This window comes from Lupinus angustifolius, chromosome LG13, assembly GCF_001865875.1.
Source record: "Lupinus angustifolius cultivar Tanjil chromosome LG13, LupAngTanjil_v1.0, whole genome shotgun sequence".
Classification (NCBI taxonomy): domain Eukaryota; kingdom Viridiplantae; phylum Streptophyta; class Magnoliopsida; order Fabales; family Fabaceae; genus Lupinus; species Lupinus angustifolius.
The window spans coordinates 7,184,709-7,248,027 of NC_032021.1; the positions used below are offsets into that span (position 1 = coordinate 7,184,709).

Genomic DNA, 63,319 nt, shown 5'->3' on the forward strand with positions numbered 1-63,319 from the left:
CATGAGAATGATAAGCTCTTGATCCACTACTTTCAAGATAGTTTGGTGGGGGCTTCTATGAGCTGGTACATCCGGCTAGAGATCAGAACATTTTTGGACCTGTCAAATGCCTTCGTCAAACAGTATAAATTCAATGAAGACGTTGCACCAGATAGGACTCAGTTACAGAACATGGCTAAGAAACCATCACAAAGCTTGAGGGAATATGTTCAGAGGTGGCGGGGATTAGCATCTCAGGTCCTCCCGCGGTTGGATGAATAGGAACTATTGTCGATCTTCATAGATACCCTACAAACCCCCTATTACGAGCGACTCATAGGGAACGTGAAGACCAACTTTAATGCTCTTATTAAAGTAGGAGAAAAGTTGGAAGGTGGAATCAAGAGTGGAAAGATTGTTGAAGAAGGTTCAGGTTCCGTAAAGAAGCCTGCCTTCATGAAGAAGAAAGACGCAAAGACTCATTTCATTGCTGCGGAACCAAAGAGGTTCCAACCCCGACACAATAACCAAAATAATTATCGTGCGCCCTCTCGGTTTGCACAAAATCACAACCCAACACAAAACCAAACACTAATCCATAACCCACCAAATCAAAATAATAATGCCTACCAGCCAAGACAAGGCTATACAAAAAGATTGATCACAATTTTCAGTCCCTCCTAGTGCATGGTGCTTAAAAGGCGGAAAAGGGGGACACAAACACGAACCTCGACAAAAGAAATATCCCGATCTCTTTCCAAATGTTAGCGGGTATAATGTTTAGGGGTGTTGCAGAAGCATTATACGACTTTCCAATAAGCATAAACAAGCATGCATAATCATATCATTAAAAGCATAATCATATCTATATACGAACTCCAACATAAACCTCATGCTTCACAAACTAACATTGCATATAACCCTTTTACAAAAATATTACAGTCATGCATTTGAATTGTGCATTTTCTGCATCTTAATTACTTAAGCAATCACCCTATAACCACCTAGCTGGTTACATAACATCACAAAAGGCAATCGTTTAGCAGCATGGGTGCCTCAACAAATTTCTGAATCATTTGGCAACACGAGTGCCTCAGCAAATCCCTGAATCGTTTGGCAGCACGAGTGCCTTAGTAAATCCCTGAATCGTTTGGCAGCATGGGTGCCTCAGCAAATCCCTGAATCGTTTGCCAGCACGGGTGCCTCAGCAAATCCCTGAATCGTGTGGCAGTTGTTTGGCAGCATGGGTGCCTCAGCAAATCCCAGAATCGTTTGGCAGCACGGGTGTCTCAGCAAATCCCTGAATCGTTTGGCAGCACGGGTGCCTCAGTAAATCCCTGAATCGTTCGGCAACACGGGTGCCTCAACAAATCCCTAATATATCACAGCAAGTGCGGGAATTGCCTCAACAAATCTCTAGTTCACCAGCAAAGCATTGATATGCTTCATCAAAATTCGATATCTTCACGATGACATTTTGTCTGAGCCTTAACAAAAATAGCGTTCATTTCTTTACTAGTTACTTACCATGATATCTTTCAAACCTTGGTCTATTCGCTATCAGGTAAGTAACACGTAAAGAGGGGCAGTTGTGAACACTCAATTTTTGTCCAGCCCACATAAAGCCCAAAATGCTTAAATTATAAATAATAGACCATTTTTTATTTATTTAATTTCAATAAATAAAAGTAATTAAAACCATGTTATGGTGAAAATATAATGAATACTAATATTAAATTTATGTTGATAATGTTCCTATATCTAAGTGATGGGTTAACCAAAAAATCCAAAACAACAAAAGTAATAAAAAGGAATTAAATTAAAACGGATCCTAAAAAGTCACATAATCATTTACCCAAGAAAAAAAAGAAGAAAAATAATTTATTATTATTTTTTTCGAAATTTATAAATAAAATTTTATTTTTATTCGAATTTACAATAAATAGTATAGATGGTTTATCATAGATATTTCTCTTAAATTCCAAATAATCAATAAAATGGGTTATTATTTTAATTTTTCAAAAATATAATTTTAAAATAATTTAATCCTAACAAAAGATATTTTTATTTATATTTTTTTTGAATTAATTCGGATAAATAAAAAAATAAGTGCATAAATCAATTGAACATGTTTTTTAGAAAAGATATGAAAATAATATAATAAAATAATAGTTAAGAACCAAGTCAAATCTGACTTGGTGGTGGTTTAAATCCCAGGAAAATAGTGATAATGGGCTAACAAATTAGGGTTCAGTTAACACAATTTTAGGGATCAGGGTTAAGCATTTTTTATTATAAATAGGTGAGTTAGTGAGGGTTTTAGGGGTTCAAACAAATTATTTTAGTAAGAAAACTACAGGAAAAAGGATTATGTGAGAGAGAGGAAAACACTGTTGGCGAAAGTAATCCAATACAATGTTGTGAGCTTGTCGCGCCTAGCCTTTGTAACCGTTGGATCTGCATACCATTACTTCATCGCGTTGACCAGCAGATTCGCCCAATCACAAGGCGAAAATGCATCGCGGTCTCACTGTAATGCGCCACACCGAATCATCACCCGTGGAGAACACGGGATTTGCTACGGACGCGCGTACCATGGAGCTCCGTGCACCTTCCTGGACCGCCACTCATCACGCGCCACGTGTACAGGCGTAATAATTCCATCATCCCCTTCAATCAGCGTCTGACGCGTGTCACTCCTTATTCCAATTAGTAACACCAGATCCATGCTCTCATAGGGAAGAAATAAAATACATTCTTTGGCACAATTAGGTAATTGTTTTTGCTCTTTTCCTACTATGATCTCATGTTTTGATTTAAACATTAAAATGTGGAAAATAAATCTTCATATTAACCATTTATTAATTATCTTATAAAGTATAAAAAAATATATTAGATATAAAGATGTGAATATTTAAAGATAATGGTTAAGCAGAAAACAAATAGGATCTCATTATTTTTATGGTGAATTAGCAATCTGTTTTTTATTTTTTATATCTGATTTTTTATTTCTTCTCCATAAATAATGTCCAGATTGATAGTAATTTTAATGATAATTTTTTTTTAATTATATGTAATTTACGAATTTTGATATATATTGATTGTATTTATCTCTTTTTATTCATTAATAAATAAAAAATTGTATAGAATATCTAAATTTATCTTAAAGTAGCCCTTCCAAAAATCCTTTTTTGTATATATTTTAGTGTAAATATTGTTTATATATTTAATTAAATTTGGTGCACCATAAAAAAAAAACCAACCCTACAATAATTATTTTAAAATTTATACTCAGCATATTCGTAAATTGCACTTGTATCTAAAACTTAATAAACATTAAAAATGTAAAATAAAATGACGTATTATTTGATTAAAATCAAGTTATATCTTAGTCATTTAATAATCCATAAGAATTTCCATTTGTTATAAAAAACTTCAAACCATGTGTGTATAAAAATTTATTTTTCAAAAGGAATAAAAATAATTTTGAGATTTAATCAAAGATGGAGAGAATGTCGTTTTGGAGGCTTCTTTCTTCTCAGATCATCTTCGAAAGGTCGCGCTACGCTGCTTCTTTTCAATCGATTAAATCTCAAAATCAATTAAATTCCATTTTCTTGATAAATAACAAATGGTTAATTAGATAAAAAAAACTTGCTATTCATCATAAATAAATAAAATAGAAATTTTTTGTCTATAACATACAAAACTTGCAAACTATATTTTTGTCTAAAAAATACATTTTTATTAATTAAAATACACTCAACCAATAAACCATTTTCTACTTAAAGAACTACGTAAGTATTGATCCCCTTAATAGGGGTACGTAGGACTAAAGTCAATATTGTCAGACTCAATAATAAAAATAATTTTTTCCTTCTTAATAATTGATTAATTAATCCGACAATTTAATAATAATAATAATAATAAAGTCATATTGTTTAATGAATGATACCGCTTAAGGCGGACGGATAGGGTGCTAATACCTTCCCTATCCTGTAACCGACTCGCGAACTTGGATATCAAAAATCCAAAAGCCCAAAGTAATTGGGCTTAAAAGATTTTTCTACATTTTTTATTATAAAATTTAGTACGACTCTAAACAAAGTCGTGCAAGCAAAAATCGAGGCGCGACAGTCTTGATCAAATATTATGCTGTATTATTCTTGATCATTGTATGAACTTCAAAAGATTTATTGTGTAATTTTATTATCTTAAACATTATGTAAATAGTTTTCTTACTAAGAATATTAATTATAAAAATAAATGAAATTACTCATCTCTTAAACAACAATAGGACTTTCAATTACCAAAATCAATTTTTTTATTACAAATGATTTTTTAAAGGTAATTGAGCCCATGAGCGGTGTACCCTCAAGGGTTCTCGACAGTGATTTTCTTCTTCACGGACAAGTCTCATGTAGAGCCTATAACCACTCTCAAGGAAACATTTTTCTTTCCTTTCAGAAAACACTACTCACACAAATAAGCTTTGTTATAAGTTTTTGGATCAATCATGCAATATTTAAATGTATTAATAATATTATTTTTAGAATGTAATATTTATTCACTGTCAATATAAAGATTTATACAGAGACACGAAATTATTCATTATTCATTTGTGTTATTTTTTGAAGAGTAATGATGATTAAAAATGAATGGGAAATGATTGACTATCATTACATAAAACTCTTATATTGTCACTATATACATTTTTCTATTATTTCTATTAGTTAAATTAGAGTGATCTAATTCAAATAAGGTTTATGACTATAAACATAATTGTTATGAAAATTATTTTATAGATATCAAAAGTTTTATTTATATTTTCATGATAGACAAAATTAAAGATAAGAAAATCAAGCAGCATGAAAGAGTTTGAGTTTAAAGGACATTTTTCTTCATAGAAGAGTTTGAATTCAATGGGCACCACTTTTCATGAAAGAGTATGCACACACAAGACAACACACTAAACAAATCAATTCTCTTCATCCTACTAGATGAGGAACTAAAACTAAGGATAGTTTACAATTGAAAGATGAAAGAACATCCATATTCCACCATGGACAACAATTTTAGATACATGACTAAGGACAATTAAGTTTCTATATCATATTCTCTAAGAATATATTAAGCTACTTTTTCGCTATATCTATATTATTTCTTGATAATTTAACACATTATATTGATTATATGATAACAATGTTCATCATCTTCTTTTAAGTAAATTCTCACATACATGAAGTTTCACAATGATTACCTTTACAAACTTGTTTATATCTTAAGACTATGAAATCACTGATACCTGCTATCTTTAGGGTACAGTGCAAATATCAGCATTATAAACAGCATACAAATTATGTTACTATGGAACAACTGAACAACATATGAACGAGTGTTTGAGATTAATCTCTATAAAGTGAGCATGAACCTGTACCTAATTTGTCAAACATCCCTTACCTTAAACACAACTTCTGGGTGTGGTTGAAGTGGCTCCGTTTCACTTAAAGGAGGACTGTTGAATTTACTAAGCAGAAATTTGAAGCATGGTAAAAGTACTACATAAAGTGTCCCGAAAACAAAAGGAGATGCAACCAGCCACCCTAATAACTGCAAATATTTGTTAAACAAATAATTATGTGATCAGTATGTAAACTCTGAAACCAAACTGAAAAGAGTGTCCACATACAGTGTGGATTCTAGCATAAGGCATCCACATACACCGAAAATATCAAGTACTTTGGAGCAAGCTTGCAAAAGAATATAATACTATCCAATAAATGATAAATTGAGATAATCAGTGGAATGATGTTAAGCCACCCATATTTTATGCATGCATTTATATGGCAGTATCTCAATTCTATATGCTGCTCATGATTAGTAATGTTCATATTAATCCCAACAACCTATTACTAGATGTGAAGTAGATTATTTGAGTTCTATAATACAGCTCAGACTACGATTTCAGATTAACTTTAGTTTTTTGAATCCCCAGCACTTGGAGAAGAAAGAAAAGAAATAAGGAATCCAGATAACATTTTATACACTATCAAAACTGATGGAATAAGTGCTAGAAAAGATGTGAGCCATCTAAAGGGTACTGGCAAGGATTGATTCTGAATGTATAATACATGCAATTCTTTATGGACCACAATGCTCAGTTCAAGGCATAGGTTGCTGTTTTTTTCTCTTCCAAATAAGGAAGTTTCTAAGTTGTAGAATTTTGGTTGTACATATAACAAGGTTGTAAAAAAAATGTCTGTCATTTACCAATACTACACAACTTTCCAAGCCATATATAAACAAAGCATATTGACTTATTTCCGTATCACCAAAAGTTCAATTTCTCAATGTATTTGTGACCAATATAGGTAAAGAGTTCAATGTTATTGGAAATTAATTGATAGCATTAGACTTTAAACAACTGATTCATTACTGTTAGAAGTATGAAAGCATTTATGGGCCTCCAATTATAATTTTGTCTTCCACGGTTTAGAATTTTAGACAATTACAAGCTAATTTAAATTTGTAGTATGATGGTACCTACCGCATGGGCGACACTTAATAGAACTTCTTGTGAAGCTTGACCAGAAAGAATTTTCTTTAAAGCATCAGATGTTAAAGGGAAATGAGGTCCAGCAGTAATAACTTCCCCACAGCGCAGAAAGGGTACAACCAAACTGAAATGCCACAAAAAGTTCAATTAGGAGTTGCATATCGTGCCCTCTCAGAAGAACAAAATCAACACCGCAACACATATACAAGTCAAAGATGAAACAGGACAACTAATACATGACAAAACAGGGACATGAAAAAAATATGAATGAAAATAACAGTCCGACTATTTTCATCATTGAGAATTTGCAACTTACATATCTTTTTTTTCTTCCAGAAAAATACTAATACAAAATAGATAGTAGCTTTTGAACCTGGATTTCAAATTATGGACCCTTTTGTGAAAGTAAAAACATATCTGCTATATTAACATGACTTAAACCATTTATAGTGTGCCTTACCTGTACACTATACATGTTTTAGTAGTGTCAAAATCATGCCAATAACTGTCGCTATGTGTCTATCAAATTCCTAGGATGCAAATTGCAAAACTCTATTTCTCAATAGATTTTTTAAAGAAAAAAGAGTATACTTGTAACAGAAAAATCCTTGAAGAAGCTTATAATATATATATATATATATGTATCTGCATAAAATATAGAAATCATAACATCAACAAATAAAAGTATAATAATTGACCATAGAGATGGAAAACAGATGCACATAGACAATAACAAATTCAAAGTACCTCAACTCTATCGGAGTAGCAATAAAGTTCGAAAGCAACACAGTTGGAGCATCACAAAGTGGTCCAAGCAAGGCAATAGCCATCCCACAGAGGAATATAGTGACACCTGGTTGAAAAAACGATATCATGTCTACTCTATAATACAGCCAATGGAGATCACGATCCTCCAACGTTACTAACATGAGAGGTTCATCTTATCAAGAGAGAAAAGTCGCAAAATAATTTTTTTTATAAGAGATCATACCCCTAGCATTTCATATGCATAAAGATCACAATGGAACAGAATGTTCTGTTTTCTTTGGTTCCACCCAGTGTTTTAAATTGCGATTACGTTGCGCTTACCCTAATTATGAAAAATTGTAGGAAAATACGGCCCATGTGGCCACAATTGCAGTTCGGATGCCTTTACGGAGACTCCCAAAACTACAATATTGCAAACATATTTGCCGTTGCTGGGTGCAATTTAAAACACTAGTTCCACCCCCATCGAGTGGAACTAAAATGTTCTACTCTTTAACCTCATGTCTTGTTCTGTTATGTTTATAAAATATAAATACATGAAACATAGAATGCAACATATTACAATTTAAAACGTCTACCAAAAGCTAGTTAATAGTTAATATTTCATTCAAATAAAATTTGTCATTTTCATTGGACATGCTATGGTCTCATCTCCTCGAAAATTTCACATGAATGTTAACATTTTAATGCAAGAACTGTAAATAGTTAAATTACATGACATAAAAACATACCACAAATAGGAAATACTCCAAGTGTAAATCCAAGCGCAGCAGATAAAGACAAGTGCTTTGGGTCAGCACCTCTGAACAAAAATGAAAAAAATTATCTCTCAAACTAATGTTTTTTACTAACTAAGATAACTGTCAAACTAATTAAATCTAACCAAATATAACTAATAATAACTGCAGTGGGGTCCACAATCTTACTCCGAGTGAAAACTTTATTTCCAGAATTTGAACTCGTGAATTTTAGCCAAAAGTAGCAGTCAAATATATAGCTTACGGGCAAAAATGTAATAACGCATAAAAGCATAGAATATAACAAATGAAACTAACGGTACCCGCGGAGAACCAAAAGAAGAGGATCAGTGAAATTATCATGAAACCAACTACTTATTCCCATCTTCCTACACAACGATCGAATCAAGATGAGATTTTTGGAAAGAGTATAACAATTAGGGTTTTATCAAAACCTAAAACAACAGTGGAAAATATAGTTCAATGTTTTGTTTGATATTTTTTGCTCTGAAAAACTAATATGGTGAGATTTGAATTGAAGAAATGAATGAGAAGTAAGATATTTTGGTTTTGATTGAATTTGTGAAAAGCGTGTGCATGATGTCACAAGTGGGACCAGAGAAGAAGCAAGGAGTTAATTTGAAGGGAAATGGTTGCTGTACAGAGAAATGCATGTTGCCGACGACTTTGGAGTAAATAAATATTTCCAAAACATCACAAATGGTCGATTATCAAATCATTAACTTACAAATCACATTTTATCATTAGAGGGGGAAAATTAATACAAATATTTATAGTACTATATTATTGATTTGATTTAATTAATTAAAATGAATGATGTTATACTATTGTCATAAATTATTGTGAATATTAAATTACAAGAGTGTATTATCTATATATTGTCGATATAAAAATTTATACACAATTAGTATATTATATATTATTTAGTTTTATTACTTTTTGAATAGTAAATAATAATTACAAATGAATCTTTGATAAAATAATCATAATATATAAAACATGTTTATATTTTTTCTCAAACTCTAATACAAAAAGTATTAAGAAAATGATATGAAAAGCTTATTTCCTCTTTCTATAATATTCTTCTTCTCTAAGTATTATTTTTAAGTAGAAGATGGCATTTTTATATTCTGAGAGCTAATAAACTTAAAGGAACAATTCTTCTTATAATAAGGATAGTTAGTATTAAATATTTGTTAATGATATAATAACTTAAAAAGGTTTATGTTTGTTTATTTTAATTATTTATATAGCATTCAATAATTCATATTAATTGTTCAATTTTATCAAATTTAAATTGTTCTCATTTGTCAAATTTAAATTGTCCTTACTTGAGGTAGTTATAGACTTTCTCTTACAAGTTTAATATAATAATATTGATATTTTATTTTATAATTAAAGAGAAAAAATGTATGTGTTATACATCATTAGTGATTCATATTTAATTATTATTATCCTCTAAATACATAAATAATACAAATGATATTACACTGAATTTAAAACTGTGTAAGTTGTTTTCCATAGTGCAATTTTATTATTTTATAGTTTGAGACTACACATGAGTGGATATACTCTTGAATTTATGGGTTATATCCCATATACAATAACTTATACAAAAACATGAGTGGATAACTTGATGGTAAGGGTTATTTTGATGAGAAGCCCCTAATTCACAAAATTACGCCAGAACACTGCGAATAAGCTATAGGAACAATGATCATCTCCATTAATGGAGAGACAAATGGTTGTTTTATATACATTATTAATAATAAAAGTGTGATTTCATCATAAATAAAGAGATAACATGTTACTTTTTGTGTGTTATAATGTGATATTTGTCTCTCTATTAATGAAGAGAATTATTACGCCTCCTGTACCTTTAGTAAATTGCTTCATCTGTTTCTCACTTTTTTCTCCTCCTATTTAAAAGTTCAAAAACCAAAAAATACAATCAAGTCTCATTAGATTCTCTATATAACTAAAATGTTATGAGTTTTGATTCCTGCAAACGACACTTGTTAGAAGAGACAATCATGCATATCGAAAAAGATTAGTTCTTTAACTAAAAAGTCAAAACATATCATTAGTAAAACAAAAAAATAAAAATTAATATTCATTACTATCATCAAATTTTAGCCTTATTTACTTCAAATATTTTTACTTCTATACAGAAATAAATAAGAAAGCACAACTACTCTTTTAAAGTGGAAATTTGTTTCTATTTAATATTTATCTGTTTAAATTCAATATAACATTAATTATTGCTTTTACAACTTTACTTTTACCCAATTAATAAAATATATAATTAGTGAAGGAAAATAACTATGATTATCACATAGATAAAGGAATACTTAATAGAATATTAGATAAATTTAACACAAATAGATATGTTCAATATATTTATACAACCTGGAAAAACAGGTTTTTAGGATTATAAATTCTGACTTTTATTTATTGAAAATAAGTAAAGTATTATCTCTTTTATGGTTGGTTGTTTTTTTTTTAGATTTTTTATTTTTCTCTAACTAATTATACTTTCTACTTTATCTCTCCACTCTTAATAGTTTTTTTTTTCTTTTTTCGGAGAGATCTCTCATTGTTTACTTATTTTACAAATTGTCCAATTTAAGTTTATTAAATTTAACTTATTTGCTCGCCATATTATTTTTAAATATTGATTTCTATACTATCTTTTAATTTAATATTTTTAGCCTTTGTCAATGTGTTAAAAGTATAAAAAAAATATAGTAAAAATAAACATAAAGATAAATACTAAAATATATACTTTAAAAATAGTATAAAAACAACTACAATAATCAATAACATAAATAAATAACTTCATCCCTTTCTGTAATTGACACTTAAAAAAAGAACCTTTTTGTCATATATAAACAAAACATATTAATTTATATTCAGTTTTTAGCTAAAATATCAAAATTATATTATGTAGATTCCAATATCAGACCTTATAATATTAAAATTTATTTACTAGAACTAAAAACTAATCTACATGAAAGACACATTATATGATCAAGAAAACAAGCACTAATGAAGTTTAATACATATCACCTAAGAAATTAAGTTGAACTATCCCAATCTCATCTCAGTATAATTGTGAACAGATAATAAGCACTAGAAATGTGCCTGAGTCATAAAGAAGCTTCACATTTCAATTCAATAGAGTATGAATAAAATAGATTGATTTCCAGAATTATTACACATAGGACTACTTAAAGTTTCAAATTGAGTCAAAATTCAAGAAATGTAGTTCCAATAAACCAAACTTGAATATCTATTGTTGAATATCATTTCCTTTACATAATTATCCAAAGGTTATGTAATATGCCTCCACAATTACAAAGAAGATTACAAAAACTTGTTTAAAATATGTTATTACATGAAGTTTCATATTATATAGTATTAGAATAGAGCAGAATATCAATGTTATATATTGAACTTAATCCCTTGTAGTAATGTGCACTAGATATAAGCATCAAACAAAAACATCACATGGAAAAGTGAGCTCATGTGTGTGCTAGGGTTTGTAATCCTTATTCTATAGTAATATCTTGGTAGTCGTTCAATGCTCCCGAGGATGTAAACACAATTGGCCGAACTTCGTTACCAAATTCTCTTGTTTCTTCTCTTCTATTTATTTTATGTTATTTATTTGATTGCTTGTGGCCAACACTGTGTAATGATCGCTTCCGCACCAACAATTGGTATCAGAGTCAATTGGTAGATGACTCACGTCATATAATGGCTAAAGAGGGTGAAAACGTGATGCCTAGACAAAGTTCGTCAAAGGTACTGGCAAAGATAGGTAAATGAGTTGAAGGAGAAGAAAACATGGTAGAAGTGTGGTGGGGATGATATATGTTGATCTAGAACCTCAAAAGTTCATGTACTAGGTTAGGATCAAGGTGGAGATAGGAACTCATATGTTGAGTTTGACCCAAATATAGGTGTTGATAATATCCCTGTAGATGTGGAGAGAATGTTCTCATTTGAGATGAGAAGTGTAATATTATAATGGTGTGTTCCATATATTGAAAGACTTCCTAACAATATGTGACTAGGTAGCTTGTTCTATTAGATGGCGGTACAAAAGGTTGCACCACAAGTTTGGAGAGCTAAACTATTGGTAACATCATTGAGGATACTCAAAAGGTTTTTGTTGTAGGGGAGCAGACTCTTATGTAGATGAGTTGTTAAAGAGAATTAGGCATTGAGCAAGGTGAAGTCATATATTCGCACATTGCCTATTATTACATGAAGTCTCACATTGCCTAGTATTAGAATAAAGTAGAGTATCAATGTTATATATTGAACTCAAGTCCCTTATTGTAATATGCATCAGATATAAACACAAAACAGAAACACTCAATGGGCAGGTAGGCACATGTGTATACTAGAGTTTGTAATTCCTATTCTCTAGTAATATCTTGGTAGCCGCTCAGCGCTTTCGATGATGTAGACACAATTGGCTAAACCTCGTTACCAAATTCTCTTGTTTCTCCTCTTTTATTTATTCTATGCTCTTTATTTGATTGTTTATGACCAATATTGTGCAACGATCATTTTCGCTGCACCAACAAAACTAAACATGTTACTGCTGTAACTTGACACTAATGCCATTGATAGTGAGATATGTCAGGACTAACTTTAACAAGGGATATAGGTCACCCTGATGCAAATCTCTCTCAATTCAAGTGGAAACAACAAATTCTCGCTTGGCACAATAAGACTGTATGCACTAGGCCACCTATTTAAGTTTATTATATATATTTTTTTAAATACATTTGTATATTACCTAACAATAAGATATCGGTCTAAACTCTGGAATCATTTTTTGAAATTAGAGTTCTTGAAAAAGTAAACTCCATCACTAAAGATCAAAGATTCTTTTTGATTAACAAAAGGAAGAAACTAAATTGATACAAAGATGAAAACTCAATGAATATACTTCTTTATTGATTATCAAAAGGTGAATATGAATTACAAACCAAGGATCTATATATATATCCTTTGAGAATAACAAACTTAACAAACTAAAACTAAACACCTATCTAAAACAGAAAAAACAGAAAAAACAGAAAATACAAAACCAGAATTATTAAGCTAATTACAAAGCTAAGAGAAATAGCTTGCATAACAAGAAATTGTTGACTTCCTAAGCAATAATAAAAGAACACACTAAAAGCCTTTAATTTATGCAGATATGAAGTCTTTGTATTGATCCAAGTGACTTTGTATCTAATTGATTCATTGTGAGGATGAATCTGATTTAAGTGAGTGTTGCCATTGCTGTTTTGATGCATCATGCCTATGCCTGACTGAGACAATAACTGGTGCGCCAAGCCCAGTTGGTGCGCCAAGACCAACTGGTGTCCCAACGCCTGTTCTGACCGAGACAGGGCCATCTGGTGCACCAGGGCCTGTCCTGACTGAGACAGGGCCAACTGGTGCTCAATGCCCATGCGCATCTGATGCTGGCTCCAAGACTGGCACATATGCACCTGGTGCATCCAATCTGACCGAGGCTGGCGCATGGGCGCCTGGTGCATCCAATCTGACCGAGGATGGTGCCTGTGCTTCTGGTGCATGCTTCCTGACCGAGACAGAGTCAATTGGTGCACTCTGTCTTGGTCAGGCACATTCCTTGCCTCATCTGGTTCATGGCACATGGCTATGACTCCATTCAAGCCAACTTCCTTATGCTTCATATTCAAGCCATGTTGATCATGATCCTTGCTTGTTGATTCATTGATAATCCTGCAACAAGCATATCCATTCTTAGAATTAACCAAGTTTAACATCCCCCCACAAGCTGGAGTGTATAAGTCATACAGACCGAGCTTGGATATATTATTTTTGAATGTTCCAGGGGGTTGGCATTTTGTGAACATGTCTGCAACTTGTTCACTGCTAGATACAGGCAAGAGATGAACAACACCATTCAAGACCTTTTCCCTAATTGAATGACAATCTATCTCAATATGTTTTGTTCTCTCATGAAAAACAGGGTTGGCAGCCATATGTAGAGCTGATTGATTGTCACAGTACAAAATAATAGGACCATCATGACTTAAATGTAAATCATCAAATAAATAAAGAAGCCATTGAGCCTCACAACCAGTTAGAGCTAAGGCTCTATACTCTGCTTCAGCAGAGGATCTAGATACAGTTTTTTGTCTCTTGCTTTTCCATGAAATTAAAGATTCTCCAAGAAAAAAGCAGAAACCTGTTACTGACCTTCTGGTGTCAAGGCATGATCCCCAATCAGCATCACTGAAGCCTTTCAATTGAGTTGTGGTTTTTGCAGAAAAAAATAATCCCTTACCTGGTGCACCCTTAATGTACCTGAGAATTCTTAATGCTGCATTAAAATGATCTATCCTAGGGGCAGCTAAGAACTGGTTCAAATGTCCAATGGCATAGGAAATGTCTGGTCTAGTATGAGTTAGATAAACTAGTTTGCCAATGAGCCTTCTATAGGATGTTATATCAGAATAAATTGCTCTAGATTCACTATGTAATCTAACATTATAATCCATAGGACTGGAGCAGGGTTTGCTGGCTAACATACCTGTATCTTGAAGTAAGTCAAGGGTATACTTCCTTTGACATAGATTTATTCCATCCTTGTTTCTGGCTACCTCAATACCAAGAAAATATTTTAGAGTTCCAAGGTCCTTGATGCTGAATTTTCTGTCCAGAATGTCTTTCACATGTTGGATTTCATCAAGGTTATCCCCTGCAATCACAAGATCATCTACATATACAATTATAACAGTGTAGCCTTTGGCATCAATCTTTGTAAATAGAGAGTAATCAGCTCTAGACTGAGTAAAACCACACTGATTCAAAACAGCAGTAAGTTTAGCATTCCACTGTCTACTGGCTTGCTTCAATCCATATAAGGATTTTTCCAGTTTACAAACAAGGGATTCATTGTGAATTTTGAGACCTGGTGGAGGCTTCATGTACACTTTCTCAACCAGGTCACCATGTAAAAAGGCAGTATTAATGTCTAGCTGGTGAAGATGCCAACCCTTTATGGCAGCCAGTGCAATTATGGTTCTAATTGTTGTTATTTTAACAACAGGGCTAAAGGTATCAAAATAATCTATTCCTGCTGTTTGGTTATATCCTTTTGCCACAAGTCTGGCCTTGTATCTCTCCACTCTCCCATCAGCATGATACTTGGTCTTAAAAACCCACTTACATCCTATAGCTCTTTTATCCTCAGGTAGTTTGGTCAAGATCCAAGTATTGTTTTTCTCTAGAGCATCCAATTCAGTATCAATAGCATCAATCCAATGTTGATATTTGACAGCCTCACTATAGCTCTCAGGTTCAGTGTGAGAACTGATGGATAAAATGAAGTTCTTGTGGGAAGGTGAGATGCTGTCATAAGATAAGACTCTAGACAGAGGAAACTTGATTTTGGTGTTATCTATATTTGTTGTACTGAGGTTTAAAGAGCAATGATAATCTCTTAGGTAGTTAGGGGCATTTCTTTGTCTAGAGGATCTTCTTAGGCTTTGATTGTCACTATTATTGGAGTCAAGGTTTTCATTAATATTATTCAAAGGAGGTTGATCCTCATCAGCATGTCTCTCATAGTAGTTATTGCTGTTCTCATTTATTGGAGATTCATTAACATGTCTAGACATGTCTATGTTGTCATGATTAAGGAAGACATCCTTATCATTATAAGAAGAAGTAGGAAGAGAAATGTCCATACCTTGATTATGATGATTTCTCTCATTCTTGAAAGGAAATATGTTCTCATAGAAGCTTACATTTATGGATAAAAAGGTCTCTTTGTTTGTGCAATCAAACATCATGTATCCCTTGGTTCCTTGTTTGAAGCCAAGGAAGACACACTTCCTAGCTCTTGGATCCAATTTCTTCCTGTTATGAGTTAGAGTAGAGGCAAAACACAGGCATCCAAAGACTTTGACATTTAAAAAATTGGGTTCATGATTGTATAACATCTCATAGGGGGATTTATTTTTGAGAAATTGAGAGGGCTGCCTATTTATGAGGTACACTGCATGAGCAGCACCAAAGTTCCAAAAACATTTGGGTAGGCAAGATTGATACACGAGGGCCCTAGTAACACCAAGTATGTGTTGATGTGTTCTCTCAACAATTCCATTTTGTTGAGGTGTTTCAACACAACTAGTTTGGTGAACTATGCCTTTTGAATTATAAAAGGCATTCATCTTGAATTCAGGCCCATTATCAGACCTTATGGTCTTGATTTTAACATCAAATTGAGTTTCTGTCATGTTGACAAAAGATTCTACAAGAGAACTAGCCTCTGATTTGGTTTTCATGAAAAACAACCATGTATGTCTGGATTTGTCATCAACGATGGTGAGGAAGTACCTATGCCCCAATATAGAGGGAATGGATATAGGTCCCCAAATATCTATATGTATGAGATCAAAAATGTATGCAGATTTAGTCATGCTGTCTTGGAAGCTTAGCTTCCTTTGCTTGGCATAATGGCATACATCACATGGCACATTTATATCTTTACATTGGATGAATGAAAACATTTTATTCAATATAACAAGTTTGGAGTTTGAGGGGTGGCCAAGTCTAACATGCCACAAGTTATTCTTTACATGGTTGTCTCTAATTATTTCTATGTTATTGACATATTCATTCAGATTGAAAACTAGACTTTGAGCATTAATGGTGTACAATCCTTTCTTTGCTTCAGCTACACCAATCATCCTCAATGTGGACTCCTCCTGCATCACACATTTTGAGGTGGTGAATATTAACCTACAACCAAGAGCTGAGGTTAACTTAGAAACAAAAATGAGATTGAATATGAAGTTAGGTATGTACAACACATAGCTCAGACACAAGTCCTTTGAAAATATGACAGTTCCAGCAATGGTGCTTACAATCTCATTTCCATTAGGCAATCTAATTTTTATGGGGTCAATTCTTCTAAAAGATTGGAATTCTGTTAGACAGAAGCACACGTGGTCTGTTGCTCCTGTGTCCAGAATCCAGTCTTTAGTTTTAGCAGAACAAGTTATGGATTTTGAGTTACCTTGACTTGAAGAGTCCATACCCGTGCTATGCTTTGTAAGTTGATTCACCTGATGATTTGAAGGCTCTTTGATCATAGCTAATAGAGCCTTATGTTGATCTGCAGTGAAGACCCCTGTCTCTTCTTGATCTTCTTGGTCATCTTCATCATTGGAACTTGTAAGGTTGTTAATATTGTTGGTCTTCTTGTAGTGAGGAGGGAATCCATGTTTCTTATAACATGTGTCAATGGTGTGCCCTGCCTTGTTGCAGAAGGAACACATCTTAGATCCACCTCTGCCTTTACCATTATTGAAGCTATATCCTCTTCCTGTCCCCGAATTGGTGTTGACTCCAGAATTCCTACCTCTACCTGATCTGAATCCATTAGATGTGTTATTGGAGGTATTAGCTAGGACCTTCACATCATCAGTTGGATTTGCCAATGCAAATTGCATTTCTTGTTGGATGAGGAGTGAGAAAGCTTTGTTTATAGTGGGCAAAGGGTCCATTAACATGATTTGGGATCTTACTGCTCCATACTGCTCATTCAAGCCTTTCAAGAATCTGATCACATAGTCACTTTCTCTATAGGACTTAACAAGTCTATAGAGAACAGAATCACACTGTGAAGGACATGATGGCAGGGGTCTGAAATTATCAAGCTCTTGCCACAAACCTTTCAAGCAAGTATAATATGCATCTATTGATCTACTTCCCTGCTTGGCATTGTACAATTCTTCCTGGAGGTTGCATATGCGAAAAACATCACCTTGCTAGTACCTCTCTTTTAAATCTTGCCATACTTCAAGAGATGTGTCTAGCCATAGCACACTTTGCAGAATGGATTTATCAATTGATTGATTAATCCAAGAAAGAACTAAAGTGTTGCATCTATCCCAGATTGGATAAGTTGGATCACTTGTATGAGGTTTTGGAAGGGTACCATCTATAAATTGCAGCTTGTTTTTTGTTTTCAAAGCCATCATCATGGCTTTAGACCAGCTATGGTAGTTTCCTCCTGTTAGAGGAGGTGACACTAAGATGGCTCCAGGATTTTCATTTGAAGTCATATAGTAAGGGCTACAGGGATCATTGATAGGATTGAGAGTGGCTACTATGTTGGCCATTGATGCTAAGAAGGAATGAAGAGTGAAAGAGAAGGCAGTGATATCAAAGATTCTGATGGAAGCGCAGCAGAGCATCAATTGATGCTCTGATACCATCTTGAAAAAGTAAACTCCATCACTAAAGATCAAAGATTCTTCTTGATTAACAAAAGGAAGAAACTAAATTGATACAAAGATGAAAACTCAATGAATATACTTCTTTATTGATTATCAAAAGGTGAATATGAATTACAAACCAAGGATCTATATATATATCCTTTGAGAATAACAAACTTAACAAACTAAAACTAAACACCTATCTAAAACAGAAAAAACAGAAAAAACAGAAAATACAAAACCAGAATTATTAAGCTAATTACAAAGCTAAGAGAAATAGCTTGCATAACAAGAAATTGTTGACTTCCTAAGCAATAATAAAAGAACACACTAAAAGCCTTTAATTTATGCAGATATGAAGTCTTTGTATTGATCCAAGTGACTTTGTATCTAATTGATTCATTGTGAGGATGAATCTGATTTAAGTGAGTGTTGCCATTGCTGTTTTGATGCATCATGCCTATGCCTGACTGAGACAATAACTGGTGCGCCAAGCCCAGTTGGTGCGCCAAGACCAACTGGTGTCCCAACGCCTGTTCTGACCGAGACAGGGCCATCTGGTGCACCAGGGCCTGTCCTGACTGAGACAGGGCCAACTGGTGCTCATTGCCCATTGGTGCATCCAATCTGACCGAGGATGGTGCCTGTGCTTCTGGTGCATGCTTCCTGACCGAGACAGAGTCAATTGGTGCACTCTGTCTTGGTCAGGCACATTCCTTGCCTCATCTGGTTCATGGCACATGGCTATGACTCCATTCAAGCCAACTTCCTTATGCTTCATATTCAAGCCATGTTGATCATGATCCTTGCTTGTTGATTCATTGATAATCCTGCAACAAGCATATCCATTCTTAGAATTAACCAAGTTTAACAAGAGTGATCAAAGTAGCATTTATTTGCCTATGTGGCTTACCTTATAACAAAAGTTTAGTTGAAGTATGTGATTATCTCATTTATTTTGACCCTTAATTGGTCATGTATTTATACAAGGAAAGAACCTTTCAAGAAGCTTACTAACCAAATTAACAACCTTACTTGTAAAGCAAGTAACACAACTAACTTATAGAATATTAACCTAACTTAACTAAAAATGAATTAATTCTAATATCTATGATTATAGCTTAGTAATTAGGAAAGGATTAGCCCAATGGGCTTGATGATTTTCCAAGGGGAGCTTGAGTGGTTTGTGCTCTGCCTTGTTGCTCTGTTCTGTGGCCTTGCTCGTGGCCTAGTTGGCCTGACCTGGCCTTGCTCGTGGTCTGGTTGTCCCTTGCTCATGGCTTTGCCCTGGTCATGGCCTGATTGGCCCTGGCTTGTTTGGCTTGGTCCTGGTGCATTGCTTCTAGTTTGCTTGAGTGACAAGTCATCTTCTTCATTCTTCAATATACTATGTAGAAAAACACTTCATGTTTACTCAAATTTTTCCAACCAATGATAAAACTCACTTCCTTATCCATCTTAATATGAGCATCTATTTTTATCTATACTATTCATACTTGTAGTAGCTTATGGGTACACTTAACCCAATTTCATCTTATATTGATAGTTTATATCCACCCTTGTGCTATTATCATAATTGCTTATGGAGATATTTTGCTCTAAGATGAAATATTCCTCCATGGATACATTTGAATATAGAGTCCTCGATGGATACATAGAGCGTAATATTTATGCATTGTCAATATAAAGATTTATAGATAAACAATATGTCATTTATCATTAATTTATATTACTTTTCTGAAGAGTCAATAATAATTAAAATGAATCGTGAATAATAAAGTAACCGCGTATAAAACTTTTACATTATCGATGCATATATTTATTTTTCTTTAATATATCACAATTTTGATGGATCATTTATCCCCATTCATAATAGACACAAAAAATGCTCCATCAATTGGCTTCGAGCATTTCTCAAGCATGAGTACTTTTAAGCAAACCTCTTTGCTACTTTACACTTTCAACCAATTGTTATGTTTTTTAAAGATGAAGTTTGTTAGCTGACACATAAAAAATTCATTAAATTGTGAAGCTATTCATAATCCTTCTCTCATGAAATATTAAAACCACATTAATAACGTAATAATTTAAGAATACAATATATACATTGTCAATATAAAGATTTATATACAATTAGTACATTATCTATCATTCATATATGTTACTTTTAAAAAGTGAATAATAATTAAAAATTAATGACGAATAATGAACTGTATAAAACTTTTATATTATCAATATATATTTTTTCTCGTAATTCAATGTGTCAGACTAGACATTAATTTAAAATTAAGATGAAAAAGGAGGAAAAATAATATAATAATTGAGTGAAAACTAATGTTATTAATATTATATTTGTTATCAAATGGGATATGATATATGTATTGATGTATATTTATACTTTTATATCTATACTATATATAAAGCCAAAATTTGAAATAACTTTCCTTATGATATAATTTTTATTTCCTGTTTTGTCCTTAACATTATTTAATTTTTACAAAAAAATCATATAGTCAACCACCACATTAATTAACCACATATCTCACTTTAAATTAAATATTATCATAAACAAAAAAAATATAATATAAAGTACACCGAACACAACAAATACATTCTAATTCTAAAAAATAAAATATATAAAAATTGAATATGTAATATTATACAATATTTACCGGCAGGCGCACGAAGTGTTTGTACACACTAGTATGATATAATGGTAAAACAATTATGATTAAACTGATTGCAGTTAAATCCATATATTATATGTGAATCTAATAACCAATAACAAAATTCCAAATAGACAAATATTAAAATTTATGATTCTCTACTCAAATTCCTAAAATTAAAAAAAATAAATATAAACATCAATAATATTTCATATAAAATCTTTGGTATGAAATAAATTATGAATACTTGTAAATTACCAATTTACCCTTAAGCAATATATACCAAGTAATGCATGAGATGCTAATTCATGTATGGTTCCATTATAATTTCAATCTCCCTCATATTTAGGTACTCAATATAGGAGATACTTTCACACTTATCCTAGAATTATCCAACCATAAGAGGGAAGAAAGAGCCACAATTACAGTAACATCGAAAAATTGAATATTATGACAATAGCAATCAACCACATCACAAGAGGAAGTCACTTAACAAGACAATGACATATGACGATTGGAACCAGGACACAATGATGATTGGATTTTGCATTGTGTGTGGCTTTGGTCTTGTGTTCCTCTTTGCAATTCCAAATTTTACTCCTTTTTTTATTTGTAACATTGTTTTGTAATAAAATTTAAAGAGTGTAAAATCTACGCACCATTAAAGTAAAGTTTTAATGTAATAAGTATATCACTCATCATTAATTTGTATTACTTTTGTTTGAGAGTAAATAACAATTAACACATAGATGATGATGAATGATTTCCTAATACAATGTATATATTAAATACAATTTTAAAGTACAACCAACATGTAGTTTCAACACAAGCTGGTTCATCGATTTATACATAACCAACCGATTTTCGCCAATTTTCCTAAACAACCAATATAATAGTTGTAACATATTTCCAAAGGTATATTGAAACTTTAATATAATGATATAATAAGGTTGCAATATCTCCATATATTAATGGATCAAAGTTCTAATTATTCTATTATTATAAGCAATAAGATTTAATCTATGTACATTAAATAATATAAATTAATGAAAAATGTTACATCATATATATCTTCTATACTATTAATAAAGGAAAAACACAAAATAACCAGTCATCATGTGTAATTTGTGTTTTTCTATTTTGCTTTCAATATCTTTTTATTTCTACCAAAAAACCATATAATATTATTTTCTTATTTTATCCTTATTATATTCTTATTTTAAAAGTGTATTTAAACAATTGAATATTAGACCAATTAAATAAATTCAACCGTAAATTTAGCACAAAAAATTATATTTGAATTTATAAAATTCGGGAAAACGAATTGACATGCACGTATAAAATAATTTAGATTCTACTGAATTTTAAACTATAAAAAATAAGGATGAGGTATTAATAATTATGGGTAAAACAAATAAAAAGACACAACAAGAAGGACGACTGAGACGAGACAACCATTTACGAACGCACTAGGGAGAGTGCTCTTTTTTGCTTTGAAATTTCTGAATCCAATTTTCCCATTTCGTAACTCCATTTTCCAAATTATAGAGAGAGAAACACAGGATCTGAATCCATACCTATCCGCACCGAAAACTCTCTCTCTCTCTCTCTCTGGTTAGGGTTCGATTCAGAAATCGATCCCTATTAGCGACGCACGTGTTTGATTCGATTCGTTTAAGTTTAATTCGATTTTGTATCCGTTGATCTGATCTATCGATGGCAGCGATCGATGAGTTATCCGACCTCGCCGCTTCGATGCGCCAAGCTGCGGCGCTACTTGCCGATGAAGATGTTGATGACGCCAACTCTTCCAAAAGACCTTCCACTTTTCTCAACGTCGTAGCACTCGGCAATGTTGTAAGTTTCAATTTCGCGTTTTGCTTCTTCATTTTTTCTTTCTCAATTTCATCGTAACCGTTTTTTTTTCTTTTCATTTTATGATATATTGAAATCCGATTTTGTAGGGAGCTGGTAAGTCTGCTGTGTTGAATAGCTTGATTGGACACCCCGTTTTGGTGAGTTAAATTAAGTTAGATTCCATAATTCTCTCGTTTATGTAGAGAGAGTGAGAGTATTATTGTGATTTGTTTGTGTGAAAGTGAAGAGTGTGTTGTTGTATATGTATTGTGCAGCCTACAGGTGAAAATGGAGCTACTAGGGCTCCTATATGCATTGATCTACAGCGAGATGACAGCTTGAGCAGCAAATCAATTATCTTGCAGATCGATAACAAGACCCAGCAAGTCTCTGCAAGTTAGTTCCTATCACTTTTCACATTGTATTATCAACTAGCAATTCTACTGTACGATGCACAACATGGTTTTAAATTACAGTCGCCGTTGCGTTATGTTGCCCTTACCACAATCACAATATTGTATCCATAATTATAGTTGCAGACTACAATTTAAAACCTTACGCGGCATATATGTATTTCTTATTTGTAGTGATAGAAAATTAAAAGTATAAACTTGTGAACTAGCCGTGGCCATATTCAGAATGTATATGTGTACTTTTTCTTTCTAGTTATACAGACTAAACATAAATATTTTCATTGATTGTTGTGGCTGATCTGTTCTTTTAGGCCTTGTTCTATCTCCTAACTAATTGCACTTCTACTTTTTTGTGGTGAACATATTCATATGCTTTATTTCACTGCTGCAGGTGCTTTGAGGCACTCGTTGCAGGATAGACTGAGTAAGGGTTCCTCGGGCAAGATCCGAGATCAAATACTGTTGAAGCTACGCACTAGTACAGGTTTGCTGATGAACTTTGTTCTCATAACTATACAATTTATTTATTATACAGATTTGAAAAGGTGGATTGTCTGGTTGCTTCTTTTTTTCCTGATTCCACTATCTTTTCATTTAGTTTTTGTGTTGATATTATTGTATTATATGCATAGCCACCACATGTTGACACCTTTGCATGTCAAAATAGTTCCTCTTAAGTTTATAGTAGCACTCACACAAACTTCCAAGCTTCTTGAAGCTGATTGGAATTTGTATATTATGATATCAGACTGCTCCGGATATGCTTGCTATACCATTTTTTTATATTTTTCCTCCATATTTTTACCTCCTTAGTCCATTCCTAACATTCTTTCCATTATCTTATCTTCCTAGCACCGTCTCTTAAGTTGGTTGATTTACCTGGATTGGATCAGCGCATTGTGGATGAATCAATGGTAATTGGTGGCCTGTGTTTCCAAACTTTTCTTTGTTTCTTCTTCTGTCTTTGAATTTTCCTTTTTTGTATGTTATCATTGAACAGTGTTGGGACTTTTATGTTAATTACTATGATCCTTGCATAGGTTAGTGAATATGCGGAGCACAATGATGCCATTTTGCTAGTTATTGTACCTGCAGCTCAAGCACCTGAAATTGCTTCATCTCGAGCTCTAAGAACTGCAAAGGAATACGACGGAGAAGGTAGGCTATTTGCTCTTCTCTTTATAGAGATATTGTCACATAGAATTTGTGCAATTTTGCTACTCAGGACTTGTTTGATTCCTTTATCCCTTAATTATTTTTCATTGTTAATTGACTAAATATACAATAATACTTTTTTATAGGAACCAGAACCATTGGTGTTATTAGTAAAGTAGATCAAGCTGCAAATGACCAAAAGTCACTGGCTGCGGTTCAAGCCCTCCTATTGAATAAGGGTCCTGCAAGAGCATCAGATATCCCTTGGGTTGCTTTGATTGGCCAATCAGTTTCAATAGCCACCGCACAGTCTGGATCTGCTGGTTCCGAAAATTCTTTAGAAACAGCATGGAGAGCAGAGAGCGAAAGCCTCAAATCCATATTGACAGGAGCTCCTCAAAGTAAGCTTGGAAGGATAGCATTGGTGGATGCCCTAGCACATCAGATTCAGAATCGTATGCAGCTTCGGCTCCCTAACCTTCTTTCTGGGTATTTTCCGTGTACTGCAATATGTCATTTCTTATTCTTTTGAAGTATTGTTATTTTCAGGAAACCTAAGAACCGGACAATAAATTGATAGTTTTTGTTTCTCAGCATTTCTGTAAAATAATTCTTATATTTTATCTTTCTCATATTTTTTATCTTTCATTTATCTAAAGACCAAATGATTTGTGCTTTAAACAAACATTTCCTGTTAAAAATCTTGTTGCTATAAAGGGAAAAACTAATTATGCCTGTTTTGTTCAGTGTCCAACTTTTTAGATGTCCTTAATTTGATTCTCTGTACTGGTTCATATTGCTTCCATTTTCTCATGGTAATATCTGCTATTTTAAGTGATCTCTTCTGCATTTGGGGGAAAGTCTGTTGAAACAATGTAGTAGTTATATCCATTAGAATGCAGCGCTTTTGTGTTTGTTTAATAGAAATTCAGGTTATCTGAAAAAACATTGGCCAGAAAATGCTATTGCTTTCTTTAATGTAATGTGCTTTCACCAATTTCCATAAGGTTTATCATGTTAGAAAGTGGACTCAATTAATCCTTACTGATATACTGTTAAGGTTACAAGGGAAGTCTCAAATAATTCATGATGAACTGGCAAGGCTTGGTGAGTCAATGGTCTCCACTGCAGAGGGTACACGTGCTGTAGCCTTGGAACTCTGCCGTGAATTTGAGGATAAATTCCTAGCGCACATTACCAGTGGTGAGGTATGTTGTTTAAATCTTTTATTTTATTTGAATTTAAATTAATCTCAATGTTGCTTGTTATAGGGGATGCTATTTGCTTAGTAATTAGTTCCAATCCACAACTTAATATTTGTATATCACAGCATATATGGTGTTTTTCTTCATTTAAAATAAATTATGCGTATGCCAGTTAATTTAAGAAGTTGAATCTTGAGAGGTTTTGGAAATGAGAACGAGCATATCTGATTAATTTGCATTTAACACTTCATAATTATTTTTCTGATGCTTGATGTGTGCAATACCGAAAGTGTATGATTTTTTCGTTAAGAAATAAAATGTTCGATCCAATTGGGACTGGTTATTCAATTGATTCCGCCAATTAATTATTTTAGTCATTTTTCAGCAAATAATATAAACTTAAAGAGTAAAATAGTAAACAATATCTAGAATTGAATTAAAGATAATTACAAATATATCAAATAAAGTTTCCAGGATAGAGGTCACCCAACGACATTAATGAATTAATATTTACCACATCCTTCAATGAAATTTAAGTTGCAATGGTAAACAACCCAATAATTGGTAGTATTTTCTCTCAAGCAATAAAACCTGTATTCACTTGAATCCTGCACTAACTCTTGTGGTACATGATTCAAGGGAATCACTTCCTTGGCCTCTTCCCAATCTCTCTCTGACTCTCTCTATGGTTGCCCAATGGTGCACTCGAAAATCCTAAGACTATTCTTGTGAATTAGGATTCAAGTTTGGTATTATAGGTTGAGTATTCAGGTTCACCTCTTGCTCCCTTCCCAATCTACCTAAAAGGTTTGATTACATGGCCACTATACGCACACAAGATCATTCTTTCATATCCAAACCACAACACTCACAAAAAGGAATAGCGGGAAAACTAATTCATCATGGTTGAAGGGCAGAGCGTTTACCCCAAAAACTATGGAACTACTCACTCATGATAATAGAGAAATAGAAAAATATTTTTATTGAAGAATAAATGAGAGAGTACATAAATCCTATTTTCTAACCATGAGTGTAACTCGTGTTTTGCTCACTCAAATTGTGTTGTTGTGAATTGTGTCTTCCTTCTTTGTGTTGCCCTCTATTCATAGGTGATGAGACATATGAATACAATCTTAAAATTTGAAGTCCAAAAAATAAAAAAATCTAATCATATCAAAATTACTTTGTATATGGTAGATTTCTTGCCACTTTATTTGTTGCAAATCATATCAAAATTGATATCTTGTTAAAGTCGGCCCCGTGTAGTGTTATTTTTGTTTAATTAAAACCAGACTGCATGAAATTATAACATATATAAATCAAATCCCCTTTTGAATTAAGGATTTCATATACAATATGCACTAAATACGATGTATTTATACATACATCGATGCTCTGGTCAAAAGATATAGATTGACATAGTATTCATTCTTCTCATCCTTCTATTACAACAACCAAGTGTTAATGCCACTAGGTGGGGTTGGCACCCTTCTCTCTTCCTATGCTTCTATTTTTTGAATTATTTGACACATCAGCATTTAGTGCCTATTTGTTTCCTCTATGTGTTAATGTCATCGTGTCTTTATGATGATTGGTTTTTATATTTGTTGCTCAAGCCTCTTTCCCCCCTGAATTGCATAATTTTATCTGGCAGGGAGCAGGTTGGAAAATTGTTGCTTGTTTTGAGGGGAGATTTCCTGATAGAATGAAGCAATTACCTATAGATAGGCACTTTGACATCAATAACGTAAAGAGGGTAAGTTTTCAACTACTAGTTTGCTAGTATATTCTTTTTTTGCATTGTCTTTATTTTTAACTATTTATTTTACCGTCATTTGGAATATTTTATTCCTGCTGACCTGTTAAGTGAATTGCCAGATTGTGTTAGAAGCAGATGGTTATCAGCCTTATCTTATTTCTCCTGAAAAGGGATTGAGATCTCTAATTAAAGGTGTTCTGGAGCTTGCTAAAGAACCATCAAGTCTTTGTGTTGATGAGGTATTTTTTGTTTGGGAAGAGATCCACTTACTCCAAGAGTAAGTTAAAAAAAGTTACTCTACATCTTAGTCATTCATTCTATTAAAATCTAATGGTTCAGATATACTTACTAATTCAATCCACTAGATTTTCATAGAATGGATGACCTAAGATGTGAAGTAATTTTTTTTAACTTACTCCTAGAGTAAGTGGACCCCCTCCCGTTTTGTTTTATATGTAGAATGAACTTGAATTATATATTTCTTTACTCAAATTTTCTTCATATGTCTTGTAGTGTTCTCCGTCTTTTCATTTTAGGTTTAAGTTTGGATCTAGTATCCTTGTTCTGTCGTCTCCCTTCCATCTAGCTGTATTCGTTCTACTTGTTGTCAAAACTTGTTATCTGTAGTGGAACCATAAAATTTTGTACTTTAGATAGGATTCCTTGAATAATGTTTGGAATCCTCCCAAAGCACATGTGTAGTGTTGATTTCTTCATTGTTTGTAATTTTATATGGGTCTAATTCACATGAATTGATTGTAAAGAAAATTGGACACTGTAATGACACCTTGCATTTAATGTTCGCATTTGAATCACTGTGTCAAACTTTCCTAGTTAGTTCCTTATATTTTTCTTGTTACCAATGGAGATTCTCATTCCCTTATGCTTTATAGGTACATCGTGTCCTAATGGATATTGTTTCGGCAGCAGCCAACGCTACACCTGGGTTAGGAAGACATCCACCTTTCAAGAGAGAGGTATGCCTCTATGCCACTTTTTTATATCAGCTTCTACTTGATACTTGTGTTAGTATCCTAGCATGTTATATTGGTATGTTTGGTTGGGGTCTATTTTTTAAACCCTTCTTGTTCCTTTATTTTTCTTCTTTTTAAGGTTATCCCCTGGGTGGGGAGTGGACTTCCTCTTTCTTTTCGAATAACCTTGTTTAATTTATTTTTTCCCAAGATTGTGGCTCTTGCAACAGCTGCACTAGAAAGATTCAAGAATGAAGCAAAAAAAATGGTGGTTGCTCTAGTTGATATGGAGCGTGCTTTTGTGCCACCGCAACACTTCATTCGATTGGTACAAAGGAGGTAAGTTTTACATATTTTTCTGTACGCCCAGATATTCTCCTGCTTGGAGGAGATCCGTTCTCTGTTCTATCTGTCTATATCATTCATCTGCACCCGCCAGAGCATGATAGAGACAAACGGGAATATGGGGTAAGAGGGTCCTCGAAAATCTTGTTTGAGTAGTTTTTTCAATTCTAATATTCATCAGAGCCCTGTAACATCTTTAAAATATTCAAACATATGTTTCAGTGTTATAGTAAACCTTTGAGCAGAAGAGGGGTGTAGGATTGGTGAATTTTAACACGAAGCTAGAGTCAACTTTTGAACAGAAGAGGGCTGTAGGATCGGTGAATCGTAACACGAAGCATAGAGTCAACTAAAATACAAAATTATATTTATACGTAATATATATAATAGAAAATGATATAGAGATTAGAGAAGAAATATAACATATTCCCAGCCAGTCATAAGTCACATACATATTAAATAAAATAATTTTTTGATAATAGTAGCAAAAACATGATCCTACCAAGATTGAGAAGTTGGGCTGGAATAGTGGGGCTAAGGAAGGGTTCACATAAAAAGAGTCGGCTAATAAGATTATGGGGTTACATTTCTCTTCTGCTTGGGGGAGATCCATCCAAAACTGTGAAGTTGTAACTGCTTTTGCTTTTATTCTTCATATAATGTGCATAATAAGCCATCAAATTATTCCTACCCCTGGCTTATACAATACATTATAGTTGTCCCTGAACTTCATAGTTCATACTTCCACCATTGTTATTTGAACTAATAAATCATATTTACTTCAGGATGGAGAGGCAACGTCGAGAGGAAGAACTGAAGGGGCGATCCTCAAAAAAAGGGCAAGATGCAGAGCAATCTCTACTTAACCGGGTAGGCGGTCTTTTACTGTAATATGAAGGTTAAATCTTTAAAAATATTAAGAAATGATGGTTTTTGCTCTGTAATTCTAGTTGGTTTATTTATATTATATTCTCCCTTTTTGGATCTAAACTGCTTATTTTCCACTTATATAAGGCCACTAGCCCTCAAACTGGTGGAAGCATGAAATCAGTGAAGGAGGACAAGAAGGAAAAGGAAAAGGATAAATCAGGGCAGGCAGAGAAAGAAGGTCAAGAAGGCCCTGCTTTAAAGACTGCGGGTCCTGAAGGGGAAATAACTGCAGGTCTGTCTCATGCTGTATGGCACTACGTTTTGCTACCAGAGATTTTTGTAGTGGTAATAAAAAAATGCAAATCTTGATATCAGAATTGGAGATAAATAAAAAAGGAAAGGAGTACTCTGCAAATGATTATTATGCCGAGTTTGGGTCAATTTGCACTTGATACAATTTGTTTGTTCGATTTAAAGATTTCCTATCTTTTATACCGAGTCTGGTGTGTCTGATTTGGAATTATCATGTAAAGCAACTTAAATCTCATAAATAACACTTAAGTGTTCTTACATTGCAACCTCTAGAAGACACATGCAGAAAAATTCTTTAGAACATCTTAAATTGTAGTTGGAATAATAGACTGTCAAGTGTCAGCAACCTTGAAGGAGCTTATAATAGAAACTGTGCATTCTGTTTGGTTGCTGTCTAACCTAATAGCATGGGAGCCATTCCTAGTTTGTGTTTCAGTACTGTGTTGATAGAGCATCACTTTGGATGCTGGAATTCATCAAAACATATATTTCAAAATCTGAGGCTAATTTTACAATCTTCAATATACTAAATGTAGTCATTATGATTTCTTGTAGGATTTTTGCTAAAGAAAAGTGCAAAAACTAATGGTTGGAGCAGACGATGGTTTGTGCTAAATGAGAAGACTGGGAAGGTTTGTAACTGCTGATTGAAGTCAGTAAATTATTTTTGCTTGTGTTCTGTAGGCTTCTATTGTTATTCTTTAATATGGAATTCTGGATTCGATGTTTTATGGTCAACAAACTAGTCTGTTGAACTTGGCTACTTGGACCTTGGTAAAATTAGTAATTCATTTCCTGCTTCTTCTCAAAATTATTCTTATTTCCTTTTTGAAAGTTTTCCAAACTGATGTGCGTTCGTTGTATTCTATGCTAAACAATTTTTCTAGATGCACAAATATACATGTCTGAGATGACTTCATAAGAATATATTTCACATATATGGACTTGGATTTTGTACATGCACACACAATTGTTTGATTGGTGTTTTTCTTGTCTGCATGGTGTTGAATGATATGATTTCACAATAGCTAACAAACAACAACAACCAAGCCCCAGTCCCACTACATGGAGTCGTCTCTCTATATTCTCAGAATAGCTAACACATGTATTAATAAGCAGGAATAGCTTCACCTTTAATTTTAAGGATTGAGCTTGCTTTTGTAAGGAGAGTTTTGTAGTATTCCGAAGTCATGCTAGAAAAGAGCTTGGCCACCCAATTTAGGGTTTTGCTTCTCGATGTGTATACTAAGTGAAGGACATGGAGAAATCATCATGTTTTGGCCAATGATTAAGTGGTGACAATAATAGCATAATAACTCTAATTTTGTAAAACCCCCTTGAAGATTGAGTTTTACTCGGTTTTAAACCTTTAAGCTTGTTACAAACAGGTACACCTAACTTCATAACCTATAAATAATGTTGCAAGGCTTAGGACAATATACATTGTTGGACAGATGCACAAGTGCAGGGCTTATTGTCTGTCAAGGAATTAAACAGAGCAAGGCTGGTAGCAGCTGCTGGAGTCGAGGCAAAAGGCGGCTTGGGATGACTGGAAATGGAATCAAGTCCCAGTTTGTGGTGGTTGCTGAAACGGTGGATGGGCTGGCTGTATCTTGTTTGAGAGAAACAGATTCTTGTTTGCTGAAACGGTGGATGTCTATTTTGCAAAGAACAGTGGAGTAAATGAAAAAGGGAACCAGCACTGGCATTTGTGGATAAACTGTCCAGCCATCAAACTGGCAAGCCTCAGTCATGAAAAGCAGTTGCGTTCTGGCAAGCTGACTGTTTCTGGGAGCTAGCTCAGGGCTAGAGAAGTTGTCTTCAAATGCGTGACACAGCCACTGAAAATGAATGCAGAGTGAGAATAGAGGATAAAAAGTGAAGGAGTTATGTAGTTTTGGAAAGAGAGCACTGGAGTTTAGGTAGAAGAGCTGAAAAAGACGACAGAGATACTCTATTTTTGAATAGGATAGAGATAATATGAAATAGAATTTATATGATGAAGTATAATGCAAAGCACTTAAGCGAAAATTTATAAGTATCAGAAATATAGAGAATGTAAAAACTGTATTGAATGAATGAAATGTTAATTACAATAGAGAAAGCTATCCCTTTATATAGGAATGAGAAAGCTTGTAAAGGAAGATACTATAGGAGGTGACATATTCAGCAAGTCACATCCTCTAACTAACTGAAACACTAACTGTAACAAACAGTTACGTGAACAGAATTACTAACTGTCAGTGACAGTTGTCACAGCAGTTAGTAACCAAGCTAGGCTTGGGTCTTATTCTCTAATAACTAACTCCTATTTATACTAATTATTAGGATAAGTACTAAAGTAGTGCTAGTACAACCCCAGCCGAATAAGGCTAATAACGACTTAAATATTATTACATGGTTTTGTTTTTTGAAAGGTATAACAGGAATTATTTTGCTTCAAAGTGCTTCATAAAAGCTTTCACTGTGGACTGATAGTTCCTGAAGTTTTCATTCATTTATTATATTCTAGAATCTCTATGTTGTATTTTATTAACTCTTATGTTAGAGTTACATTTAGCAACTTTTAATAAAACTGGCCATGTGTCACTTTGCACTTCACAGCTTGGATACACGAAAAAGCAAGAGGAAAGGCATTTTCGTGGTGTTATAACCTTAGAGGTATGGAGAACTATCATTACTTTTGCACATTCATATTTGATAAACTAATAAGCTTATACATGTATATGAATTATGAGGGTGTATATTGTGTGCTCCTATTTTAATTTCCAGTCACTTAGGTAACCATGCCGGAATTCCTGACTTTACAATTAACAATGCTTGATTGAATAGATTTTGAAGGTGCTCTGATGTTCATGCTTGGTTGGCATAATTGAGTGATTATTGTCAAATTGCCCCTTATGATTGTGTTTCTTTAATGCAGTCTTTGGAGTGCTTTAGCTTTGAAATGAAGTGATAGATTACTATGAAATGTACCTTATACTGGCTTGTTTATTTTAGACAAACAAAATATATATCATTTCATTTTAAAATGAAAAGTGTGCACCCCCTTATTTCCTCTCTAAAACTAATTTGCAAATAGATCAAAGTTTACCTGTATTATTCTTTATTACCACTAACACAGATTGTTTTTTTGTCAAGAAAAACTTGGGGGCACTTGTCAAATATCAAATTTCCCCCTAAGATTTAGGTCATTTTATGAGTTACAAATCATAAAGTATTACGTACAGTAATTCATTTAAAATTATAGTAACTCTTTTCATGCATTTATCTTTGATAGAAATAAAGCTTCAGAACTCAGCATTTACTATGCTCACTGAATATTCACTTATAATTTACTAAATTTTCACATTATTGTGGTTGGTACTGGCTAAGGTTTTGATGATGTTAGTGAGTAAGCATTACATAGCTATGTATGACTAACAATCTTGTTGAGCATAAAATTTATATTGCCATGCAGGAATGTAACATTGAAGAGGTTCCAGAAGAGGAAGATCCTCCGGCAAAAAGCTCAAAGGACAAGAAGGCTAATGGACCAGATTCTGGCAAAGTTAACCTAGTATTCAAAATTACTAGCAGAGTTCCTTATAAAACTGTTCTGAAAAGTAAGATTTTCTGTTGATTATACATGCCCACGTTTATTTCCAATACACTTTTGAAAACATTGTAATTACTATGTCTCTCTCTCGCAGCTCATAGCGCTGTAGTTTTGAAAGCTGAGAGTGCAGCTGACAAGGCTGAATGGATTAATAAGATGAGCACTGTTATTCAAGCAAAGGGTGGACAAATAAGGCTTTCATCTGAGGGTGGCTCTAGTGTGAGGCAAAGCCTCTCTGATGGTTCTTTGGTGAGTTGCTGGCTTATAGGCTATAGTCATTGTTCATGTGTGGAGCATTTCTTGTAGTGCAGGCACTGGGCAGGCATTATTAGTTAAAGTCATTTCCTAAAGTGTGAATCTTTATATCAATTGTTTCTTTATAAATCTGGAGAATTGCTATGATATCCTGATGGGTATGGTGCCCAGTATTAGTTGGCAAGTATTTGTTAAATGTTCATTTCATACTATTTTTTTTTACAATTCTATTGAAAATAACCAACACAGTCAGTGAAATGCTTGATGGATAATGCATTCTGTTCAAGGAAAGATAGCACAGTTTGTTACATGAAGAGACTGTTTAACTGTATCGTAGTTGGTTTGGGTTGAGGGAAATAATTTTTTCCCCAATGCAAATGTCATCTGACCAACCAGTAAAAGGTTTGTGTTAATAAAAATCCCCTAAAATGGGCTTAACCAACTCAAACACCCCTAAGCTTAGCTTATAAGTCCACATCAAGCATGAATGGCTATTCCAATACTTAATTTTTGACAAAAGGATTAGCTAAAACTTTACAGAATAAAGGAATACATGGGACTATGCTTTGCATTTGGAAAGCAAAATTGATAAAAGAAAATGAAAAATAGTGGATAAATTATTGACTGGCTGTTATTTTGTTTTCATTGCCCCTCCTCAGGATACAATGACTCGGAGACCTGCTGATCCTGAGGAAGAACTTAGATGGATGTCTCAAGAAGTTCGTGGCTATGTTGAAGCAGTTTTAAACAGTTTAGCTGCTAATGTTCCAAAAGTAAGCTTCTGTTTATAGCATTTGTTATTTTTTAGTTCATTCAGTTTAGGAAATTAATGTTTGATGCATTTTTGGTTGATTTTTTGGCAGGCAGTTGTCCTTTGTCAAGTTGAAAAAGCCAAGGAAGACATGCTTAATCAGTTGTACAGCTCTGTCAGGTGCAGAAAATTGTCACTGCTGTTGCATTTGTTTTTGTTCTCTCGACATTACAACTATTCCTTGCATATTATCAGTTTCATTCCTGAAAACGTTAAGAGGTTTTAAGGTTTCTGAATATTTTTGCCTTTTTTCTATTTTAAATTTAAACTCTGAAAATCATCTAAATATCAGGAACTATTACCTTTTGAAGTTCCTGATGGATTTTCTGTTTTTGTATGTTTGTTTGCGTCTCTCTATTATGTGCATGTGTGGAGGGGGATATTTAGTGAGGGAGTGGTTCATTGTGAGAGGTCAGGGAAGCAAATCTTGATCGTTAAAACATACTTGGGGTGGTTAATATTAGAAGTTACTTGAAGTCACATAATCACTTAAAAAATCCAAATGACTTCATTTTGTAAGCTTGACGATTCATGCAAGGTGTAAGTATCTAGATTTGAGTTTGACCATCATGCAAGATATAAGTATCTAGATTTGATCTTCCCACTCTCACATTTAGATGTCCGTATCAGTGTCTAGATGTTGCAGAGACTTATTTGTACTTAGTTACTGCTTCAATTTAACTTATCATAATCATTTTATATCAATAGTTCTGCTAAAAAAACACTGCTAAGATTGAGAGTCTGTGTCTGTATGTTGCACATGCGGATGTTACAATTTTGTGGACAATTATTAAGACTTGGTTATTGTAGTGGTTTAACTTATCATGAACATTCTTATATCTTATATGAACAGTGCTCAGAGCAATGCTAAGATTGAGGAACTGCTTCTTGAAGATCAAAATGCCAAGCATAGGAGAGAACGTTACCAGAAACAATACTCACTTCTCTCAAAATTGACACGCCAACTGAGTGTTCATGACAACCGAGCAGCTGCTGCCTCTGGTTGGTCAAATGACAGTGCAGGTGTGTGTGCAAACCACTTTCCTCATTTACATATCTATTGGATAAGTGAATGGATCCGTGTTCATTTTATTTTATGTATTAGAACATCTACTTTTTTCGTCAAGTGCTCAAATTTTGCAGGATTGATGATTGGATGTTATCAGTAATGGGGATCGGTTTTATTGTATTCTTACAATTCTTGTGTATAAGTGTAACATTGGATCAGTTTTTACACATTCTGTCAAAAGTTTTTTTGGAAGAAGAAAAATAAAATTGGAAAGGAAACCATTATATTTAAAGGATGTTTATGGGATAGAAACGTTTTCATAGTTTTACTTTGGTGTTCAGCACATTGACTTTCTATGGCTATCAACTGTTGGGTGAGGGAACATGAATGATTTTACATGTCTCAATATATCTAACATTCTTCACTGAATTGTTTTAGGTGTCTCCTTTCTTTGTCTCCTTCCGTTTCATCGAGAATTTTCTAATCATCCGACCTTCTGTGCTCCTATCTGTTTCCTTCTTTTATACAAAATAGTCCTTCGGTTTTCCCCTTTTTGTCGGAGTTATATTTGTCGAAACTGATTCTTAATATATTTTCCTTTTCCAGTTGATTACAGTTCCCTTCTTTGGTATTTCTTTCTCTCCTCTGTCACTTTGTGTACTGATTTTTTAATTGGTTATTTGTTTTGCAGAGAGTAGCCCAAGAAGCAGCAGTGGAGCAGGCGATGACTGGAGATCTGCCTTTGATGCAGCTGCCAATGGCCCCGTTGGCCGTAGTGGTTCAATGAGATCTGGTTCCTTTGGTCACAGTCGACATTCCAGTGATCCTGCACAAAATGGTGATTCAAACTCTGGTTCAAACTCTGGCAGTCGTCGCACACCTAACCGATTGCCTCCTGCTCCACCAGGTTCTTCGGGTTACAAATATTAATAGATATCTGATTGGTGACTAGTTCACAATTCATGTTTTCATGCATTTTTGAAGGGTATGATTGCTCTTGCCCCATTTCATACCTGAGGTTAAGGTCATTTCCATTCTTTATTTCTTGGCAGTATATTTAGTTGAGAGAAATGTTTGTGTACATAGAAAGACTATAGCGCATTAGTATTTTTCTGCTTATCTCATTTCCAGAAGTATGGTATGGTATGGTATCAAGGTGGACTTGATTTTACTATCGTCTTTCTCTATTCAAATATTCTTTCCTTTTTTAGCTTTTAATGTTCCCTTTTTCATTGGAACTTGCACTCATTTTTGGATGGACAGATGTAATTTCCTTTTTATGATTTAATACTTGTGCCATCTCTGATTGGTTTATAAAACTAATATTTGGAGTATCTAAGAGTACTGATATATTTTCCTACAATATTTTTTTACAAGTCCTCACATACCATAAGAACATATGTCTTGGAAATCCATCATTAATAAACAAAGTAATAATATTTTTTGGCACACGTTAGTTTTTTAGTGTAAGAAATATTTTTATAGGAGGATTTGTAAGATAATATATTATTTTTCATAATATAATAATGGGTTATTATTCTCCTTAAATGGATATTTTTCTATTTCATTCATGGCACTTTCGATCTTGATTGCTAACCTACATATATTTTCTTCTTTAATCTCCATCAGTAGATGCTGTGCCAAAATAACCGAGATTATCGATGCTAGTTATAGATGAGAAAAGTGCAAGGCAACTAGAGAGCAATAGGTATAATTGACAATACAATAAAAACAACCAAGCATTAAACTAATTTAGTAAGTTCAGCTATATGGATTGAATATGCTCTATTAAACTAATTTTTTCTGTAATGCACACATTCATAATATGAAAAATAAAATTAGATATGAGCATCACACAAAATAAGAGTTGACATTTCTGATTATCGTAAAATTAAAAAACATCATTATGCAAGCCTTTTGTTTTCTTAAAATAATTGGTAAAAACGACATGAATTAACTTTCGTTTTTGATCTGGCTAAAACTTTTGCTCACTTTGATCATTATCGTTGAGAAAATAACATAACTTCAACTTCAAGTGAGTACCTGAGTTCAAATTTAGGTTGATGCACATTTTCCCTCGTCAAAAACTCACTATAAGTGTAAAAATCATCTCATAAAAAATATCGTTGGAAAGAGGTACCAGTGCTTGATAGGGTGGAAGAAAGCATGGTATTATAGCATACGATTCGGCTCTATGGTTAGGTGCGCGAGTATTCTTTTTTGTGATTCAAGAATCAAGTCTGAGTCACTAGATAAGCACTACTGCAATAGTAGTGGAGTAAAAGAAGTATCATTTATTGGGGGAAACTCTTAAATGCCTCAATGAGATTGATCTCCATGCAGCTCTAAACTTTTCCTCTAAAAAATTGAGAAAGCAAGCAAGTGATACAAATAAATGCATCATATCCTCTATTATTGATTTTTCTGTTAGTATACAACATTAAATAAAACATATACCACATACATTTTGAGCATAGAAGCAATACACTCTACACCAGAGGCCTATTCCTATAGAGTTTGAGGACATTTCTGTTGTATGTTATATTTGCTCATTTTAACTTATTGATTGTTCTGTGGTCTTCAAAAATTGCTTCCTGTTATGCACTAATCTATAGACTAAATAAACTAAAGGGAATTGGGATGTACAACCTGTCCTACATGAAGCCAGGAATCAACTTGTTGCCACTCTCCATCATCAGAAGCATACTTTAGTAGTATGCCAAACAAAATCTTTCCCTGCTTTAATGAATAGCATATTAGAACATTGATGCATCAAATGTATAATTGTAACCTAGCCACATGACAGAAAGTAAAAAAATGACTTTTCAAACCTGTACTCTCCTGTATGATGCTAAAGTTGCCAAAGGTTCTTTTGACTTCTGCACTTGTCCATCATTTTGTGCAATGTTGATCATCTGGCACCGGTTGCATCCCCCTAGAGACTGGTTAAAGGAGAGGGAGAGAGAGAAAGGTTAAGCAAGAAACCCTAAAAAATTAAGTATAACAGTCATAGACTCAGTTCTTTAGCAGTGCACATGGTTAATCAGAAGGGCCATCTAACTTTTTTTGATAAGTAAAATTTCATTAAGAGAACAAAATTACAGTCGTAAGGGAAACAAATATACACCAAGAAAAAGAAAGGGGGGAAAACCTCCCCTACCAAAAACCTAGCACGGCACAAAAAAAGCCGCCACCCACCAATCACAAATAAAACCTAACAGTAACATTCCAAGCAAGGCCCATCTAACTACAACAGCATCCAGATAACATGGTTAAATTGCACAATGGGATGAGTTTGCTCTGTCAAGTAAGTTAAAAGGTTATTAGAACTTACTCTAAAATGTGTATTTCCGATTCTAACGTCTCTCCATCCATCTTCATCATAAGGCCTGCCTCCAGATACAGTAAGGTTCGGACGGAATCTACTTGCATTGACTTCCGTTGCAGTTCCACATATGCCCTTATGTACATCTAGTATCATTAACTATGGTTGGCATACATTCTATATTCAGAAATATTGGGGCGAGAGATTAAGAACAGTGTAACTGATGTAGTTTGTGATATAAATGTGATCACTAGGGGTAGAGTTAAAAAGAAAAGTTGATTTTCTGAAAGGAAAAAATGCCCTTTATTGTACTAATTTAAAAACCTCTTTGCATTCCTATAAATTGAAAAAATAATAAAATCAATAAGTGACATGCAATACATTATACATCATGAACTAGTTTTGAAAAATCTGTCAATACAGTAACCAGAATCTTCTATTGCATTACAAATGAAATGGAAGTAATAGCCTATATAGAAAGAAAAGGGCTAATAAATACAAGGACGTGCATCTCATACCATACAAGAAAATGGGTAAAAGAGCATACCTGAACTTAATCTTTTGTTTAGGTCAGATACACTTTCCTTAGACACAAGTAATAACTGTCCTTCATTAGCAAAACTGAGCATGCTCTTTGCACCTCTACATGCTGCTGCACCATTGGTCTTATTCAACAAAAAGTCCTGATCGCAACTAGAATATCGTAAAAAAGTGCAAGGTTTGCCGATGGCTTGACTAAACCATACATTGGTTTCATTGCTGTAACTATATACCTTGTACCTAAGTAACAAAATATATGTATTCCAAGTATGAGAAAACCAAATTAAAATTGAGTGTAAGCAATTTAGAACATCTTAGTGCTTATGATAAATAAACATTAGCAACTAAAAGAACAGAACAGACTAATGAGCTTCATGTGATTCTCTATCTTAAATTCAATTAGTCTACACCCACATATATACCAAATTAATGAAATTGTCAATATCAATGCATAAGAACATATGTATAACAAATAATATAAAATAAATGCAAAACTAGGCATTCATATTGTTTGTTGTGTGGATGTCTAAAAATATTTGTGACTAATTTTGTAAATTGAATTTGGTTTTATTGTAGAATGATTGATAGTAAAAAGAAAGGGAAGATAATATGTAACAGTATTTACTTTTGAGGAAATATATATCTTTTGAAGTTATGTAGTCTGCAATAGTTTGTCATGATTGTGTGCCTTAAATTGAAACTAAAATTTTATTTATTTCAATTTGTTATTTACAATTAGTAGGTAGATGACGTAAATTCATAATGTTTTACAATATTATACATATTATATTAGAAATTGATGTTCAATGTGCTCTAGGAATAGAGCCATTTTTATGTTTGTGAATGATAACATTCATCTAGGAGCTGTAAAGCCATTTTATGTTTGGAAGAGCCCATCTAAGAACATTATGGCCAGATCTACATAAGCACCCCAAGTGATCAGCATCTAAGTTATCCACCAGATCAAGTTGTTTGTTTACGTCCACATCAGCCACCTAGGTCTTCCCTAAGGATTTGCATCAAATTATACTTACGAAGTTTAGAGGATTTGATTATCCAAAAATATAGGGTTGATAGGGTTTTCAAGGTATGTTGTTTATGGCTGACGCTGATCACTATGTTGTTTACGTTCACATCAGCCACCTATACATCCTGTTCTATGTTGTTTATGGCTGGAAAGGAATGATAGGGTAAGGCGTCTTTTTTGAGTTTGGACTACATTTGGAATTGGGTTATTTGTTGGATTCCCACTGGACTCATGGCCTCTTTAGTGGTGTTTCTTTGTTAGATATTGACATGCTTTGTTGCATGACAAAATCTCAAAGGTTTTGGCTTTCTCGCTTTTGTTTGTTTGTTTGATGATTTATCCTCTTGCTTTGTGGTCTTCTCTTCTCATCCAATTATATTTCTTTTACTATATTTTTATAAAAAGAAGTCCACAACATCACACAGGAGTATGTGGAATGATATGCTTGCAATAGTACTTTAATCAGTATATAGATAACATGAATAGCATCATATACCTCTGGCCATATAGTTCAATGTCCTCTATATCCCCGTCATCAACATCTAACTCAAGCCTGATTTGCAATCTTTTTTTGCAACGAGGAGACTCTACAAACAACATTCCCTGGCTGAGGTCAATTAAGGTGCTTATAAAGCACATTTCAGGAACCTACAAAATTAAGAACAAACAAATCAAAACTTTACAGTCAAGAACAATCCATCCTAATGTAGCTCTGAAAACATGTATGCAACACCACAAGAAAGTTAAGACAACAGTAACAAGCATGACATTAATCAAAATTTGTGAGCAAGTCCTTTGAACTTTTAGTGAATCTGCTGCCCAAGATAACAAAAATGTCAAATTGCATAACATTTGTGAGCATGCCCTCTTAACAAAGCCACAATAACACATGATCAGTTTATCACAAAAACTCAAGAAATGCTAAAACATATAGCAGAACAATGTTGTCTTTAGCAATCCTATGTTAGATGAATTCAGTGGTGTAAAGAACAAATCAAGAAGTCTGGCTACTTCGCTAGGAATAGTTTCCATAAAAATGTTCTCTCCCATAAGATTGCATGGCATAACTAATTTCCACATTAAAGGAGTATTAATTGTACAAATTCACTTCCACTTAAAATGAAAGGGATAGTTTTTTCATTAAGTTGAACCAAACTGGACTGCCAGAACAGGCAAAACGAAAATTATGGTGCCTGAAGTATGCATTCTGCACCCTCAGATGCACTATATTAAACAACTCATGCATCATTACCTTTTTCTGCGTAATAGTTTCACCACTTAGGCTTTTAAGAATCCACTCACGGTCATGTTTCAGGCCTGCAAAAAATTTACAAAAGAAAATTTCATTAAAATACAAACAACAATCAAGTCTTACTCACAGTAGGTGGGGTCGGCTATATGGATTGAATGACGCCATAATGTTCTATTATAAATCATGTCTATTGACAAAACATTGATTTCTAAGTCTTTCCTAATTGTTTCACCTACGTTTTTTCTTGGTCTCCCACTACTTCTAGAAATTGGACTAACCTCTATTTCATCTACTCTCCTTACTAGGGCTTCAAACGGTCTCCCCTGCATATGCCCAAATCACCTAAGACACAATTCTACCATCTTTTTTTATAATAGGAGCTACTCCAACATTCTCCCTAATGCACTCATTGCTACTCGCATCTTGTCTAGTGTGTCCACTCAATCACTCATTCAATGCAACATTCTCATTTCTGTTATATTGAGTTTATTCTCTTGTTGACATTTTACCACTCAATATTCGGTCTCGTAATATTATGGGTCTTATAGTTGTGCGATAAAATTTCTCCTTAAACTTGATTTGTGCATTTCTATCACATATGACACCTGGTGTGAGCCGTCATTTCGTCGACCCTACTTGAATCTTATGGTTTATATTTCCTTCAATTCTCCTATCGTGTTGTATGATTAACCCAAGATACTTAACCGTAGTGACTTGTGGGATGGAACGATCACCAATCTTTACCTCTACAGTCGGATTTGTACGTCTCTTGTTAAACTTACACTTTATATACTCCATCTTACTTCGACTTATACAAAAGTCATGTTTTTCTAAAGTTTGTTTCCACATTTCAGCTTCTCACAATTCATTAAAATATAGAACCACTAATGAATCTTCACCTAACAATTTTGGCTTTTGCCATAGTCAATTCCTGAGTAGGTAGTAAAGCATCTATATCCAATTGGTTGGGATTTTGACCCTTGTCACCTCTATTATTTTAAAAGCTTCAATAATACAAGGTATGGTGGCCTATACACCACCACACTTAAACAGCAAAAAGAGCATGGTCGATTTAAAACCATTCACAAGTATTCCCCTAATAGCTTAAAATTTTTGGGGTCATAATCCAAAGCATTATACTGAACTCGCATTATAGAACAAAATTATGAAGATATTTTAGTGAAAGAAAGTAAAGAGATATTTTAGTTATCTCTCGCTGGTATCTTGTCACTAGTCCTGCTAGTATATTTCTCTCTTCTCATATAATAATATTTACTATTTTTATTATAAAAATTCCTCAATTAAGAAATAAAAAAACAGCAGAAAGTAAATGATTACCATTGTCGCTAAGAGGCCAGCTTCTTGCACAGAAACCACCACAAGATTTTATTGGGTATATTGTAATTGATTCAAGATAATAACCAGTATCCAGGAAACCCTTCTCAATGCCTGCACAGCTAAGTGGCTGAGTAAATGCCCATATGAAAGTATAAAAACAGAAAAATCATAAACTGTTGTAAGACCCAACAACGAAAATCAAACTGCTACATACATTTTAAAAGTTTCCGCTTATTCTTGGATTATGCCCAAGAGGAAACCAGACTTAAGGACCCAAATATTGCATGATCTCAGTCTATGAAATCTAATAAAGTTTTCAAGAGCTAATAGTTGGAGACAGAAGAATAGGTCCTTTCAATATTGATAATATTACTAATGACAGTTTAATTGGAAAGATGACAATTGCAATATAACTACCGAAGGATTGATCTTTGATTGGTATAGCGAGATGATGGGCACCAGGGCTAGATATTAGAGCATGTCAATTGCAATCAACAACATGGGTGGATGAAAAAGACTGATTCAGAGCACACAAGTGTACTGAAAAGTGTCAAAGGGTCATCAAAGTATTGATAAAGATGTGGTGGATTGTAATGAAAAGTGTTAATTTCAAATTGTGGTAGTATTTGCTAGGTAACCATAGCAGCAAAGACATGAGGCCTCTATTCTAAAATCCAAATATGACCTTGTTATTTACAGCCTCAACTATCATAAGTCAAAACTTACAATTGAGACAAGGTGCTTCATCCCAACTTTGTGCAATGGCGGACATGTTTCTCACATTTGAATTTTGTATCAAATCAAGTAAGAAGGCAGGGGAGTGGAATATGAATAAGTAGTTAAGTAAGAAAGCAGGATGATGAAAAATGAAAATTCCTACAGAAAACCAAAGAAATAGAAAGGGCCAGAAAAGGAAAATAAACATTGCCATCAAATAATTTTTCAATTCCTCTGATATCAGTTGAAGAAATATCTTAAGGACATTATTAGAAGAAACCCACATACAAATGTACCATTATGAATCACATGCTGGGAATTCTTTTACCTGGTTTGCACGGTACAGGTACGGGGACATGGTTCACTTGGGTAAGCGATTCGTCACTTTTTACGTTAATTTTATGAGACATTTGTATGATGAACCCGGTACGGTGCATTTGGTATGCAATACATAGGATACATGAGAGAATTACTTAAATATGGTTTAGCAGGGCTAATATCTACCTATGCAAATCTGTCATTTTTATCAAAAAGATACATGTAGTCTGGATTTTAATATTTAAGTATGAAGTATGATAAACTAATCTTGGAAAAGTAAGTGCACCTTTCAAATGATTCCCATGGTCAATGTGATTTGAAGATGATAAGAAGGAACTTGCTACGAAATCAGCAAATTTCTGAAAATCAGAACAAAAATAAGGGGAGACTAGATTATTAAGAAGGTACCAAAATTAAGAGAAACACACTTAATCCAACGTTGACACATGAATCAATAACACAAATACAACTAGCAATTGACAATAACATGGTCCTCGGTACCCTGTTTTGACTCTACGCTGTGCACTTTCCAAATTAGAAAGTACTGGGCGCTTATGAATAAATTAGAATTGAATCCAGAAGACTGAAGAGTTTTAATATTTCAAAAATTGAACAAAAATGCAAAATGGTCAAAAGAATTCAAACCTTCGCCTCTTCGAATGTAGACATGTAGCCAAAGGATACTCTTACAGCTCCAGTAGGTTTTCCATTCATTATATCATGATCATCCCAACAAACATGCCCAGACTATATTCAGAAATGTTGTCATTATTTTTTTATTTTATACACACACAAAAGATAAACCAACTATAATCAGTTGTTAGCAAGTAAAAACAGGCAGTAGAAACACCTCAGTATTTGAAATAATATCATTGTGAGACAGGCCAAGGTATTTTGCACATGCACCTGGATTGCAGAAGCATCCTGTCTAAACAGATAGGAAATATATAATCAACATTCAATCAGTAACTGTAATTAAAAAGCATGGCAAAGATACAAATAAAAATGATTTTACCAGGATGACTAGATGAATTTACTAAAAGAAAAGATCAACATAAGAAGTACACAATTTATACCCTTAGCTGAATTCCTGAAAGTGATGCCAGCTTTTCCACTTCACGGTATCCATACCAAGAACCATCTGGCCTTTTTAAGTTGAATGAAACTATTGGGCCCATTTCATGACACAGTTCCTGGATGAAAATAAAAGACATTGTTATCTGGTTTGAAATATACCAAAAGACAAGGTATACAAAATAGCATCAATACAAGCATGAAGGTATTCTAACGATTCTAATTTCAGAAGGAAAAAAGTGATGGATGTGAGTTGGTCAAGAAAACTTCTGGTTGTGTATAGGAAGATGGAAGGTTAGTTTTGATTTTGCTTGAACCATAAACAAAAACCAACCAGTCACAGCATTCTTGGCATTCTTCCTATACTTCCAAAACGCTAGAATATCATAGCATACCTACTTAAAGTATCCCAAAGTAAATCTACTTAAAGTATCCCAAAGTAAATCTACTTAAAGTATCCCAAAGCAAATCTACTTAAAGATGAGAGGGTAGCTGCTCATCCAAGGAAATCTACTTAAAGATGAGACCAAGAGAGTTACATCCCAAACCACAAAAACATGGCATCTTTACTTCTACCAAAAATAAGTAAAGCTGTCATAAAAAATAAGTACAAGGACCTTGGGCACACCCAACATTATCTAAAAATGCCAAACAAAGAATTCAATGAAGAATCAACAACAAAACAAAGTAAGAACAGATGAGGAACTGATTCTGAGGATGCACTACATATAACACACACCAAGGGTGCCAAGGACCAACTCTCGTAAAAAGTTAAGAAATTGGGTGAAGGCACGTGATTGATTTTATATCTCTAATGAGCCCCCTTGTGCAAGAGCCCTTTGGGCTTGAAGCATGGAAAGTGCACAAGCCTACCTACTTGGCAATGAAATTTTACATTTATACTTAGAATAATGGGAGTGGCAGGGATCAAACCCTTGACCATTTGGTCAAAGAGACTTTGATACCATGTCAAGGACCAACACTACCAAAAGCTTATGTTATTTTGTGAAGACACGTGTACTTTTATATCTTTAACAATATAAATTTGCCTTACGCAACATACGGATTTACAACATGTCATTGAAAATTATTAGAGTATGGTTTAGAGGTCCTTTAGTTAACTGTGTATGATTAATTTTTGTATCCTTTGTATTTCTGTGATGAGGCAAAGGCTGTGGTTTGCTCATTGTGCTGAGCTGTCCAAGCCTCTAGTATATATACCTCATCTTCTTCAGCTTGTAACTAACTTTGTTCATTAATAACAAATTCAGTTTCTTTCTCTTCTCTCTCTCTCTCTCTCTCTCTGGTTTGAGCTTTCTTACATGGTATGAAGTATGTCATTACTGAAAATTCTATCAAGCATGGTGTCCGAATAAACGACTTCATCTCAGAGGGAGTTGTGAACTTCTAGAGAGGTTTATCAGGATTGGATATTACTCTATCTTCATAATGTCATTACTGAAAACGGTTTTCATGGAAAAATAAGAATATAAGTTAAAGAAATAAAGAAGATAATGGACCAACCGAGCAACCAACAAATGTCCATGAATCTCAAAAATATTAAAGCACGGATAGTTTTTGCATATTAAAATATTGATTGGACAACAACAAAAGTGCACTCTGTGCAGTAACTAACCATTGAGTTATGATGTTTGTAGAGGACGCACACTCTAGATCCATTGTCATGCCTCAGGGCCAAAAGCATTTTCCTTGTATACAATGTAAGAGATTTTGTATGTCTACAAGGCAACAAATTCTGCATGTTTTAAAACATGAAAATTCAAAGGAAAAAATGTTGAAGCAAAAAATAATTAAATTGTTTTTAATGCTCATTACTGCTTTTAGAAATACAGGTAGAAAACACTACTGCACTTTCAGCAATTAATGAAACTACAATGAAATGTCATTGACATACTTATTTTGTTTATAATTTGTCAATGACTTTTACAAGCAGCTTTTGCAAACAATAATAAGTTAACTCAGTCATACACTCAACAAGAATAAATCAGACAACCATCGGAAACTTCAGATGCTAGATGATACTGTGATAGTAAAATTCATATGGGGAAATGGATGTTGTATGTATTGTCCAATTCTGCATACCGTGATATTGCTGACACGGTTAGAGAATTCAGTATTTTGAAGCCGTGACGGATAGATATTATGCTCAAGAATGAAGCAGTGCCATCCTCAAACATATGTTCAATGTGTTCCCTCCTTTTAACGAAGTCAATATCAGCAATTGATGCAGCAACTGTGCCTGTAATTGGGACCAGCCTATCATATAACTGAGTATGAAAATAAAACAGGCAAGTAACCACTAGGCAGCAAACCTCCACTAAAATAAGTCTTCTTCAGTAACTTGGCTGCATCTGTGATGTAAAAGAATAAAGAGGATAATCAATAAGAAACAAACTTTTACATAGTCAAATAAATATCAAATATAAATTATCCATGGTGTTAATATTTGAAAATTGGATGAAAAAAGCAAAAGAGACAATAACAGCCCACAATAAATTATAATTCACTAATTATGATTTGAGCACAAGAGTAGTTTCTTTGTGGCAGCCAGTTGTTCAGAAGATTTCTAAGCACCTAGAAAGTTGGAAAGGGGCTTATTTTTCTCCAGTGGATTAGATTACCCTCATCCAAGCTTGTCTTTCTAGAATTCCTCTCCATTATCTATCTTTATTTTGTATCCATGTGGTAATTTCCAATAAAATAGAAAATATTATGAGGGGCTCTTTGGTATGAAGGTGAGACATGATCATTCAGTGAGTTGCAAGATAAGCTATCATTCATAGAAAGAAGGGGATTTGAATCTTGGCAATTTCATGCCTAAAATATATCCTTTGCAAGTAAATGTCTATCTACGGCTTTCCTATGGAACCGCATTCCCTTCGGCATCAGGTTATGTGGACTGCGGAGTAAGTAAAGATAAGACCAAAAGTAGGCGAGATGCTAATAAAAAAAACAAGCTTATCATTTTAATCCATAGAAATTTATTTCATACAATTATACTACCTTTAAGTTTTTGCTTTCTTCAAAAGTAGGTAATGGTTCTCAAGTCAACTTTTCAGAGGATCATTGATAGGAGATCCCACTCATAGTCTAGCTTTTCCTACATCTTTATAATCTATGTTCCTAGTTCTCCAATCCAAAAAATTTAAATAGTTCAATATACCACTTCTTCAGGATCCCACTTTTTGTAACACAAATGATAGGGAATCCATTCAATTAGAGACTCTCTTGGGTATCCTTCATTCTGGTCTCTTGTCCTTTAGTCCAAATAAAAGATTTTAGTCTCTAGATCCTTATGGGACATTTTCATGCAAATCTTTCATATTCCTTTCCTAACTTATTCACTGTATGGAGAATTATTCCATCCTGACAACAACATATTGCTTCTTTATTTTGCATGACATTACATTCCCCCAAGAACATAGTATCCTAAATTTGAACATCTGCAAATCTTTTGTTGTTGTTGCTGGAAATAAATATCATTATAAAACATGTAAACACAACAATAAGATACAGATTTCATGCTAAAAATGAGACCACAAGGCCTGACGGATTAACAGAATTCATAGAATAGTATTTAGTCATGCAGATTTGTCATAAGATATAATATCAACATAGACAACTTCCTTGTACCCAAATGTCATTGATATTGAGAAATTAGATATGAGAATGAAATATAGTACTAGCTAAGGTGGAGAAAAATATTTAATCCTGAGGAAAACAAAATTAAAAATATTCATTTCTCATAAACCAGTAGCTTACCCTTTCGAACTATGAGTGCTCCAAGCCCAGTTGGATAACCAAACAGCTAAACATAAACGTACAAGACAAAATATCAATATTCAAAATAGTCCCTAACTCATTGACCAAAACAAAATCAAAACACTTATACCTATACCTTGTAAAATGAAATTGTGACAAAATCGGCAGGATACTTGGATAAATCTGGTGGCATAGTAGCACATCCCTTTGCAGCATCAATCAAAACCATCCATTGTCCATTACTTATGAAAAAAATTAAGCAAATATATACTCATTGATACTTCAAAGAATGTGTACAAACAAGGACTTCAAATATATAAAGTAAAAAAATCATGTGTAGAAGATTCTTCTCATTGATGCATTCTCATATTCTAAATAACCGTAGAAATGAATCCAGACACCACGATTACTGTAAGACAAATATCTATGTTTAGGAATATGTCATACTCAAGTGTACACATGCACACACGGGTCCCGAAGCCACGATTGCTGGACCTCAAATATTTAGAAATCTAGCATATACAAAAGCATACACAAATACAAATGCACACATAGAGTTGTACTTGAAAGACTGCAGTTTATTTCATCTCCATCTATCCTAAGTTATTTTCAAAATACAGAAAAAATTCAACAAGCACACACAAGAAAGTAATTAGTTAAATGACCAAAAAAAGATGAGTTACATGACAATCAATTTAACAGACAGCTCTGTTGTTCTAATTCATAATATAAGATTTGTTGAAATTATAGGGTTTAGGTATAGATAAGATAAAGTAATGTGAATCCTAAGACATTGTCTGAGATACCCTAAACTAATTTAAGATACACTCATGATAATGAGGTATCCTCTCGATATACAAATATCCTCTAGATACTCTTTGTAAGATAATTGAAGATATTGTAAGATACTTTCATATATTCTAACACTCCCCCTCAAGCTAAAGCTCACTAAGATTATTACAAATAATCCTTTAAAAGGGGGAAAGTAACCAAAATAATTCTATGGGCTCCACGAAATATGGCTCTATGGTAATTCAAGGATGTTGTAAACGTTGACGAAATCTGCAATGAAGATGGTGGAATGATATGCTACGATAGGCAAAAGCTATTTCCAAGCTTAACTACCATGGACAGAAGCAGAATAACGGGAATGATGGGCACACAATAGGCAACACCAAACAACTAGGACTGATTTTGAAGATTGATCTTCAATAAGGAAGAAATCAGAGAACACCACCAACTAGAAGCCACCATTGTTTAATTAGTAACTGAGACGACAAGAATAGCATCAAGAAGAACCTTGAGCAACACAAAATCACAAGCACTAACGGCAGGCAAACAAAATAGATCCTCACCACACGAGATCTGAACCACTTCCATAACTCTATATACAACACCCCTCTCAAGTTGAAGCATATATATCATACGCATCCAACTTGTCACATGTAGAAGAGAGAAAACCAAGGGCGCTTGTGAAAGAGGTGATGACTGCAGATCCAAGAAGAACGACACAAGATCGAAGCTTTCGTAACAAGAACAAAACCGGAACAAAGAGAGAAAATTGACGATGCATGTGAAATAGATTGGAAGGACAATTAAACAGTAGCAGAAATGACAAACCTTTAAAGTGGGATGACAAAAACAACTAAGAACAACTTGGAAAGAATGTGACAATTGGAAAACCAACGGATAGAAGGATCACAAGCATAAGTTTCTCTCAAGGTAGATATCATGTTGAGACTATAGGCGAGAACCGGAAAAATATTGTGCTGAAAATAGTAAAGTGTATTCATACTATTGTGAATGATGATGTTACAAAATAAATAACACTAACCCTTGTTTATAGTAATATTAGACTCCTAATTACTTAAGGAAACAAATTTAAAAGATAAGATAAAGTAATCTCAATCCTAATAGATATTCTATGATATTCTAAACTAATCTAAGACATAACTATGATAATATGAGGTATTCTCTTAATATCCAAGTATCCTCTACATATTCTTTATATGATACTTTAAGATATTGTGAGATACTTTTATATTTTATAACATGATTGACACAGTACTGGAAAATAGTTAAATATGCATAAGTCAAGTCATATTTTATGCTATTCAGACAACAAATATAAAACCATACATAACATAAGGAGTATATGAGATAAATGATGTTGTATATTACTTGCAAACTGAAGAAATTCCTGAAATCCTTCTCGAATTTTCCTTGATGATATTCACCAAGTCAAGGTCAAACCTCAACCCTGAGAAATTGCACTCAGAGGGAAAGGCAAACAAATTATATGTGTCACCTGCATTGAACAAACAAATATAAGATAAGTCGTTTAAAATACAAAAATGTATCCTTGGCCTTCAGAGTTACCTATCCTTGGCCTTCAGAGTTACCTGTTGACTCTCCCTCAGTCAATCCAACTACTTTTCTCCTTTGTACTCCATGTGGTGATATCTTCATAGAAATTGTTTCTCCAGATGTTACAGGATGTACATCTTCTTCAATATCTACTGCAATGGCTGTAGCTCCTTGGCCAAGAGCATATCTAATACTAGTCAAGGAGCAACACAGACTGGAGTTATTAATCATCTGATATAGCAGATGATCATAAAGGAAAAATTAATAACACATTTAGATTTATCAGAAAGTGACAGGAACATTTTACTGAAGAAATTTATTAGAAAGAGAATATTATTTTAATAACAGAGTCAGAGGCCATACAGCATTCTCTGAATTCAATCACATTGCATTAAGAGCAAACCACTGCATAAAAATAGTAGTCCTAAAGTTAACGAAAATGGTTTAAAATATAAAATAGAAATCACACAACGGCCGAAAGAAAAAATGACATCCATGCACCGTAAGCCAAGTCTTATCTCATTTTACGATATTTAATGGTACTGTGTTATCTGAACAGTGATATATTTAAAAATAAACATCATGGTATTTCCATTTATTTCTCTTATTACAAAAGCTCTGTGATATGGCAGAGGCAGTACACACTAGAATACCATTATCTCTTCTATCCCCATGTTGCAGTGCATGATTGCCCTGCACTCCCCTGGAGTGTGAGCTAAAGGAAGCTCTTATAAAATTGAATAATTCATCATTGTTTATCATGTAGGATACTCTCTGATTCCAATAACACTGTTATGATTCTCCATTGTATACATATAATTACTGTTACAACTCCATGGAAAAGCCTCTCCAACCAGTTTCAATGCTGCTGTTGCCCCAGAGGTAAATATACATTTATAGTCTTTTGCAGATGCATTGCAGTAGTCAAGGACCTATAAAGTGAAAATTCAACAATCTGAACAAAATGTATAGTTTTCTTGAAATAATATCATGAAGTAAAAAAAAGAGGAGGCCAGTAGAAATTTCCAAGTGGGCAACTGCTAGTTTTTTATATCTAAATTGGTGACCCAACATGGACCACCCAAGTCAATTAAATCAAGACATGGTAAGCCCTAGGGAAAGCACCGCATATAGTTAAGTGGATGACTATCACACATTGAACTTTAGCAGCCCTTCCTTTACTACCAAATATGGAGATAGAATCATAATAGAAACTTTTTTATAGATCCTAAAGATCTCTAAACACAGAAACTAATATCAATTGATCATTATTTAATCACAAGTAAAGAAAAGCAGAAGGCAATAGATGTGTTTAAATAATTCACATATACCTGCTGGCGAGCATCACTCAGAATGTCAAGTGTAGCAGAACTGGATTCACTTTGGCTATCTAGTATTAAGATTTAAGGAATTTAACTCCATAATAAGTCAGTATCAACTAGCAATTCTATTCTGCATCTAGTATTGACATTGTTTCCTATCTTTTCTTAATTTGTCATCCACAAGTGCAGTTGAAGCCACAACATTGTGGTTTTAGTTGTCTCTGCAACCATACAGCAACGCAATTGCATATGCCTTTGCCCGCAATTATCAAAAATTTGCAGTAAATGCAATATAACCACAATTACAATGCCAATTTAAAACATTGCTTCTTATACATAGCCTAAAAACAACAAGAGTACAAACATAGTTGAAAACATGTAATTTTTTCAATCACGCGAGGATACGAGGATTTCCATACACATTACTAGTAAGATCACTGAAAACTGATTGCATTTGCAGCTCAGAGTATAAAGTAGCACCGGCATGGTCCAAGTATACAAGACCTGTGATTTCAATTTGCAACAAAAATCAACAAAACCTAAAATATAAAATTAGTAGAAACAAAGTATCCACTCACGATAACAAAACTGATCATATTGATTAACCTAAATCGAAAATGAAAACAAATATGAATTCACTTTCCATTTTGTGAAGTTGATGTAAATGACCTTGTAATCTGGTGAATTCAGTAGCTCGAATTTGATCAACGGATTTAGGACCGTTGGGATAACCGTAATGTTCACCAAACTCCTTGAGAAATTCTTGTTTTGCGGCGTCCATGTCCATGGTGGAATCAATGAAGACGAGAATCGAGAGAGAAAGGAATGGAAGCGGTTTCGGAAACGTTTCTTCTGTTACACTAAACTAACGCCACAAGTTTCGCGTTTCTAAAAACGAGAATATTTAATAAGATGGAACTTACAATAGTAAGTATTCTCATCATCTCATGTCTTAATTTTAAGGGAATTGTTTAGCCACGTGATACAATTCTCATCTTGTCTTAATTTATCAACAACCCCATTATTCTCATGTCAACGTGGTCATGTTAGTATTTCTCCATTTTTTGTTTTAATAAGGATATTCTCATGTTATGAATTGAATATTTTATCTTGTGATTTATATCAAAATTTGGTAGGGTCTTATATCATTAGATTAACGTTTTGTTAGATTCTATTTCTCCAGGCAAAGCATTCTTCAACCCTTGTGCACATCACACTCACACCTATTTTTTACTTTTTCTTTTTGGCAAATTTTGCTATTTATTTTCTGATTTCACATGTGTTATTAGTTTTTTCAAATAAACCCTACAACATTACGAGTGTTGAGAAAAAGAAAAATGTATGTATTAAATGTAACACTAATGAATAGATAATATTAACTTTGCATAAAACTTCACATCTAACATCCTTATATCAAATGGTTAATTGACATATGATGGTGCAAAAAATTTATCATATTTTAGTTCTTTTAGTCTATCTTCTTTCTTTTCACTTTTCTTTGTTCCTCAAACAAAACATATGGTAGGGTTGCAAAAGAATTAAACTGTGTCGAACGTTCAACTTGATATGGATTTGCTCAGCTTAAAATTCAACCCAAATTTGATACGAATTATTTTTTAGTTCGAGTTGACTCAGTTAAAGTTCATGAAGTGTTTGACTCAACTCGAATTAGTTAATTTGGATAGCTTAGATAATTAAGTCATTTCTAACAAATATTGCACAAGTTGTATATAAATATAACAACAATAAACATAAAAGTAATACATAGTCAGTCATGATGTAATAATAATAAACATAAAAGGTTAGTTATATATATCAAGATAACTCGTGAACCCAATAAGATGAATTGTACACAACTTAAGTTCAATTCGTTTATTTAATGATCTCAATTTATAGCTTAAGTCTGTTTCATTGATCAAGTTTATCAAGATAAATAATGAATCAAATTTCAAACAAATACCTAATTTGTTTGAGTCATTGTCAGTCCTATGGGTTTACTTGAACTTCAAACTTGTATGTGATATTCCTTATGCTGCTAATTTTGAATGTTAGCAATGATATTTCACAATCTCATTTTCAATTCTCACATTTCTTGCACTATTTTTCTCTAACTCAAGTGTACTATTATTCTCCATGAAACTCTCAAGTTTCTAAGTTAGAGGTTTTGTTTTGTGAGTTTCCTCATGAATTTTCACTCCAATGATTAATTAATAACGAATCACCGTCAATAAATAATAATAAAAAATGTAGTATTGAATAATAATAGTAATAAAAATATAACACAATAACTTTGTAATGATTAATTTTAAACAACAAAGAAAAACTTTGTAATGATTAATTTTAAACAACAAAGAAAAGCTTTGTAATGAAAATTAAAATAGTATGTACAAACTTTTTAATAATGATTAATCAATAATAATCAAAGTAGTAAACCAAATATCTTAACAGTGAGCAATTAATAAATTACCAAAAAATTAATAATAGTAGAAATAATAAATACAAAATCCTTGTGGTAATAAATAATTAATAATAATGAAATCATGATAAGGATAAAAGTAAGGTTATGATGAATCACTCATTTTCCTCAAATTATCTTTTGAACATGATATGTCATTTTTGTTTTATAAGAAAGTTTCTTTAAAAAATAATAATTATATTAAAGATCGGATTATCATTTGAACAATTATTATGTGTCACTTTTGTTATCTAAAATTATTTCTTTATAAATAAGATAAAAATAATTACAACAACAATAGGGAATAGTTATGATGAGTGATTTAGTTTCCTTTATTTATTATCACTTTTGTTCTCCTTGATATGTTTCACACTATTTCTCCCCCAACACACCACAACAAATTGTTCACCCCCAAAATTGAGGAGGTAATGTGAAGATATAACTTAGAACACACGGAAACAAAAAGAAATTCTCACATAGTGTACATTGTCAAGACTATCAAATATATGAGTACATTTGTTGTCTCACATTTAATGTCACTTTATATACTATGATCTTATGATTGATTACAAAATCACAAAGTTAAATTTTAACTTAAATATATTTTTTCAATCAATCACAAGGTCATAACATATAGAATGATACTAAATATGTGACAATAAATGTATTGTACTTGATTATAGGTTATAAGAAGAAGAGATGAGACAAATATATTGGCACACAAGTTTAAATTAATACTTCGGTTCATTTTCTAATCGATTGCTATTGATACATGTAAGATGTGCATTGTTGATAAATAAAAGATATCAAATTCGTAGGCTTTGTTTGGGTATGTAAGTAAATATAAAGTATAAACCTTTAAAATGTGTGCATAAATATTACACTTAACATATATTGGGAGATTAAATGCACGCGTACCTCCCTAACATAGAGTATAACATGAGCATAGAACAGAATTGAATGTTCTATTCTCTTGGTTTGACAACTTTTTTTTTTACACAAATTATCTCACTTTCAAACCTCATCTCATCTACTATTCATAAATATATCAAGCATAAATATGATACACTAGTTTTGTGAACACATGGGTCGCATATATTATATGTTATTTTATCATCATTATTATTCAACACATCACTAATATTATTTCTATATTCTTATTCACAAAGTCCATTTGCGAGTTAGATTTTAAATGAAAATGAAGAGAAATTGAAAATAAAGTCATTTCAAATATATTTCATTTTGTATCTCTCCAAAATCTAACTCGTAAAAGGTCCTAAGAGTCAGATGAAGCAAATGCGGGACGAACATTTACCAGCCTGCAATTCTTCCTAACTTCCCCAGGCCTACCAGATTGCAAGTCACCCATTTTCAACATCCCTTCAACAAATGCATCAAAAAACTCATATTGATCTCTACTATACAATTCCACAAACTCCCTTGTCTGATGAAAACTGAAAAGTGTTTGATCAGAGTTAAGAAATCCCCTTCCACCAACCAAGTCCTTAAAATACTGGTTATCAAACACCAATGGTGTAGCATCAAGGTTCCCTGTCACATTCTGATCAACGTCAATGGGACACAGTTTGTTAAGCTCTTTTCTGTAATCTGGGTCAATGGCAGGGTCAGGTTTTCCGGTTCCAGATTGATTATATAACCGAAACATGATCGAAAAACATCGAGCTTTGCCAATAGAGTGTGATCCTGAGAGTGCAACAAGGTCTTTGACACTAAGGTTATAATTTTGGAAGAGGTTAATAAGAGCACTTGCATTGGCTCTTGGACTAGGCATGATGTTATTAGAGTCTTCTTGATTAGCAGTTAAGCTATCTAATCTGCCTAATCTCACATTCCAATTAGGTCCTCCTGTCTGCAATGTAGAAAGTAAAAATGTTAGTACTTTTGTAACTTTGATCTTAACATTTCAATGTGATTAACATGGAGAGGATTTGGTCAAAGAAAAATTTAATGAAAAGATTGCAAAATTATGCAAAGGAAAATAAATAAAGTCAGTATGGTATTCATTTTTTATGTGTTACACTATGTCAAATAAGTGATAACATCAAATTTATTACAGTTTGACATTATCAAAATTAAATTCAAAGTATTTTATGAGTATATATTCATTATTTAACCAAGGGGAGAATTTACTTGCTCCCCATCATAGCCATAATTATAGGGAAATCCAATGGTTTAGAATTAATGAGATCCCCACTTTATTTTATTTATATACTATTTTTTTAAGATTAGAAGTGATATCATCAACTTCTATCAACTTTAATCACTTGACCATGAGAATAAAGAAATTACTATAGATAAGTACAACACTAAAATTATAACATGGGTACTATTACTGATATGATGAGATACTTTATTCTCATGACTCCTTCATGACAATTACACTTATTAGTTATTAGTTTTTTTGTGTGTATGCATGGTAAATAGAGGTGCTAAAATTGAAAAGGTAGAGAGTACCAACCAGTGCGACAGCATCTCTAGATGCCATGATTATGATATCAGCACATGAAACAATTCCGGGGCACGCTTTCTCGAGAGCCTCTTTGACTTCATCAATAACTTCAAATGATCTAAGAGAATTTATATTTGAGAGGGCTAGTTTCTCCCCAAGCATGGTTGGTGTATCATCAAGCAACATAGATGCATCACACCCCTTCAACATTTCAATTGCTCATTTACAAATAAATATATATATATAAATATAAATACGTGTATTTAATAAGACATTAATTTTTACGCACTAAGATTGTAACCAATCATGCATATTATCGTTAGCGTAACTATTATCACTAGTATGAGGTTGATGTAAGAGTCAAATATTTTTAATGACATAATAATGTGTATGACTAGTAAGTGCATCAAAACTAAATGCAAAATAAACATGAGATTGAATCTTTTTGCGGGTTCAGTTTTGGTGGAGAACGAAAAGAAAGTGAATGCTTGAAATGAAAAATGCGGATGAGATGATTCTTAAGCCTTTTATTTATCTTTATTTCTCTCCAAAACTCAACTCGTAAACAAACCATAAGAGTAAGTAACTCACATTGACAAAACAATCATGGAATTGAAAGCGCATAACAGAGGCTACACTTCTAGGTTCCCTGATGAGGACCTTCTTCATGACATCTCGGACTATGAATTCAGCTTCTGGACATGTCTTTGAGTAAAACGCAGGTCGAAGATCAGATAATGCCACAGAAGCTGTGTGTAGGAGGAAGATCAGTGACAGAAACATGATCATGAGATGGTTGGTGGTAACCATATCAAAACTTGTTCTTTGTTTTGGTTTCTAAGAGATGCTATGGATTTGGTAACTTTCCCTTTGAAGTTATTTTGTAATTTTGTAATTATAATGTGGACTGTTAGGATTAAAATTTCACTCTGAAGTCTGAACCTTTACTAGCAAATGCTCTTAACTCTGTTTCATAATCTGAAAATTCATAACAATTAAGGTAGAGACTCAGTGAAGGAAGGTATAATAACTACGAAAAATAAGAAGGAATATGATCCTCTAATATTGGAGAGACATCAATTAAAAAAAACATGGTTTGACACTTATATTCTTTTATATACATTTTTGCCACTGAAAACAAAGGAAGAAAACACTTATATCTCTACTATGGGAGAGAGTTCTGTTGTACCTCAAGTGATTATATGTTTAGATAAAAAAAATACCATGAATCTAGAGAACATATCATAGTTTTTTTGTGTTGAGAAGAAGAGAATACATGAATCTTAATTAATTAAGTAAATGGATGAAAATAAAAGGGCTTATTTTTAATTTCAAAATTAAGACAATTAAATTGTTTTTAAGAATGAATAAATGACAACTCAAAGGTTACATAACAAACCTTTCCCTTGATTTTTTTAATTAAAAATCTCAAATATAATGAATATTTATGATCCTTTTCCTTCAAAACCCTCCAAAAATCCTTCTATCAAAAACCAAACTTGTATAAATCAGTTTAAAGAAACAGGGCTGAGTTTATTTCTCATAGCAACTATCAAGTGAAATAATAAGACCATCTCCTCAGCTTGATAAAAAGTACTTCCCATATGAGATTAAAACAAAAAATGTAATAGAATAAAGAAACTTGTACTCTATGACTATGATGTTTAAGATTTGAAGAGTTAAGTGAAGTGAGAAATGTTTGTTTATTTGAGACAGGCAGACAAAAACAGACAGAGAATGAAAACAGCTTTAAAGAAAAGATGAAACATAGCTAGTAACAATAAAAGATGAAACACAGTAAGAGTAAAACATGAAATGAAAATTTAACTAAACAAGCAGCACCTTCAAGAGTTGTTGTGTAGAGAGAAGGAGAGAGTGTTTCAGTAAACTTGTTTGATTTTGTTGAAATTTGAGTGAGAGAGATTTTGTTTGTTTGGAGGTAGAAAAGCTGAATATGCTTGCAGTGTGAGACTGAGAGGGAGAAAAGTACCTTTGGTAAATGCCAACTTTCCATTCTTTTAATAGCAACAAGGAAAAACGAGACTTCTCAATGAGCATATATATTTTTATTTTCAAGTTCCTAACTAAAATTATAAGCTTGAAGATTTATATTATAATATATCATATATTATTTACTTATATTATTTTATTTAATAATAATTAAATATGAATTATATAGTGACGATATAAAAATCTCTTAAATTATCCACAAATACATTTTCTGAATAATTAATATGATATATTTAATTTGGAATACTTAGGGTGTTATGAAGCCAGTTTGAGATATTGGTATTTTTTTACTTATAAGACTAGATTGATGTGAACACTTGAATCAACCACTATTTTTTTCTTTTGAAGTGGAATAGACAGCAAGTTAATGAGGATAAGTATGCTTGTTTTCGAATAAAACATGATATGCAATAATGTAATAGCTATAAGGTTTACTAAATACTAACTAGTAAACCAAAGAATCAAAATTTGTATAGAAAACAATTAATTAATTTTTAAACACTTTTAATTCTTGACTCTTCAACGAGTATAAAGACTTATTAGCATTAGTTGGTGAATATTATACCAGCTATATTTTTATTAAATAATATTAATTGGTGACCAACACATAGATTAATTTGACAGAGAATCATTTTACTAAACAAATGTCTCAAATTAGAGAATCTAATTTAATTTGGTGAGACTTTTTTAAATTTTTATCCTAAACATATACTTTAGACACAAAATCCCTAAATATATTGAATAAGGAATAAAAAAATTCAAGAAAATTTTACATTCAAAATTTAAAAGTTGGTTTTATTAATAGTGTCTTAAACATATTAACTAAGGTATAAAAATAAAGAAAACTATACATTAAAAGTGATACATTTTGTTCTTATAATAAAAAACTATGAGGGAATAAAATGTATGCACTGATAGTATATGAGTTTTATATACTATCATTATTATTGTATCATTTATCATCATTGACAGACTCTTAAATGATACATTTTGATCTTATAATAAAGAAAACTATACATTAAAAAGTAAATAAATAATAGATAATGTACCGATTGTATAAATTTACATTAACAAATGCATAAATATTATATAATTCTTATGATAATGCCACCAAAATCTATTTGATGCAAGGAATAAATAAACAAGTTTTTTTTTAAGACTTAGACTCTAAATCTTAATGAGATAGAATATAATGAAAGTTTTTTATAATATTAGTATATCATTCATATATAAATATATAAAAGAGTGGTGAATGATATAAAAATAATGTAAAGAATTTCACCCATAATATACAAATATTAAGTCATAGAAACATTGAATCATTTGTATGTAAAACATGTCATAAATAATAGGTTAAAGTTTTATACGATGGTGGGGACCTATAGACTAGAGAGTGCATGGAACATTATGATGAGCAATTTGCAATGGGTGTCAGGAAATTACAGGCCCTCATTCCATCTGAGTGTAGAAACTCGACACAATTGATGAAGGAAGAGAAGGGTGACATAATATATCTTACTTTTGCTTCATCAAAGTGTCCCACATCTTGTCCTTTTCTGCAATTTCATCAATCACTTTATACATATCCTTGGTACTAGTGCTGTTGCCCTCATGGAGGCAAGTCACCCTTTCATAATTCATAATGTATTTTTCACCTATTAAATTTAATATATTATATAAGTAGAGACATTTGGTTTAGGAGAACTCACACCACAAGTTCGGATCCTCTCTGTTAATAGAGAGGCAAGTATATTTAAAACAAGATAAAAATGTAATATAAGTTGACATTTTTATCCTTAAGATATAATAATATAACATTTTTACCTCTATGTGTAAGTGCAAAATTGATCATATGTCTCTCTATTAATGAACAGAATCTCAACTCTTACATCATCTACACCAGCAAATAAAATATCAATTCTTATTTGGGACAATACATTATTTTATAATTTATTATAACTCCCCATAAAATAAGAATAATATTATTTTTTTCTCACAATAAAAAATATCATTCTTATTCTTATTTGAGTCATACAATATTTACCTCTTTTCAATAACATATATATCTCTCCTCACTTTTCGTTTGCTAAAAACAACCAAGAATTATTCTTATTTAAAAAAAAGTAGAAAATAAAAATGACACAATAGAGAATAAAGTAATAATGTCTTTATTCAATTAAGAACAACCTTGAAAACAATAATTGTGATTGTTATTATAATGTAAGTTCCTATTTTGATCCCTTAAATTTTTTTCTTATATCCATTTTGTTACTTAAAACTTCAAAACTTAAAAATATTAAATGTGAGTCAAATTAGTTTTTTTAATATTAGTTTTAATTTTAGTTTTTTCACCATTAAATTGTATACTTGAAATTTTTTAAGGACAAAAATAAATATTTACTTTTTGTTTAATGTTTTGTTTGAGTGGAGCAAAAGGAAATTGATAAAAAAGTAAGCTGTAGAGTATATTTTTTATTTTGGTTAGATAAGAATGAGAAAATAACATTTGTCTTTTACTTTTATTTGATTGCGTAGAGAAGAAGTTATTTTGAAGACAAAAGTATTTTTAAAATAAAGATAAGATAAAATAGCATTACATTTTAGGTCTAAAGAAAAAACTGCACAAAAAAGCATCTTATATCCTCTTTCTTTCACTAATGGAGAGAAAGAAAATTAGGTGTAAATGCACCTTTTTCTTTCTTTCTTTTTTTCTGTTATCTACCACAAATCCACCATTGACGAAGTTTATGTTTATCTTTTTTGTTGTTCTTTTTCTTGGATTCAATGTTAGAAAATTTATCAATAAAATATTGGTATAGTATTATCAGACTCTACTAGATATTAGAAAGGTCAATGATTCAATTTCTGAAAGTGATACTTATTAAGATGAACAACCATGCACTCCGAAAGAAACTAGATTCTCGCCTAAAAAAAGTGATAAAATACTGTTTGTAGTATCCAAAAAATGTAAGGAAATAACTATACATGATAGGTGTTCACCTATATTTTTTTATGTTGCATTTTTTGGCCATATTTAACATTTTACGTCTCAAATTAAGATCATATTTATGTACCCAAAAAAAGTTAAGATCATATTTGTAAAGGAATATTATTAGTTTTTTATGAGCACCACTTGCAATATGAAGAGTAAAGCATGAAAATAAAATGACAATGAATTGAAATAAACATTTTAAATGAGTCGAAGTTTACGCTTTCTTTTGCGTGGAACTGAAGGATACAATTTTACATTGTACTTTACTTTATGTTATTGCCATTTGAATTTTAAATGACAAATTGAAAAATGGCAATGAATGAAATAAAATCATTTTAAATGAATTGAAGCTAACAATTTCTTTTGTGTGCAAATGAAGTGGCCATTTTAAATGAACTGAAGTTTACACTTTCTTCTGTGTGTAATAGAGGGATATATATATAACACTTAAATGACTGAGATTGAGTATAACTAGTATAACTTAACTTAAAGATAAACAAGTCCCTTTATATATATAGGAGAGATTCGTTTACACCTAATTTAAGTTACATTAATTACACGAAATTTCAACCATTTATTTTGTTAAATCCAACGCACCAAATGAGTGAAACTTAAATATTATTTATTATTTCTTTTTTCTCTCATCATTTATTTCACCCACTCATTTGGTCAGTTGAATTTAAGAAAATAAATGGTTGATATTCAGTGTAACTTAAATATGGTGTAAACGGATCTATATCATATATATATATA

At 32.7% G+C, this 63,319-nt stretch overlaps 4 protein-coding genes across 12 annotated transcripts; 1 reads left to right on the forward strand and 3 right to left on the reverse strand.

The window, feature by feature from the left end:
* On the reverse strand, positions 5,216-8,659 carry LOC109325798. 3 transcript variants are annotated; one of them, XM_019558363.1, is made up of 6 exons: positions 8,571-8,659; positions 8,364-8,487; positions 8,035-8,105; positions 7,283-7,388; positions 6,527-6,659; positions 5,216-5,589 (listed from the first exon to the last, which is right to left on the reverse strand). In XM_019558363.1, the coding sequence occupies exons 2-6, from the start codon at positions 8,423-8,425 to the stop codon at positions 5,425-5,427; spliced, it is 537 nt and encodes a 178-aa protein (XP_019413908.1). In that variant the 5' UTR covers positions 8,426-8,487; positions 8,571-8,659; the 3' UTR covers positions 5,216-5,424. The 3 variants fall into 3 exon arrangements, with proteins under 3 accessions (XP_019413908.1, XP_019413909.1, XP_019413907.1); XM_019558364.1 differs by lacking the exon at positions 8,571-8,659 and having other exon boundaries at positions 5,216-5,505; positions 8,364-8,564; XM_019558362.1 differs by lacking the exon at positions 8,571-8,659 and having other exon boundaries at positions 8,364-8,564.
* On the forward strand, positions 22,447-36,899 carry LOC109325496 (dynamin-2A-like). The gene is made up of 22 exons (XM_019557899.1): positions 22,447-22,870; positions 22,978-23,028; positions 23,146-23,266; positions 23,675-23,767; positions 24,136-24,197; positions 24,324-24,441; positions 24,585-24,927; positions 25,499-25,646; positions 27,298-27,399; positions 27,522-27,641; positions 28,296-28,379; positions 28,588-28,715; positions 29,507-29,591; positions 29,736-29,883; positions 30,459-30,535; positions 32,508-32,564; positions 33,364-33,508; positions 33,596-33,750; positions 34,416-34,529; positions 34,620-34,687; positions 35,421-35,590; positions 36,268-36,899. Exons 1-22 carry the CDS (start codon positions 22,730-22,732, stop codon positions 36,504-36,506), a joined length of 2,769 nt encoding a protein of 922 aa, XP_019413444.1. The 5' UTR covers positions 22,447-22,729; the 3' UTR covers positions 36,507-36,899.
* LOC109325633 (molybdenum cofactor sulfurase) lies at positions 37,963-53,525 on the reverse strand. 7 transcript variants are annotated; one of them, XM_019558103.1, is made up of 22 exons: positions 53,309-53,525; positions 53,045-53,143; positions 52,649-52,707; positions 52,089-52,249; positions 51,353-51,504; positions 51,132-51,258; positions 49,087-49,192; positions 48,951-48,996; positions 47,501-47,539; positions 47,271-47,427; positions 46,804-46,906; positions 45,170-45,286; positions 45,000-45,017; positions 44,739-44,840; positions 44,380-44,452; positions 43,059-43,169; positions 41,721-41,785; positions 40,965-41,116; positions 39,449-39,681; positions 38,911-39,047; positions 38,408-38,518; positions 37,963-38,315 (listed from the first exon to the last, which is right to left on the reverse strand). In XM_019558103.1, exons 1-22 carry the CDS (start codon positions 53,424-53,426, stop codon positions 38,202-38,204), a joined length of 2,400 nt encoding a protein of 799 aa, XP_019413648.1. In that variant the 5' UTR covers positions 53,427-53,525; the 3' UTR covers positions 37,963-38,201. The 7 variants fall into 7 exon arrangements, 6 of the variants coding, with proteins under 6 accessions (XP_019413648.1, XP_019413647.1, XP_019413645.1 ...); XM_019558102.1 differs by having other exon boundaries at positions 37,963-38,312; positions 44,944-45,021; XM_019558100.1 differs by having other exon boundaries at positions 44,944-45,021.
* Positions 56,298-59,534, reverse strand: LOC109325725 (peroxidase 17-like). Its single transcript, XM_019558251.1, has 4 exons — positions 59,407-59,534; positions 58,156-58,542; positions 57,574-57,765; positions 56,298-56,964 (listed from the first exon to the last, which is right to left on the reverse strand). Exons 2-4 carry the CDS (start codon positions 58,372-58,374, stop codon positions 56,371-56,373), a joined length of 1,005 nt encoding a protein of 334 aa, XP_019413796.1. The 5' UTR covers positions 58,375-58,542; positions 59,407-59,534; the 3' UTR covers positions 56,298-56,370.

Coding starts and splice junctions, on each gene's coding strand:
- LOC109325798 (XM_019558363.1), bottom strand. CDS start 8,425: ATGGGAATAAGTAGTTGGTTTCATGATAATTTCACTGATCCTCTTCTT. Junction 7,389..8,034: donor TGGAGTATTTCCTATTTGTG/GTATGTTTTTAT, acceptor TTTTTCAACCAG/GTGTCACTATATTCCTCTGT. Junction 6,660..7,282: donor GCTACTCCGATAGAGTTGAG/GTACTTTGAATT, acceptor GTGGCATTTCAG/TTTGGTTGTACCCTTTCTGC.
- LOC109325496 (XM_019557899.1), top strand. CDS start 22,730: ATGGCAGCGATCGATGAGTTATCCGACCTCGCCGCTTCGATGCGCCAA. Junction 22,871..22,977: donor TCGTAGCACTCGGCAATGTT/GTAAGTTTCAAT, acceptor CCGATTTTGTAG/GGAGCTGGTAAGTCTGCTGT. Junction 34,688..35,420: donor CAGTTGTACAGCTCTGTCAG/GTGCAGAAAATT, acceptor TTATATGAACAG/TGCTCAGAGCAATGCTAAGA.
- LOC109325633 (XM_019558100.1), bottom strand. CDS start 53,426: ATGGACATGGACGCCGCAAAACAAGAATTTCTCAAGGAGTTTGGTGAA. Junction 52,250..52,648: donor TGAGTGATGCTCGCCAGCAG/GTATATGTGAAT, acceptor TTCACTTTATAG/GTCCTTGACTACTGCAATGC. Junction 47,428..47,500: donor GAAGACTTATTTTAGTGGAG/GTTTGCTGCCTA, acceptor TCCCAATTACAG/GCACAGTTGCTGCATCAATT.
- LOC109325725 (XM_019558251.1), bottom strand. CDS start 58,374: ATGGTTACCACCAACCATCTCATGATCATGTTTCTGTCACTGATCTTC. Junction 57,766..58,155: donor TCCATGATTGTTTTGTCAAT/GTGAGTTACTTA, acceptor GAAATGTTGAAG/GGGTGTGATGCATCTATGTT. Junction 56,965..57,573: donor CTAGAGATGCTGTCGCACTG/GTTGGTACTCTC, acceptor TCTACATTGCAG/ACAGGAGGACCTAATTGGAA.